Source organism: Lotus japonicus, chromosome 5, assembly GCF_012489685.1.
Source record: "Lotus japonicus ecotype B-129 chromosome 5, LjGifu_v1.2".
Lineage (NCBI taxonomy): Eukaryota > Viridiplantae > Streptophyta > Magnoliopsida > Fabales > Fabaceae > Lotus > Lotus japonicus.
In genome coordinates this window covers 5198445-5259392 of record NC_080045.1, presented here as the reverse complement: position 1 = coordinate 5259392, position 60948 = coordinate 5198445, and the positions used below count along the sequence as shown (strand labels likewise).

At 37.3% G+C, this 60948-nt stretch overlaps 3 protein-coding genes across 4 annotated transcripts; 2 read left to right on the top strand and 1 right to left on the bottom strand.

The window, feature by feature from the left end:
• Window positions 1-10315: 10315 nt before the first annotated feature.
• Window positions 10316-14283, bottom strand: LOC130721291 (E3 ubiquitin-protein ligase APD1-like). 2 transcript variants are annotated; one of them, XM_057572054.1, is made up of 8 exons: window positions 14014-14283; window positions 13378-13604; window positions 12624-12720; window positions 12425-12502; window positions 12049-12269; window positions 11320-11389; window positions 10909-11230; window positions 10316-10727 (listed from the first exon to the last, which is right to left on the bottom strand). In XM_057572054.1, the coding sequence occupies exons 1-8, from the start codon at window positions 14141-14143 to the stop codon at window positions 10649-10651; spliced, it is 1224 nt and encodes a 407-aa protein (XP_057428037.1). In that variant the 5' UTR covers window positions 14144-14283; the 3' UTR covers window positions 10316-10648. The 2 variants fall into 2 exon arrangements, with proteins under 2 accessions (XP_057428037.1, XP_057428038.1); XM_057572055.1 differs by having other exon boundaries at window positions 14010-14261.
• Window positions 14284-17216: 2933 nt separating this feature from the next.
• Window positions 17217-20004, top strand: LOC130720648 (putative cyclin-A3-1). The gene is made up of 8 exons (XM_057571321.1): window positions 17217-17812; window positions 17942-18174; window positions 18268-18343; window positions 18432-18508; window positions 18626-18659; window positions 18834-18983; window positions 19227-19361; window positions 19513-20004. Exons 1-8 carry the CDS (start codon window positions 17540-17542, stop codon window positions 19588-19590), a joined length of 1056 nt encoding a protein of 351 aa, XP_057427304.1. The 5' UTR covers window positions 17217-17539; the 3' UTR covers window positions 19591-20004.
• Window positions 20005-51945: 31941 nt separating this feature from the next.
• Window positions 51946-52694, top strand: LOC130718283 (MFP1 attachment factor 1-like). The gene has a single exon (XM_057568821.1). It carries the CDS (start codon window positions 52022-52024, stop codon window positions 52433-52435), a length of 414 nt encoding a protein of 137 aa, XP_057424804.1. The 5' UTR covers window positions 51946-52021; the 3' UTR covers window positions 52436-52694.
• The last annotated feature ends 8254 nt before the right edge of the window (window positions 52695-60948 follow it).

Sequence of the window (60948 nt, the reverse complement as noted above, 5' to 3'; positions counted from 1 at the left end):
ACATTGGAAGGGCTTTTCATCTGCTGAATCGCCTTGCATTTTTCTGGGTTTATCTCGATTCCTCTGGATGTGATCATGAATCCCAAAAACTTGCCCCCCTGAACACCAAAAGAGCATTTCTCCGGATTGAGGCGCATACTGTGCTTCCTTATTTCGCCAAATGCTTCCTCCAGATCTTGATGATGGTCTAAACCTCGTACTGATTTAACAATCATGTCATCAACGTAAACCTCCATGTTTCTTCCCACCTGCCCAGCAAAAACCCTATCCATCAATCTTTGGTAGGTAGCCCCAGCGTTCTTTAGTCCAAACGGCATGGTGCGATAGCAATAATTGACTCTGGCAGTCATAAAAGCCGTTTTGTCCTCGTCTGCCGGGTGCATGCGGATTTGATGATAGCCAGAATAAGCATCCATCAAGCTAAGCAGTTCGTTGCCCGAGGCACCATCAACAAGGCTATCGATGCTGGGAAGGGGATACGAATCTTTTGGACATGCCTTGTTTAAGTCTGTGTAATCTACACACATTCGCCATTTCCCGTTCGCCTTCTTTACCATTACGACGTTCGCCAACCACGTCGGATACTTCACTTCCCTGATGAACTCTGCCGCCAACAACTTGTCGACCTCCTGTTGCACCGCCTTCCCTTTGTCGCCACCCAAGCGCCTCCTAAGTTGTGAAACTGGCTTGACACTTGGATTCAATGCTAACCGATGGCATATGAAGTTTGGATCAATTCCAGGCATGTCTTTGCAGCTCCAAGCAAACAAGTCTAAGTTCTCCCCAAGCAGTTTTGTCAGGCGCGTCTCCTGCTCTTCCGTCAGTCTGGTCCCAATCTTCAAAGTGCGATCGCCAAACTTTAGCGCCTTCGTTTCCTCAATTGGCGTGGGCCTATTTACTCGCCCCTCGCCCCGGGGATCAAGATTTTCATCCGAAGCTTCGATTTCATAACATCTATGACCAACCAACGCACTCTTCTTGCCGTACAAGTTAAGGCAATTATTGTAACACTCCCTCGCCATCTTCTGGTCCACCTTCAGCTTTCCCACCTTTCCACTGCTTAGCGGATACTTGACCGCCAAGTGGGCTGTCGAAATTACAGCACAAAGGCGATTCAATGTATTTCGCCCAATGATGACATTGTAGGATGCTACCACCTGGAGAACCAGATACCTTACCTTCAAAACCCTAGCACACTCGTCTTCCCCAAATATTGTGTCTAGATCAATGTATCCCCGCACCATTACTTGCTCCCCCGCGAAACCTACCAAGGTTCCCGCGTATGGAGTTAGATCATTGTCAGTTAGTCCCAACTTGTCAAATGCATCACCATAGATAATATCAGCCGAACTACCCTGATCCAGGAGTACCCTTCTAACGTTGAAACTGTTCATCCTTAACTGCACCACAATCGGGTCGTCCTTATGAGGCTTTATCCCCTCAAAGTCCGCCATCGAGATTGTTATGTCAGGGTGTACGAATCCAAAAGCGACCTCATGAACGAAATTAACGGCACGAACATGGCGCTTACGCGCCGCGTGAGTGTCGCCACCGCCGCCAAATCCCCCGGCGATGGTGTTGATGGTTCCGACGGGCGGTCCTGAGTGTTGAGCGAACGTGTCATCAGCCCCTTTTGTGGCGATAGCCGCTGATTCTTGCTTTTTCTTGCCCTTAGTGTCCGCTCGCTCCTCCTCCCGCTTGTGCGCTTTGTTTTGATCGCCACCATTGCGCCACTGGCCTTGACGATTTCCTTGATATCCCGCCCGAATCAACTTATCTATCTCCCGCTGCAAAGTCCAACAGTCATCCGTATCATGCCCGGCGGACCGGTGGAACTCGCACCACTTCTTGGGATTGGCGTCCCGTGGCTGATACTTTGGGGCCTCCGGCTCATCCACTAGATTGGCGTCGCTTGCCCCTCGGAGCATATCCGATACATCTGTGTTCATCACCATATCAGTTTCCTCCCGCTGGCGATGAGACTTAGATTGCCAAGGCCGACGTTGTTCATAATCATCGCGCCGTGGATACAACTGTTCCTTGGTCGGTTTGAATACCGACTTCCCCTTACCTGGCCTCTGCTGTTTGCCGTCCCCCTTATCCTCGCCGCTCCTATCTTTTTTCACGCGCTTGGGCGACGTGTCGCCCTTTTCCAACTTCGCGCGCTTTCTTTTGAAAGCGTCGTCCTCCTCGTCCAGAATATAAGTGCTGGCACGAGCACGCATCTCTCCCATCGAGCGCGCCGGCTTACGTGTCAATTTGCTGTTCAACCCTCCCGGCAGCAAACCGTTTTTAAATGCTAAAGCACAAGCTCGAGGCTCCTCGTCCTCTACCTTTACCGACGCTGCGCTATACCTTGCCATGTACTCTTTCAGTGACTCCCCTTCCTGCTGGCGAATATTGTATAGGTCATTGATCGTCACCGGCTGATTCTTATTTGCCGAGAATTGCACTAGAAACTTGGATGAGAAGTCTCTGAAATTTGAAATCGATCCACGCGGCAAAGTTGTGAACCACGCCATCGCCGTCGATTTGAACGTCGATGGAAACATCCTGCACTTCACCGCATCTGACGCCGCAATTATCACCATCTTCGTATTAAAATACAGAAGATGATCTTTCGGATCGGAATCTCCGCTGTAAGAATCCAGAACTAACGTTTTCATGTTATCCGGAATCGCCACATTCTCAACATCTTCCGAGAACGGACGGAACTCAGCCACGGAATCTGCTTCTCTGCTTCCATCATCTCGCTGCTCGCGACGGTAGAAATCTAACTGAGCCTGTAGATGCTCATTCCGCTGCTGGATGTTGCCAATACTGCGCATCAAATGGCGCCATTGCTCCTGTGTCACCGCCGGCTGTTGTTCCGGAGCAGGTGAATTCTCTGGTGAGCGCTCCAGAGATCCTACCTGTGAAGGCGATGGAGGAGGTGGTGGTGATGGAAGAGGAGAAGGCGACTGTACTCCTGTCGTTCGTACCGGAGAATCCAGGTCCACACGATGAGGCCGCCGAGGCGGCGAAATCCGCTGTCGCATTGGTGAATGATGCTGCCTCCTGCGTCGAGTCTCCATCCAAACCAGAAACGATGCAAACTCGATCGGAGAACCAACACTAGTCACAGAATCAAAATCGGAAAACCAGAGAATTGCCTAATCACAATCAGAGGTAACTTCATGCACAATCAATCCACGTGAATGGGAGTAGAAAGTTTACAGTCCCCACAGACGGCGCCAAATGTTCTGGGAATGAACATTGAAGAGAGGCATAGTACCTAGGGGAAGAGGGATTGTGCCAAGAGAGAATGAGAGTGAGAGAGAGTGCTGAATTTCAAGTGTCATTTCATCAAATGAGCCAAAAGTCCCTTACAATTGATAACTACCTCCTATTTATAGAGCTTGGGTACTACCTATTGGGCCAATTGGGCCTCCGAGATCAGGGCCCATCTGAAGGCCAGGGCCCCGCCTCAGGGCGGGATACACGCTGGGCGTTGCCCCTCTAGGGGCTCGCCCAGTCCAAGTATCGAATATGTTATTAATTCAGTCAAATTCAGTTGATTCGGGCTGAATCAGCATGCAGCATGCTTGTCGACTCGATCTTGAGTTTTTTTGTTGGTACGAAACTCGCCTTGATAGAAAATGTAAAGCTCACACGGATGCTAAGTAATGTTTAAACTTCTAAGTGAAGAGAAGAGTTCGATTTCTAAAATCTCTTACACTTGAAAAGACATTAGACTTTCAAATTCCATCATACCTGATAGTATTTTTTTGAAAATGGGAAATTGCATTGAAAAGATTAAGGGGCTATATTTGCAATTACATCAGAGTTAACTAAACCATCTAATTCTGGCAGAACCCCTTCAATCCAAACATAGTTAGGAAATTTTGAAGAGTTATTGCCTTATTGGCCAAGTAATCAGTCACAACATTGCCAGAACCACGAACAAAAGACAAATGAAAACAAGAAAAAGATGAGACCATGTCTCTACAATCATTTAGAATTGAAAACAAATAAGAAGCACCACTCCTAGCCTTACTCCAAGCATCAAAAAGGCTGCAATTCAAAAGCTGTTTGAAAGAAGCCTAGATCCTTAGCCAAGGAAATGGACCACCGGAAAGCCAACGCCTCCGCCACAAGAGGGGACGGAGCCTCGACATGGTGGGCAGCAGCTGCTGCCATGACTTCCACACTGATATTCCTTGCTATCATACCAAAACCTGCACCTGCGGTTGCTGTCCACAAGAGGCGTCACACCTGCTAGTAATTACGAGAGTAATTTAAAAAAAAATGTAAAGTTGGAGGTCTGCATTATGAAGTCAACACTTTTAACCCCTTACTAATTCTTTTTCCAATCCCCCAATAACATGCCCATTCAAAACAACAATGAAAATCAGGATACATTATTGCAATTTGTAACCGAAGGAATAACAGTACACATTGATGCATTACAAGAAAATGATAATTTTAGAGTTAATATAAACCCGCCAACACTAATTTTGCCTCTTTAGCGACAATTAAATTGAAGCCAAACCTCAAAAACGAAAACTTATTTAAGTAGAGCGTTGGCTTAACCTAGGGATGGCAGAGAAGCCCGAACCCATGGGCACCCGACCCGACCCGACCCGATTTCTTGGGTGAAAACCCGAGTTAAATGGGTTCGGGTTCGGGTTCGGGTTTTACCCGATCACTTTCGGGTTCGGGTTTGGGTTTGGCCAAACCCGCACCCGAACCCTACCCGAACCCGGATCTGTATAAGTGAAACCTAAGTATTCTGCTTGTGCAATACAATATATGCAGCATCTTGCATATTAATTTAACAGTAACATGGCAATTACAATGTTACATTACATAATATAGCTCTCTTCACAGTCTTTTTCAGGTCGGGTTTCCGAGTTCAACTGTTTGTTTGAGGTTGTGTGCGGGTGTGGGTACGGGTCGGGTGAACCCGAAACCCAATGGGTTCGGGTGTGGGTTTAAGTTCACCACCCATTTCGGGTTCGGGTGCGGGTGCGGGTGTGGGTTTTTGATTTCGGGTTTGGGTTTGGGTTTGGCAAAACCCGCACCCTACCCGACCCATTGCCATCCCTACTTAACCGACATATTTAGCGTAGTTTTGACGGACACCAAAATCACTGGATAATTTATCATCTGCCCACGGACAATTAACGATTGTTTGCCGCTAATGTTATATTCACCGATCAACTTAGCGTCGGCTGACCAACACTAATTTGAAATGGGTACGACGCTAAGTTTGTCATCCGATCTTCCTTATAAGACTTGTCTATCCTTCACTCCCTCAAACCTTCATACTCACTCACTCACACATACTGCTAGCATGTTGATCTGATTTGTGAGTTTTATTTTGATTGAGAGATTTTGCATGTTATTTGTATGAGTTTTATTTTACCACTACAAGAATATTGATGAAAACCGACGACTATAAACCCACAGTCGCGTATATGTCGGTAATGAAGCCAATTACCGTCTTGCCCATCAGTAATGACTTTCAGATCCAGAAAAAAAAATTATTGACGAGGAAGCTTGGCAGAAAAGATTTGATCGTGGGAAACTTTGGCAGATCTCTATCAACTGTTTTTTTCATTGTTAATTTCCACCGGCCATTTCCAAATATTTTTGGGTTGGAAAATCGGTCGATGAATGCAATTATTGCCCCGCCAATTTACCGACAGTAAAAAATTATCGGTCTTCTAGTCTTTTTATAGGTTAAGTTGTCGATAACCTGAATATAGCGGGTCTCGACGTTTCTCTCATCACACCACACTTCCTTCATTTCTTATTTATTTTCTTCCATTCTTTCTCTGTGGTCTACTTCTTTGTTGTTATTTTATGTTGGATTAACTAAACTTTTGGTCCTTAAACTTTAAGCGAGCATTGGTTTTAGTCCATTACCGACATAATTTCCAAAAGTAGTCCCCACAATTAGGGAAATAACCGGCTTTAGTCCTCATCTAAGAGGCCGTCAACAACAAAGGAGGCTGGAAATAAAATGGTGAGCGTCACCACAGTAAATGATATGTACTGGAACTTTATCACCAAAAGAAATTATAATGTTATGTTAAATAATATGTTAATTTTGTAAATTGTTAAATTATAAATTACGAGAATATAATGTGAAAATTATAAAAATATAGGTACTACGAATCAAATCTTAAAAGTTAAGAGGCAAACACATGACATGGCGGCAACATTACAATATGCATTATTATATGAATTACTAAAGGTGACATGGCTGTTGTTTAAAACATAACCGCCATTTTTAAACTTGCTTTAATATATTACTAAAAGTCTAAAAGTTTATGACCATAAGTAAACTTTTAGTATTAAACTTATGGTCATGCCTTAAAACTAATCGTTGCAGAGACTTTCTATTGCCACTAAAAAGATTAATTTTTATTTACACAGTCATTCAGTAGAATCTATTAAACTCTTTTATTAAGGCATGATTAGTAAGCAGGGCCGGTCCCGACATTTTGGAGGCCCTGGGCAAATAATAAAAATGGACCCCTAATAATGTTAACGTTCGAAATTTCATAAAAGTAACATACACAGTTACTAACCACTAGACCAGCTCAAGTCATTAATAATATCTTGAACATTAATTATTATAACTAAATTTTATTTTAGGAGAAAGTTTAATGAGAATTTTTTTGGGACCCCTTCTTTTTGGAGGCCCTAGGCTGTGGGCCTGCTTGCACAGGCCCAGAGCCGACCCTGTAGTAAGATGAATTAAGTCATAGTGTTAGCCCTTGATTATATAGCCATAGTCGCCTTTGATTATATAGCTAGAGCGAGTCGCCCTTGATTATATAGCCAGAGCTAGTAGAGACTGTTTACTTTCGTTTTAATTTGTTTTAATGTTTTTTTTTTTACATTAGAAAGATAAATTTCATTCTTAGTAATTGATCCATTAACATTTTCTTCCTCAACTCATATATCTCCTAGCTCTTACCACTTGAGTAATTTGGGGACAATTTAATTTGATGTTGAACACAAATCAAATTCAAGTTGATGAAACTTTACAAAATAAAAGTTGATCGCATTAAGCCTTAAATTGAAGATTCTATAGAAACCATAAATTGAAGATCCGATTGGTTCTCTCTCATTATCTTGATTACATATATCAAGGCCTTAATTCTCATTCAAATAATTTCCTTCCAAATTTGTGACCCCATAAGTACTATAATTTAGAAGAAATGTTGCAGTTTCATTTCTCTGCTCCGCATAGCAACAAAATGAACATCAAAGAAGACCCTACACCCAAATCAATCCTCCATGGAAATGAAGCTTTTGTGAGAAAAATCCTCTCTACAAAGTCAATTGGTGACCAATCCTTAAGGCGTGACTACTTCAGTGACAAGCAAAGCGGTATTCCATTCAATTGGGAAGAAGAGCCTGGAATACCCAAACACTCACCAAGCCATGATTTTGTTCCACCCATTAGTCCTCCACCATCATCAAATTGGAGACCTTCAAAACCTGCTTTCAGGACTCAACCCAAATCATCATGCTTTTTCATGCAGCCTTGGAGAATCCACAAGGGTAAGAAACCTTTGATGATGTTGAAGGGAAACCAGGGTGATGATGATGTTGTACATGGTTCACACGAGAGTCACAGGTTGTCTTCTTCATCTTCATCTTCTTCGCCTCGTGTTTCCGAATCTTCATCAATGTCCCCAGCAAGGGATTCATCAGCTTCCGTATCTTCATCAATGTCTTCAGCAAGGGATTCAAGAGCTTCCTCTTCAAAATTACTCAGTTTCGCAAAAGGGTTTCATAAATGGCTTTTTTAATTGTTAATTGTTGTTTATATACATATTTAACGTTTGGTTTGTTTATCATCAAAATAGATTTGTTAAAAATTTAGTGAGAGCTAGAGGTGTTGATGAATCACGCATCATTATATGTTGTATGTTGCGTATAAAAACACTCACTCGATCAGTGACAAACTCAATTGATTGGTTTTCGCTTTTTCACATGCCATATCACATGTTAACAATCAAATGTGACTCGTTCAAAAGTTAAATCGTGCATTTGTGTGTGACATATTTTGTGCAGTAAAACTTTCACAATTAGGTCATTAATTTACAATGAGTTGTCATGTTGATTGTTTGTTCACGCAATGAATTCGAAAAAGCTAAGTTGAATGATTCTACTTAGGCTTCTGAATACAAAGATGAGCATATCTTTCTATTGACTCACTTTAAAACATATTAATTGCATCATATAATAGATATCAAATTATTCCCTATATAATTACTTAATTATTAATCACTCGTTCAATTGGGCCTTGGGGAGTAATAGCCATGGCGAATTGTTGATGCTTGCTCGTGTCAGCTCGTTCCTTTTAGGATCAATTTTGCTGTCTTAAAAAAATAAATGAATCTCTCTAAGTTGTTTCATGAAACTAACGGGCCTAACATTTTAGTACTCAGCATCCACACTGCTTAAGCCTGCGAGTTAGTGGGCTGGTCTGTGAGCCAATATATAAAAGTTGAAACTCCAAAGAAAATCTAAAAAACATTGTAGAAAAAAATTTAAAGTCTAAGGAAATAAATAAAATAAAAAATAGTAAACATGCATTGGTTATTCAAATAGAAAAATCTAAAAAAGTAAACTACTTATACACCAAACATCAAATAAAATATATTGGTGTCGGTCGCAGAGGATAAAAGTGATTGTTTGAATCCTTGAGATTTAAAGTTCGATCTTTAAGAAATGCACCATTGAAGAGAACTTTGAAAATTACCACACTCAGGTTGAGTATGATTGTCTTATTAGAGGATACATATAGTTAAACAAAAAAATAAAATAAAATGTTTGAAACCTGATGTATTTTTTTCATTCTAAATTTTTACTCAAATTTTATTAGGTTAAAATATTGTGATTTGCAAGCTGACTCTCAAATTTGCCCACTAAACATGTTTAGCGCGTATGTAAAGCGAGCTGCATGCATAAATAAACCTTTATACTATAAGCGCTCAAGATATCATTTTAGCCCTCATTAACCTGAACTAAATTCATAAGCTTGAACCCGTTAATTGACTCTAACGCGCCATTGTTGTCACTTGTCAGCACCTTGCACTATTGCCTTTGGGACCTAACATTTTCAGGTTTGAATTTAATGCACATGAGTGCACTGCAGTCACAAATACAATCCGCCCGATTAAAATATGATGGACCAGGTTTTACCGCTTGTGGACTCTGATGTATTGACTTCTATGCCTAGTTATACTTAATCTATTTGAGTTGAATTTCAAAAAAAAAAACTTATATTTATATCCTATCTACCGTGATCAAATGTTAATCGTCTAACTCAACCCAATGTTTTTGGTGTAGAGTTTTTTTATTTTTTCGGTACCATAACAATTTAGGGGAATCTCCTAATTTTGTCGCAGCTAGTTACAAAGTTGTGTCTAATTGTAGCTAATTTTTATTTTGTAGCTAATTTTTCTGGTGCAAGGTTTTTGAAGAGGATAATTGTACGTAGCAAAATTGGTACCTCACCGAGCATGAACCAGAGCGCGAATCGAACAATAGAAGGTGGTGGATAAGAGAGACCATTGGGCCTGGCATGAATCAAAACAGAGGTGAGATTCATCATTCATATAAAAAAAACGGGGCTAGTTTTTTGTGGTTATCTTAATTGATGTGTTGAATTTTGATTGAGGGATGAAGAAAGAGACACAGATTCAGGGTTTTAAATTGTGATAGCTTTGACGGAATTTCGGAAAAATGCGGGTTGGTGCTACACCACCGTCTTTGAAACCTGTTATGTTGCGACCGCAATTGCGGTTACGGATAATTGCGGACAACAATTTGAAACTTGACTATGGGAACTCATAAATATGTATGAAATGATTGATATATGATATTTAGTACTCCCTCCGTCCCTAATTATAAGTTAAAGTTCAAACTTATGTTTTGTCACTAAATATAAGCTAAAGTTGTAAAATCTAATATTTCTTTCCATACTTACCATTGCATTTATTGGTTGTTTAATTCCAACATTTTGAAATTAAAACCCACTTTTATTCTCTTTCCTCCTCCTCCTACTCACTTAAATAGGGGTAAATATGAAAGATTGTACCATTTTTTAAAAAACAAATGCATCAATTAAGGCTTTCTTAATAAGTGTGATTTTTACAACTTTAGCTTATAATTAGGGACGGATGAAGTATATTCTAGTGCCTGATGCAGAAATGAGATGATGTCTGAAAGAAAGAAAGGAGAAAACTCAAAAAGAGAATAAACACACACAAAAACATTTTTTTTTTGTTACATCGGAAAATGAACACACACTAAAACATTGTGCTAATTATACTATCAAAGAAATATGACAATCTTTTTAAGACCTATCTTTCAGGTCTGGAAGTGATAACAAATTGTCAGCCATTGCTGCTAAGATGCACTCAGCCAAAATCATAGTAACTCATTCCCCTGCAGCCTGATGGAAAAAATAGAAAGCCATAGGAATATGTTGTATTACAGATACAGTCACACAGAACACAATATCACTCATTTCCTTCCAAAAACCTACTTCGATTTCTAGTTTCATCTCAAATTTCCTTCATCAATCATCATAATATATGTGATCTTCCTACATCAATGTCACTACATATTTGCAAGCCTAACTTAAGAATAATCTTCGGACTTTGTGAATAAGCCTCCGGCACACGGGACAAACCTTGGTCTCCCCATCCACAATCCTGCAAAATGCACTCTAATGAGAATCTCTTAGAATTTTAACTTATAGCGTGTTTGGATCTGCTCCGTATTTCTCAAACCAATTCTGAAACTCAGAACCTACTGGTAGAAATTTCTCCCCAGTTGATTCTGGCTTTAGATCATTTGTAAAAGCCATTTCAAAACATAAAAAGCAACATTTACCTCTGTGCACAGTCATAGCAAGTGGCACAATGGCCACAAGGAACAAAGAAGCAGTTGCGTTGTTCATCATAACAAATCACACACAATTTTTCATCATATAACTCCTCTGAAGAGACACTGGATGTATCTGATTCTTCCTTTTGAATTTTAATCTCTGTATTTGTCTGCACACATGTCAAGGGCTCAGTTTCAGTTGTTTCTTGTGCTGCAAGTACATTGCTTGTTGTTCCATAAGGGTCCACTATCACATTAGTGTTGTGATGACCACCATCAAGGACTCCAAGGCATTTCAGTGTCAGAAATATAACAATCATAAATAACCCTTCAAATTGAAAAAAAAAGGAAGAATTTTTAGTCACAAATAGAGTTACAAACTAATGCTTCCCAAAAAGAAATTTAAGTTCAAATTACCTAATAGAGCAACATAGGCTATAATGCGAGCCATGAAAGAAACTTCAATAACCCATCCACCATCACCTCCCTGAAGTCAATTCATATAAACAAGATTGAATTAAGTACTTGTTTGGATCAACATTGTTATAATTGATTTTGGATAAATTAATTATGGTGAAAATGCAATGACTTATGTTTGTCTATGTTTATAGGAAAAAATATTTCTATTATGTTTTGTGAAATTCAGTTATGGAATCTCACAATTGCATATGTCCATCACAGAAGCTGCTCTTTATAGCTTCTTCGGCGAATTGGTTTTGAGACTAAAACCAATTCTCTAAGTGCATATTTGGATACACGGTGAAAAATCACGGTGGACAGAAGCAACTTCCTTTAGATTTTGTGGCTGGCCACTGTGATTTTAGCTTCACCGTGGTTTTCCACTTATATCCAAACATGCACTGAGTCAATTGCTAAACATATATAAAAGCACAAATTGGTTAATGAGAATTGATTCTAAGGCTGCCAAACATGAACCAAACACCCTTACTTCCCTAGTTCCCTATAAGATTATAAGAACAGTTCTAGAAAGAAGATTGTGAATGCTTGGAAACTCGGTAGGTTTCCACTATTTGAGAATAAGTGGTTCTGACAGAAGTTTCTAAGGGTAACTTTCGTGGGGAAAATTGACTCTGATAGGATTAGAAGTGAATACAAACATGAAGATAGAAAATTAGTTAGCCTTACATTTTCGGGTGCTGTGAGAATTACATAATTTGTGATAGGGAAGAAGAGTCTAAGTCTGCATGATCCATTCACAGTAGAGCACATATTCTTGGCTTTGGTAGTATCATAAACCTTTGCTGAAACATTAATGTTCATGGTCAATATTATGCTCCTGGCATTCATGTTTAGAATCCCTATGTGGTACCTATCATCTTCCTCAATGATGTATTCAGCTTCTTTACCTGACAGCACCAATTATAGTAAACATCAAAACATTTGTACCACTATTTAGCATATTACCCTGCCTCTAGTAATAAGTAGAATGAAAAGTTGCAAACTCATTGCTACTGCAGAGTCTAAACACTTTTTATAGCAGTAGCAATTTGAAATCAATTACCATTAATAGTCTCACTATAATCAATTGCATCAAGTAAGAGCTTTAGTTCTGGCTGTAATTCTTCAAATTTCCTGTCCCCTGTGAAACAAGAGTTGATCTTTCATGAGATAAATCTGAGATTCTAACTGGAAGAGAACATTTTGTTCATACAAAAAATACAAATATATAATAGAACCATGAGGTTTTCTCCTGAAGTAACCTTTAATCACTATCCCCTCAAGTTGACTTATACTACTAGCTTGTGCTTCCCACCTCATACGAATGGTGGAGCCCTTATTTAACCACAAAGAAATTCCCTGGAAAAGAATATTCAACATCTTCAGAAACCTTTTGAGTGATATAGAATCAACTGTAGATTTGGCTACTCTAATAATTAAAGATAAAATGCAGAATTATAACTTTTAATAGAAAAAAAACGCTTTGCGCTAGGTTTGACTACAAAGTCACATAGCAACAACTTTACCGTTCTGCCGAGGCTGACCCTCTTGTTAATAGACAAAACTTAATAACTTGGTATTTTATTATTACATATGTATGCATTTTATTACAGTATCATTATTTTTTATAATATTAATGTGTGTGTATTTTATTTAGTATAGCTGTTGATTTTTCAGTACAGGATTTCTTACACTTTTATCTCCTAAAATGTGGACCATTGTTAAATAATTTATTATGGGCAATGAAAAATTTTGGTGTGTGTTTGTGTTTCCATTGAAGTTAACGTCATAGGCGTTAAAATCAACTTTTGATGCATGATTGAAAATTCTTTTACAACTAATTCAAAAGTTAAAATTATAATTATGGGAAGAATTTTTTGTGACTAGCTTCTGAAATCTGAATGCTGTAATTGATTATGACAGATTCAAACATGCAAAAAATTATGCTTTTCCAATTATGTCTCAAGACCCAAAACAAACACACACTTAAGTGAAAGATAGCACAATGTTTGTTACCTTGCGACTATATGCTGAAACATCTAGAAACTTTGAGGTAGACCAATTTGCTTGGGAGCTTAACTCAGGCCTTTCATGGAACCCATATAGCAAAAGATCATTACTATACTCACTAGTTACTTCAATTCTATCTACCAAAACAGAGTTTGCCTTTACCAAACGCGATGAGCTGGGGCCAAGCAACAAGCGAGAATCGCCATAGTAGCCATACATGAGACTAGCTGAAACTGCAAAAGCAAAATGGAAAAACAATGTGGCAAATGTTTCAGAAACATGAGTCAAGGGAGGTGCACGACACATATATAATAAGTGCATGTTTGGAAACCTTCTACAATTTATTCTGAATGAGAGCATCAATTCTAGATTTTCCTACATTTACGCACGAAATCTAGACCATAATATCAAAATCGGGTGGCTCATATTTTTCACCAAAATCATAGGACGATAGAGAAATTTAAGCCGTCCGATCAAGCTCAGACGGACTTTGATTCATTGATTGCATAAATTTATGAACTATGCGACTGCATGCAATTCAAATCTCAATTCTGGAGAGTAACTTCTAAATTTCATAATCGATTCTAGTGAGAGAGAAGCTATCCAAACATGTTAAAAATAAGATGATGAAAAATTACATGCCGGTAATATAAATGATGAGAGTAGCAAGAATGCACGCCCAAGCGTCATGCCATCGATGATATGCTGGAGTTGGATCCATCAAGGGGTGGTGATATGTTGTGGAAGTATGCAACCATAGTGTCCTCTGCATGGCCCCTTAATTTCCCTTTGTTGATGTGAGATTTCACTCACATAACAGCCAATGTATTGATAGTGGCTTTCAGAGGAGGAAAATGAATTGATCAGAGAAGAAGAACAAGAGAAGACTTGTAGCTTAAAATTATAGCTTAGAAGTATGTTGCTGATTTCTAGCGTTCTATTGAACCAACCAACCAACCTTCTATGGTGTGATTAGCAGGTGTTTGACTGGCAAGTATGTATTTTGAGCATCACGTGTTGTTCATATTGTTGAATGAACATTATTCGACCAAGCTGGTAGTATGTTATTTTTAAGTGGTTGGCTCTTTTAAAAATTTTATTTGTGTAACCAACTTCACGATTTTATATATGCCTAAGAAAAGAACAATCTTGTATATAAAAAAAAGACACCCTTTATCTCTTATCTCTTCAAAGTTTATAAAAAAAAAAAAAAATAGACAGGTCTTTACTCTCTCCAAAATACAATATCTTGGAGTAATTTGAAATGTTTGAATAAAAATAATATGTAGAGGTTTTGTACTAATTCAAAAAAAAAAATAGTTCTCACCAATTTTAATAGAATACTCAAGCGAAATTTGTTTGTTACAACAAATTGAATTTTGAGAAAACAGAAATGCAAAAATACTGAGCTTTTTAAAGGGGATAATTTTACAGAGCAATGGAGAAGAAAAGAACAATCTTGTATATAAAAAAAACACACCCTTTTGAGTGGACCACAATGTCACATGTCATTTTCTCACAATACTTACATTAATATGTTCCAACTTCTAAATTAATTTTAATCGAAAATCTAATATGATTTGAATAACTGCAAGATAAACCTTAATATAATTAGGTAAGATTGATAGCTAACAAGATTAAGATTTAGGAAGATAATTGACATGACTTCATTATTTTAATCTAATTTTTGAAATTCAAAAAAGAGTCAAATTGAGATTGAAATTAATATATTATAATTTTTAAATTATTTTTTCTTGACTAGTTTAATTTTAATTGACAATCTATTGTGATTTGAATAAATAATAAGATAATAACAATCTTAATCCAATAGGACCGGCGCACAATACCCTCTTATGATGATGAAGTTTTGATGATAACTGACCTTTCTAGAGAGTAATATATGACCCTTTGTTTCCCGACTACGATCCATTTCCAAGAGATTTATTGTTTTGGTTATAGCCTTGCAGGTCCTTAGTTTCCTCGAAGCATTGTGTTCTCTGTTATGCTTTCTTGGGTGTTTCCCGTGATCCGGGATTTGTGTAGGGGCTCGCTGCCCTTTCTTTCAAGGAATCACTACCCCGGGATCTAGTGAAAACACTAGGCCTCGGGGAAGGCCCAAGAAATTTGAGAAAGAAGGTTGAAAGAAGAATAACTAAGCTGATAACTTCAAGGAGTCTGGTTCAGTGGAATATGTTGGTACGGAGTCAACTGAAAAAAGAAATGATGGTGCTACTAGTAGAGTTGTTGGAACCTTATGGGGTTTTTACGGGGTGGTGGTGCGTGCTTTGGGGTTTGTCCGGTGGCTATGAGGGCTTCTTTTCCTCTTTGGTGCGTTTCTGGTAGAGCTGTCAATATGGGTTGGAACCCGCGAGCCAGCCCAACCCAACCCGGCTCGTGACAGGGTTGGGTTGGGTAAATATCAGCCCATATAAAACCTGGGCCAGCACAACCCGGCTCGTTTAACCCGCGGGTTAAACGGGTCAGCTCGCGGGTCAGGTGCTTTTTAACTTTTTTTTTAAATGTTTTGTTTGGATAAGCCCAAATCCCAATTAGTTTTTTTTAAGAGAAAAAGAGATAAATCTTTTTTAAATTTAAATTAAAGAAACCTTATCCAAATCACAAAAATCTCCTAGCCTCACATTTCACTCCACAGGTCAAGTTCTTTTTCCCCTTGTCTCGCTCGTCCACCACCGGCGGCTCATCCTCCTTCTGCGGTGGCTTGTTCTCCTTCACCGGCGGCTCAAACCTGTTTCTCCTTGCTTCCTTGTTTCTGATCAACGGTATGAGTGGTCTCTACTCTCTATCACTATCTATTATGTTGCTATTTCTTTTGGCTAGAGAAATTCTTCGTCTCCTACTGTACTGTTGGTATCTGTTGTGATAGGGCTTTCCAAAGAGAGGAGGTGGAGCACAAGGAATGATTATTTTGAGTTTATCTTTTGCTACATGTAGCAATTAGAGGGGGTGATGGTTTCTTGGATTATTAGGAATGGGATTTGTATTTTCCTTCTCCCATGCGTGTTTTTGGTGCCTGTAGCTAGTTTTCAATTTATAGCTTTGTTTTATTCTTCATTCCCGTGTTTTATGAAACATAACAAACGAGCCAGCCCGCGAGCCAACCCGCGAGTCGGGTTGGGTTCATATTTCTCTAGCTCGTCAAAATATGGGTTGGCCTGACCCAACCCGTTTCCAACCCAACCCGTGACGGGCTGGCCCATATGGGTCGGGCCAGCCCATATTGACAGCTCTAGTTTCTGGCTTTGGAGTTATCTTCTTTGGGTTGAGTTACTTTTGGTATTAGTGACTTTTTGATCCATTTTGAGGAGGGTTGTATATTGTTTGACTAAGTCCTTATCAATATATTTTTGCTTTCGAAAAAAAGGATTAAGATTGAAAAAGATAGTTTACTCGACACCATTAGCTTAATCTAATTTTAGAAATTCAAAAAAAACACTTATGAAATTGGTAAGCTAATGGGACATATGGTTGAGGTAGGGAGGTCTGGAGATACATGTAAAAAAAATAAAATTTATATAAAAAGAACTATTTGACAATATAATTTAAAAGAAATTATTATATGCCTAGTTTTAATTTTAGACAAAATTGAACTTTATGCTACTCTAATTTTATACTCCTTCACTAGAGTATATAAAGATTTCAAAGTTGACACTTCCAAACACTAGAGTATCTATTAGTTAAATCTTTACTAGTAGTAGTAACTATTACATCACAAAATGTGTCATCATCTTAAATCAGCCCAAAATTTTGGTTACTACATTCAGAGTCCGCCTAGTTAAAACTTGAAACTCTTTGAAATGAAAACAAAGAGAGAGGGAGGGGAGACACACACCAAAAATCCACACACCATAATTAACATAAAAGGAAATAAAAAAAAAGAGGGAATCCAATAAAACCTAGATTTGAAACAGAGTCAGAGAGAGATGAATGAAAGTTGAAAACAATTACACAAAGAAGCAAAAAAGTAAATGCCAAAATTTCCAGTTTCCACCGTGAGCGGGAACCACTGCTTCAGCCAAATTTCGAAACCACGCGCCTCCGCAATCCACCAATAACCTCCAAAATTTTCCGCTTCTTCTTTCTTAAACCCCATTTCCTCTTTCTCTTCCTTCACCACTCTCCACCATTTTCACTCTCTTCTCCACCTTCCATGGCCGACAAAGAGAACATCGCCGCCGTGCTCCGCCCCCAGCGCGAGGCCAAGAAGCGGGCCGCAGCTGCGTTATGCGAACTTCGCCCCAAGAAGAAGCGTGTTGTGTTGGGGGAGCTTACCAATCTCTCTAGCCCGGCGGAAAAGCCCACATCGGAGAAGAGGAGGAGGGTCGGAAAATCGAAGGCGCCGCCGCCGCCGGAGAAGCGGGATGACCCTCAAATGTGTTTGCCTTACGTTTCTGACATCTACGAGTATCTTCGGAGCATGGAGGTAACGCAATTAGTTTGCACTAGTTAGAACTAGGGTTTTGAAATTGGGGGTTTCTGTCGTTTTTGTTGAAAACGTGAACTTTTTTGTGTTTGTTTTAATGGGTTTTTCTTTGTTTTTTGTGTGGTTCAGGTGGATCCTAGTAAAAGACCATTACCAGATTATGTGCAGAAAGTTCAAAGGGATGTTAATGCTAACATGAGGGGTGTTTTGGTGGATTGGTTGGTGGAGGTTTCTGAGGAGTATAAGCTTGTTTCGGACACGCTTTATTTCTGTGTTTCTTACATTGATAGGTTCCTCTCTTTGAATTCTTTGTCTAGACAGAAGCTGCAGTTACTTGGGGTTGCTTCCATGCTTGTTGCTTCGTGAGTTTGAGATTTGGATGCAATTTTTTATTTTATTTTATAGTTTATACTTTTTCATTTTTGCTGATATCGTTTGGTTTATTTTGTTGATAGAAAATATGAGGAGATCAAGCCACCTGAGGTGGAGGATTTTTGCTACATTACAGACAACACATACTCCAAGGAAGAGGTAATTCTTGTGCTTCATTATGTGTTTTTGTATGCTTTCCTCTATTTCAATTTTTTTTGGATTTATTTGTTTATTTTATGTAATGAAGGTTGTGACAATGGAGGCTGATGTATTGAAGTCATTGAAGTTCGAATTGGGTGGTCCTACAGTAAAGACATTTCTAAGGCATGTATATGCTTGATTTGATTATATCCTTCTTGTGTTGAATGGTTTTGTTTCAGTTATGTTGTGTTTTTTTTCCTGGCTTGTTGGCTAACTGTGTGATTTATACTGTGTTTACAGAAGATTCTCCAGAGTTGCTCAGGAGAGTATTGATGTAAGTTTACACTAGTCTCACTTGTTTTTTACAAATTATTCTTATGCTTAAACTTGATTTTGTTTACAGTATTCTATCCTCCAATTTTATCTCCACTAAACCCTTACACATTGGGTTGGGTGTGCCAAATATGTGGAGTTGTCCTTTGACTTTATATTTTTTCCTGTGGTGCAGACTTCAGACTTGCAATTTGAGTTCCTTTGCTGCTACCTTGCTGAGCTCAGTTTACTGGATTATAATTGTGTGAAGTACTTGCCTTCTTTGGTGGCAGCATCTGTTATATTTCTAGCGAGATTTATGTTGAGCCCGAAGATGCACCCTTGGGTAATATTTCATTCTAGTTGACGTGTATTTGGAAATTTTCTTGCATTGGCATAATATTGATGGATACAGTCAATTGATAGTTTAATATACTACTAAAATTACTTTAGCACAATCTTGTCTTTTTTGCTATCACTTTTATGTGGTTGTGCCAATATATACTAGTGCTCATGTAAGAGTTACTCATGTGTTTGATATCCAATACGGTGGCAGTTACTAAGTTATGCAGTATCTTCTTTTTTCCAGAATTCAGCGCTTCATCAACTGACCAAATATAATCCTGCTGATTTGAAGGAATGTATTCTAAACATACATGATTTGTATCTCAGTAGGAGAGGGGGATCTTTGCTAGCTGTGAGAGATAAATACAAACAACATAAGGTAATACTCCTACACACTGATTTTCATCCATTTGTTATTGAACTATTTAATTTGATGCCAGTCTTACGAAATTGAATTATTTATTTCATGATACTTGTCATATTGGAGAAAGTTATGCTTATTCCTGTTGCAATGGTTGTTTTGGAAACAGTTCAAATGTGTGGCAACAACACCCTCTCCTCCTGAGATACCTCTTTCTTTTTTCGAATTTGGAGAGACAGATCCTTAGGCAATGGTAACTATGCTTTTCTTGGTGTGGCTTTGGTTCCAACTTTGGCAGAGGCATGAGAGAAGGTTCTCCTAACATGAAGGTTCAGGTGGTTCACTGATGCTGATTGAGGTGCTTGCCATGAAATGCTATGGCATTTAATCTATCAAGTGCTGCCTCACTGACTTTATGACTGAACTTGTGTGACATAAGAGAAAAAAAAATCCCTGTAGCTGAATTAGGTTTTTTTACAGCATTTTTAGGTTTTGTTTGGAAGATTTCTCTGTAGGAGTTCTGATTTCTTTGTATGTATAGGAAGTGCTATACGTTTTCATCATAGTTGTTCTATTCTATGATGTACCAGCTCTGATGTTCAGATTAATTTTTAAGCAATAAACTAGTGTTGGATTGATTACTTAATGTAGCAATTTCCTATGGCTTCTTTCTTCTCTTGTCTAAACAAATGTCACTGATAGAATATTACTGATCATTTGCACTTTAAACATTTTCTGCTAGTTATAATTTCTCACATCTGAGTCAAATTTTTCAATTACATGGTTGACAACCAGTAGAGTTGCATTATGTCAATTATGGAATATTATAAAAGGATTGGCATGGTCTATAGGCCATGGGGTACCATTTAAGATCTGAGTCTGACAGGTCTTTTGGCAATATACTGAAATTGGTTGATTATGGAAGAGGATGTGCCAGTAAGTAATGTGTCAATGCCTTCCTGAAATTTGCATTGGACTGTTTTCTTCCAGAAATTTGCATTTGATCCATATGTTCTTATTCAATTTCACTGTGGAAAGTGGTAACTATTGCTATATCCCATCGTAATCAAAGATTCTGGTTTGAGTTTGCAGAGAAGTTAGTAAGCTACTGGATGTTTGATTCTGTATTTCTGTATGGGGATGAACAGTACATTGTTACTAAGGCATTTGCAGTGTGTAGACTCGACACAAAATGCATGATGAATTAAGAGATTAAACAAATGCAGCAAAAGAAACAACCTCTTGGATAGCAAAGAAATTTTCAAAAAGCACATTTACTTGCCCAGACAGAAATTTTAGATCATCAAACTTCAAAGTATTCGAATATAGCATATGACTGTTCATGGAGTGTAGTTATCAACCTGCAGCAAGCTCTAGTAACAGTTCTGCTTCTCTGCATCTATCACAACATTTCTTCCGGCCTCTGGTGTGAGGGCACTCCTCCCCTTTCATTGGTTCTCTTCCCTTTTATGGAATTCTGCTAAGTTTTTTCCCTCTCCTTAGTGAGAGATCTATATCCTTTATATAGGATGTAATCTCTTGTTCTTTCCTTAATTCATAACTCTTCATAGCAACAATCCTCATTTTCTCCATCACAGTTCCATTTCAAATTTTTATTTTACTTTCATTGCTTCTTTCATCCTCTTTTCTGCATCGCTTTCCCCCTCCTCCTAAGCTCTTGTCATCCTCCACCTGCCAATGCTTTGGTAGGGCTGAGTCACATTTTTTTTTCTGGTCAGGACTCAGGAGACATAGCTGCAGTGTATACTTTAAACTTTAAACTTTAAAGGATAACAAACAAAAAAAACCTAAGGAGCAGGAAAAAGAAGGAAAAATAGAATGCAGATTTTGATGTTGCATAAGCTGTAGTCTTGTGTTAGTGTGGGTTTTATTTATTTATTTATTTTCTTTTTGTTTTATCTTTGCTTGGACAAACATGTTTTGAGTTGTATTGTGTGTTAGTATTGTAGAATTGCTACCCTTCTAATGTAATTGTTATTGGGCCCTACTAGGGCTTTGATTATATCATCTTTGTCAAAAAGAGTTGCGGAGTATAGCCTAATAAATAAACATGTTTGTGAATTTTCCATATAATATCCATGTCCCTGAATGTTATTAACACAGCAAAATAAAACACAATTTTAAAGAAAACTCAAAGCAATATTACTGAGGTTTCCATAATATACTTGTTTTCATGATTATGTGATGTATGAGAAAAGGTTAATTTGCTTAAGGAAACCACCGAAGGCTCCAATTGATACAAGAGAATAAGAGATCATCGTTGTCCATCATTCATGGGTTTTAGCTGAGGCTTTACTCAATTGCAGAGAAAATGTACATAAAACAAATGGAATAAAAGTGTGAGTAACTGAGAGGTGGGTTTTTTTTTGTCAAAACTGAGAGGTGGGTTAAACTCAAAGTTTTTGGTGTTAAGCTAAAATGATTGATGAAGCTCTGGTTGCCCTTGTCTCTTTGTGCCCGACGCGGCCTGGTTAACTAATTTTTGGGCTTTCGTTAGATCATCATGTTGGGGATTGTTGTTTTCAACTTTTTTTTGGTACAACAGAAGCTTAACAAGAAAATACAGAAAACAAACTAAAGCAAGTCCCTAAGGACAAGAACTAGCAGCTCTGCCCGCGGAGAGTCCAGGAATTGCAAGCTACGAGGGGGAGAGGATGACCTAAATCGAGCAAGCCAATCCGCAGGGATGTTGTAGTCACAGTTCACTTGAACGAGGGAGACACATAAGTTGAGGTGAAGCAGAGCACGAATATCACACAACATTGGACAGAATCGGAAGCTCTCCTCATTGTCAATGGCGCAATCAAATCAGCACAATCGATTTCACAGATGACCTCCTAGAAGCCCTTGTCCCAATCAATCTGAGATCATCGCGCATCGCCCCAGCTTCAGCCAAGAAGGCATTACCATCCACCTCGCCGATATGAAAGCTGAAAAGCCATTGCCCACTAGAGTTGCGAGCCTGACCACCCCCTTTACTTCGATGTTGGACCTCCAAGAAACTCCCATCGACATTTAGCTTTACTTTTCTTCTTCTAAACACACTACCCATTTTAAAAATAAAATTTCATAATATCTAAATCATCCCTATACACACCACTTCATTTCTCACCCCTATTTTTATCTTTTTCTAGACAGTGTCAATTGAGGAACCACTTAACAATAACTACCACATTTTAAAGACAATTTTTTATTCCCACAAAGTAGCCAATAAATTGAACTTTTCACTTTGTGGCTGCGGTCAATAACCGCTACAAAAGTGGAGTGTCAAAACCTTGACATTTATGCTTTTGATCTCGTTCCCTCTCTCGTGTACTATTTCACTTCTTTCCCATTCTTAGTTACTCCCTCCGTTCCTATATATAAGTCACAAATAACTAAATCTCTTAGAATAAGAAAAGTAGTTACTAGTAATAAATTTGTAAAAAAAATGATTTACTTTCCTAGATTACCCATATTTACTTTCTTATGATTTTCTCTATCCAAGTTAATACTTCTAAAGTTTATCATCTCTTTCATATTAAATATGAGGGTGAACTTGGAAAAATTTATTTAATGCTTCCTAGATATTAGAAAGTGACTTATATTTTGTAACAAAATTTTTTCAAAAAATGTGACTTATAATAGGGAACGGAGGGAGTATATTTTATCGTATTCTTACATACCAAGTTTAAATGATGTATTTATTATCAATGGTTACCTTAAATACAAAGCTTGCTCAGTAGAATAACATCACTTAGAGTTTGTGAATAACTCTATGCATTTAAAATTCTTCACTAGAGTATATATTCCTTTTGTGTTAGTCATGTATGCTTTTCCAATAATGACCCTTTGTATTAACAAGTGGTCAATTGAAAGGGTACATGCTTAATTTCCTTTAGAGAATGACTCAGTTTGTGTCTTATGTATTCTACTGTCATACCAATTAGGAATCCTAGTTCGCTAGACTAAAGTCATGCAGGCTTCATTGGTACTTTAAAGCTCTAAGCCTGGGGGATGTGTATGGTAATACCAATTTGATACCCTAGTTAGCTAGATTCATCGTGAGGATCAACATAGTCGGTCACCCATAAATACTAATGAAGAGCCAATCGGATTGCTTTCGCTATTTACTCAATCCATCACTATAATGACGGAGATTTGGATTCCTCCATTTACACCATTTATATTACCAAGTAATTTCCTCCTGTCATCATTATTGTAATTAAGGTAACCTCGAGTATATAAGAGACACCTCAATCTTGTATAAACATGTACACTTAAGGTTTTAGGAGACAAAGTAAAGTGTCTAACTAACCAAACTCTCATTTTGTTGTTTTTTCGTGAATATTTGGTGTCTACTGTGGGGCTAGATAATTTTTTAATCTTTTGAGCCTACATTTTTAGTTGAGAAGATATAGTGCTCACTCGAAATGGGGATGGAGGGTCTCCAAAACCTTAGATATGGGGGTTGACATGCTCAAACATAACCAACTACTTTATATACAGGTGACCCACCTGCCGCAAACAGTGACAGATCCAGAAGTTTAAAGTTGTGAGGGAAATATGTACATATAAATTTGTAACAAAAAAAATTAACACATACTATTAGAAGTTATGAATTTTTTTACCAAAGCGGACATAAGTGAAATCATTTTTTACCAAAGGGGTCATCAAAAACCATACTTTTACTACTCAAGTGAGGGCATTTAACAATGTAAGATACAAATGAGGGCATTTTTTACCATAAAAAACCACATATTTTTACTACTCAATTTTTTTTCTAATGATATTTTTAAAATTCAAGTGAGGGCAGTGCCCTCATGTTGTTCAACATGTATCCGTCCCTGGCCGCAAACTATGAAAGAGGGAGGAAAAAACCCCAAGTTGACGATGAGTTCACTCCTTTTAACACTCATCGAAGTCCACTCTTAAGGGAAGCATACACATATAATCTTTTGAAATCCCCCCTTCCATAAAATATATTTTTTGACATACTGATTAATTACGTGAAATGATGTGAATTTCATACAATTTCAGAACATAACACAAATGGTTTTTAGACGTTAAAAAACTGGATTGAGTACCTAACTCAAGATGTCTACTTGACAAAATATGTAGCCTATCATCAAAGACAAAGTCCCGAGAGGCAATGGCCTCACATGGCTGATCACAAAGAGAGGTGACGAGATGGACATGAGTCCTAGGGAACAAAACATAGAATTGCGACCACAGCCAACAGAAGTCATGAAGTTCGTAATGATGGATGGCCGACTTGACACAGTTGATTGCTTACAAAATAAAAGAGATGACCGGGAAAAAATTTCCTTAGGGCTTGGAGAGGTAGTAATATAAGATTCTATACAATTGATTTATTATTTTCCTTCTTTTAAAAAAATAATTAAAAAAAGGATGACATGCTTTTCTATTTTGAGGTGAAAGATTTTTTAACAAGGAATATTCTTTTCGAAACCTTTTATTTTGCAAACTAAATCGCTTCACATCTAACCTATGTTGCAGGGGTACTCCAAAAATAGCATAGTACCCGTACTGGGTACGGGTACGCCATGGGTACGTCGTGGGTACGTACCCAAATACACCGCCAAACAAAAAAACCAGGGTACGCTAGTGGGTACGCCGCAGATACGTTTTAGGTACCGCCAGTGGGTACGCCGGATGCTTTAAAAAAATGTTATGTCTCTTTAATGTTACTCAATCTTATGTTAAGTTTCTTCAATCTTAAAATTATCTCTGGCGGTATGTGTTTGAAGATATATGTTTGGGTGTTACATATTATTTTGATGATTTTCATTAGTTGTGATTGTTTTTATGTTGGTCTTTCATATGAGTATTGACCATTAGGAGATTTGATATTTTTAATTAATAATATTGTGGTAGAAAATATTTTTAATTTCTGCAATTTAATTTTCTGTAAAAAGCCCCTCCGTGGTGGCGTCCTACTTCTCTTAATCCTCTTCTCATCCCCCTCCTTCTGCTTCCGACCCCCTCTTGGTATCAGAGCCTGATGGGGAAGTAGGAACATGCTAAATATGTTAGATATAAGTTGTTTCTCTGTTCTGTTCTTATATAATTAAGCACTATGGTCGGGATCTGGACTGGTAGTACACTTTGAACTAAACTAAAATGAAAGCTCTTTTGAAAACCTTCTAGGATTATTACTATTCAGACTTATGATCATCTCTGCAGCGGAGGCGTTGAAGGCAGTAAGTCCCTGTGTGGCAGTAAGTCTATATTGGCCATACTACAGACATGTTATTAAGTTCTGAATATTTTTAATGTCCTTGTTTAGTTTCTTTTTGTGGTGGCTTAAGTCTGATCCAGATCTATAATGCTCAACTATTAAGAACAACACAGAACGTAACTTATATTTCTAATTTATTTATCTGTTTCTATAGAACCAGGTGATGGCGATGATACTTACGGGTGAGGAAGATCTATCTTTCTTGATGCTTCGCTCTTTCTCTTCTAAGCTTTCTTTCAGATCTTCCCAACCCTCTTCTTCTTCTATCGATCATCCTCATCAATCCAATCAATTATCCAAATCTGTCTTCAAAGAAGAAATTCATTTTGAAGATATCAATCAAGATCTTGACAACTGGGAAATTCCAAAAATCTCTCATGCTGAGATCTACAAACCAAACGGATCCTTTTTCAAACGATCAGATTTCATTATCAAAACCACCTATAAGCTCAGATCTGATGATGAAGAAATCCATCTGCTTTCCGAGAAAAGCATCAAAGAACATATCAGCAAGAACTTCAACTATCTTCATATAGGTAGTGTTCAAGTTGGTCTTAAACCCCTAACCAGGAAATCTCTTGACATCGCTGTACTCCTTTGTCTTAGGGATGTTAGACATAATCAATTCCATGACTCCCTCTTAGGAACGGTTGAAACCAGCCTGAGTAATGGACCAATCTTTTTCAATTGCTTCCCAGATCTAACTGTTAGTCTGGAAGATAAAAACATCCTTGATGTCCTCTTCCTAAATATCAAGCTTCACGGCCTTGATATGAAAGAAGATTCCATTCCAATCTCTTTGATCTACAGGGTTTAATACAAGGTAATGAACTCTATCAAATCTTATTTCTTGCGAACCAATTGTGAAAAATCTGGAGAAACTACCCTCTTCCTCACAGATTATGATAAGGCCAATGTTATTGTGCCCAAAACCATCCAATGGAGTGATATCACCCTTCCAGAAAAATGGTCTTTGGAAAAGGCTACTCCAGCCCAACCTGTTGAAACTCCTGAGTTTCGTGAAATCATCCAACACCAATCTGGCCAAGTAGATCTCATCTTTGATAGGAGAAATTCCTTCTCTATCCCTAGATCTATTAGGACATCCTCAAATGATTTCCAATCAGCCATGTCTAGAAGATCTTTTTCTATGACTAGAAGGAACCAACCCGAGTCTAGCGCTCGACCTTCCCTCTCTCATGACGGATCTACTATCCATTTGGCTGGATATGTCAATACCACTCCTGTCAAGACTACCTATGACAAGGGTGATGAAGAACATCAATCCACCTTATCTCCAACGTATTCTTCTCTAGAAACCCCTGGAGAAACTTCTGATTTCATTGGAGCAATCACTACTGAATTTGTCATCGACAAAGGAAGTATCAAGGCAGATTTCTACTCTGACCGATGGACTCAGCAAAGAAAATGGTTCTTTGCAAAGTATCAGGGTGAAAAGAGAAAGAAGATCCAAGAAAAATTCTATGGGTTCCTTGAGAAAACCCAGCAAAACATCTTCTTTTTTGAATGGTTTCAAGATTATGCCAACAAGAATTGGAAATCTTACCCCTTCCAAATTGACATGGTTAAATGGCAGCATAAGGATGGAAAAGAAACCCTTTCTAACCTGCCACCTAAAACTCCTTTCCTTCTTAAAGGAGCTCAATCTACACCTGTCCTAGCTTCTCCCTTCAAGACTAGGAAAGAAGAAGGTGATGTCACTGGTAAAGACATCAAAGACCTCATGGAACAATCCAATTATACCAATAAGTATCTTCAAATTCTTGGAGAATCCCAAGTGCAGGATTCCTCTTCCAGGAAAGGAAAAGAAAAGGTCAAGATTGAACCTTCCTCTTCTAATCTTGATATCCCTAAAGGATGTCAACTTGAAAAACCTCTTTTCAAACCTTTTCAAATCAGTAGCCGTTCCAGACACTCGGCTCAAACTCATCGAGCAAAAAAGGAATCTGACAATGAGCTCCTCCAAAAGGTGGTAGAGCAACTTCAGCTTCTCAAACAAGTTATTCCTGAGACTCCGGAACCTCCTGAGACTCCGGAACCTACTCCGGAAGCAGTTTCTAATCCCACTATTACTGCTCCTCCTCCTCCAAAAACTCGTACTTCTACTCGTAATACCTCTACTTCTTTAAATAATATTGAAGATGGTAAGGTTGAGTCTGATTCTGATATTCAATCTATGAAGTCTGACGTTCAATCTATCAAAAGTATTCCGGTCAATACTGTCATTCACAATTCTAAGAATCAGTGGAGAAAAGAAACCAAGCTCTACTATCCTAGAGCTACTGCTCCTGATCTTCTTTTAGAAGAATCTTCAAACTTCAAAAGCTTCAGTGCCAACAATGTCTATGAATGGAATATTGATGGTGAAAACGAGTATGGCATCACCAAAATCCTCCAAAATATGACTATGGTAGCCACTGCCTATGTTACCGCCAACAATTGTCCTGAATCTCTTATCGTTGAAGTCTTGGTTGCTGGTTTATGTGGCCAGCTCAAAGGTTGGTGGGATAATTATCTCACTCAAGACGAGAAGGATCAGATTTTAACTGCTGTCAAGACGGATGAAGAAGGTAATCCTATCATGGAAGATGGCAAATTCATCTCTGATGCTGTCAACTCCTTAATCTTTACCATAGCCCAACATTTTGTTGGAGATCCTTCCCTCATCAAGGACAGATCTGGTGATCTTTTGTCCAATCTTAAGTGCAAATCTTTGGGTGATTTCAGATGGTATAAGGATACCTTCCTGACCAGGGTTTACACCCGTGAAGACAGCCAACAAGCCTTCTGGAAAGAGAAATTCCTGGCCGGTCTTCCTAAATCTTTTGGCGACAAAGTTCGTGAGAAACTTAGAAGCCAAAATCCGGGGGGAGAAATCCCATATCACACCCTTAGTTATGGACAACTCATAGCTATCATTCAAAGAGTTGCTCTCAAAATCTGTCAGGATGACAAAATCCGACAGCAACTCACTAAGGAGAAGTCTCAGAATCGCAGGGATTTGGGTACTTTCTGCGAACAATTCGGAATTCAAGGTTGTCCCAAGAAACCTAAACCCAGAAAGCAAGATCCTCCTCCCAAACAACAATGGAGAAAGAGATCTAGCAGGAATGATCATAGGAAACCCAAGCCTAGATCAAAACCCCAATCTTCGCAAATTCCAAAGAACCCTCCTGAGACTAGACCCTCTCAAGGAAAAGATGTTACCTGCTACAACTGCGGCAAGCCGGGCCATATTAGCAGGTATTGCAGACTCAAAAGGAGAATCTCTGAGCTTCATCTTGAACCTGAGATCGAAGACAAGATCAACAATCTCCTCATTCAAACTTCTGATGAAGAAGAATCTAATCCTTCGGATTCTGAGGTCTCTGAAGACCTAAATCAAATTCAGAATGATGATTCTCAATCATCATCTTCCGTCAATACCTTGTCTATCAATACTTTGACCAATGAACAAGATCTTCTCTTCAGGGCCATTAATTCTATCCCTGATCCTGAGGAAAAGAAAATCTATTTGGAACGCCTCAGATCTACTCTTGAAGATAGGCCTCCCAAAAGTCCTATAACCACCAATAAATTCAATCTTAGAGATACTTTCAAGCGTCTTGAGAAATCTACGGTCAAACCCGTCACTATTCAAGACCTTCAATCTGAAGTCAATTCCCTTAAGACTGAGGTTAAAAGCCTCAAACAAATCCAAAATAGTCAGCAGCTTATCTTGGAAAAACTGACTAGAAATTATGAGGAAGATGATTCTTCTGTACCCGATTCCAATCCTGCTCCTAACAACAATTGCGAAGACTTTCTGGAAAATATTAACCAGGTCACCATTCAGAAATTCTTCATCCATGTCAAAATCCTCATAGGAGATTTTATTCTCGAAATCCCTGCCCTCTTTGACACAGGGGCAGATTCCAGTTGTATTTCGGAGGGACTCATTCCCACCAGATATTTTGAGAAAACAACTGAGAAGCTCAGCGCTGCTGAAGGATCTAGACTAAAGATCAAGTATAAAATCCCCTCAGCTATCATCAAAAATGGTAGTCTTGAAATCGAAACTCCATTTCTGTTAGTCAGAAATTTGAGTCAAAAAATCATTATAGGGACCCCTTTCATTAAGAAACTCTTCCCCTATAATACTGACGAAAACGGCATCACTGTTCAGCATCTTGGACAACCTATCTTGTTCAAATTCTCTGAACCTCCCATAGATAAGACTTTGAACGTCATATCCTACAAGGAGAAGCAGATCAACTTCCTCAAGGAAGAAATCTCTTACAGAACCATTGAGGATCAATTGCAACAACCTTCTGTTAAATCAATGATTGAGAATATTTTGAAAAATATTCAATCCAGCATCTGTTCTGATCTACCCAACGCTTTTTGGGAAAGGAGGAGCCATATGGTGGAACTTCCTTATGAAAAAGATTTTTCAGACAAACAGATTCCAACCAAGGCTAGGCCTATTCAAATGAATGAAGAACTTCTTCATTTCTTCCAAAAGGAAATCAATGATCTCCTTGAAAAGAAACTTATTCGCAGGAGTAAGAGCCCTTGGTCCTGTGCAGCCTTCTATGTCAACAAACAAGCTGAGATAGAACGGGGAACCCCTAGGCTGGTTATTAACTACAAACCTCTCAATCAAGCCCTTTGTTGGATTAGATATCCTATCCCCAACAAGAAAGATCTCTTAGCCAGACTGCATGATGCTAAGGTCTTTTCAAAATTCGACATGAAATCTGGATTCTGGCAAATCCAATTGCAAGAGAAGGATAGGTATAAAACTGCTTTTACTGTTCCTTTTGGGCAGTATGAGTGGAACGTTATGCCTTTTGGGCTAAAGAACGCCCCATCTGAATTCCAAAGGATTATGAACGAAATCTTCAATCCTTATTCCAAATTCACTATTGTCTACATTGACGATGTTCTAATCTTTTCCTAAACTTTAGATCAACATTTCAAACATCTCAATACGTTCATCTCTGTAATCAAAAGGAATGGCTTGGCTATATCCAAGACAAAGGTCAGTTTGTTCCAAACCAAAATCAGATTCCTTGGTCACAACATCCACCAAGGAACCATCATTCCTATCAATAGAGCCATCGAGTTCACGGATAAATTCCCTGATCAAATCATTGACAAAACCCAACTACAAAGATTCCTGGGTTGTCTCAATTATGTTGCGGACTTCTGTCCTCAACTCAGTACCATAATCAAACCCCTTCATGATAGACTCAAGAAGGATCCTCCACGTTGGTCCGATATTCATACCAATGTGGTCAAACAAATCAAACTTCGTGTCAAGAATCTCCCTTGTCTTTATCTCCCTAATCCTCAAGCTTTCAAAATTATTGAAACTGATGCCTCTGATATTGGCTTTGGTGGTATTTTGAAACAAAAGGTTTTTGACAAGGAACAAATTATTGCTTTTACTTCAAAACATTGGAATCCTGCTCAACAGAATTATTCTACTGTCAAAAAAGAAGTTTTAGCAATCGTTTTATCTATTTCAAAATTTCAATCTGATTTGATTAATCAAAAATTCTTAGTCCGTGTAGACTGCAAATCTGCGAAAGAAATCTTACAAAAAGATGTCAAAAACTTAGCTTCAAAACATATCTTTGCCAGATGGCAAGCTATTTTAAGCGTTTTTGACTTCGATATTGAATATATAAAAGGATCTAACAATTCTCTCCCTGATTTTCTTACTCGTGAATATTTGCAGGGAAGAACCTAACATGGCCTCCAGAGGCCCCTCCTCCTCCTCCTCACGAGGAAGAGGCAAAAGCAGAGAAAGGAATAAAGGTATTGTAATCTCTGATCCTTTAATCTTATCTAAGCCCACTGCTCACCAATCTGGACCCACTGTCCAAAAAATTGAGCCCACTGCTCAGACCCAATCTTCCCAACCAAAACAAACTAAAGCAGATTATGCTTTATCCATCCCAACACTCCTTGCCTTCAAACAAGCAGGCTTAGATGAAATACCTCAAGGCCTCACCAAACTTCCAAATAAATCTTGGGCCAGCATCGCCGACAAAGATGATGACCAAGAAATTCAATCCCTTCAAGCTTTTATTGATAGAACCAGAAGCTTAGCAACTTATGATGGGAAAAAACCTGTTGTTGTTGCCCAACCTAGCCCAGTTGCCCGACCTAGCCCAAATTCAGGTTACTTGGCTAAAGCAGATATGAAATTCCAAACCTTCATCGAACCAGAATGGTGGGACAATTCTGGAGGAGTTAACCTGGCCAATAAAATTGGTACCAAGCTCTTCCCAAGTCATCTTGATCCCACTCACCCAATCAAAAACCAAAGATTCTATGAGTTTATTTTGGTTGACACAAACAGTGTGGAAATCAAACATTTTAGGGATAAAAATGATAATTCCCTAATTACCCATTCTACACTACAAATCCTCCGTGTCCTTCGTCCCAAGGACTTTGGACCAAATCCACACAGTTACAAAAAGTTCTCCCAGAATTTCGACCCAGTTGGTTTTAATTATTGGGACTATATCAGGGCTTGGGATAATATAATCCTTGGTCTGCAAAACAAAAGTTTCAAACATTCTTGGCTCATTTATTTTAAATGGACCAACAAATATTCTTTTCCAAATTGGTTTCATTCATGGTGGAGCTTCTTTGGACCTACAGCTGAAATTTTCCCCTCTGAAGTTCTTGAGGGATACAATCACTTCATTAAACACTGGAACAAAGAGTTGAACAATTATCCAGATTGTTTAAACTTTTTTACAATCTTTTCCCTCTCTTGGGTGTTCTCTTGGCGTTATGGTCTTAAGACCAAAACCCAACCAATCCTTTACAAACAGGCTCTCATCAAATGGTGGAAAATCTTTGATGCGACAAAAGCCCACAAAGAAAATGTGAGCCAATGGTTCAAAACCAATCAGAAATATCTCAAGCATGCAAGTCCGCAAACCAGCCTCTTGCTAAATCAAAAGGCCCACATCACAGCGGCCCTTGCAGGAGCTTCAACAGAAGAAGACTTGCTAAGAAATCTTCAATCTGCTCTTCAATTATTGAAGGAGCCAATTGAGCAGGCCTCATCTTCAAAGGCCCTTCAACACAAAGTCTCCGAGCCATCCTCTCTTGGGTCGTCAGATTTTGTCCAAACCACAGAATCAGATGATGATGACTTCTGCTAAGTTTGTCGTCTTGTAATCATTTTGTTCTGTAATAATTCAATTTTTGTACTGTAGCAACAGTAAAATTGACTTTTTACTGTAGCAAATAGTGCCAGTCAAATAGTACCGTCTACCGGAACTATTCAACCGGAACTATTCTAACAGTGTCCAATCTTTTCTTTAAATAGGCTCATTCTGAACCTTGTTAATCAGAGTTTGGTAGAGCTTAGATAGAGAGTTTAGAGAGAGAAACACTGAGAGAATTCCTTCTGTAAGTTCTCCTTCAGTTTTCCTTTCTTTCAATCTTTTCTGTTTTTAAGTTTCAGTTTTTAAGTTTTTAAGTTTCAGTTTTGTAATCTATGTTTATGTAATATATATCTTGTTCAAGTTTTATTTTTCTGTTTATGGAAGGCTGAGCCTCCTGTTTTAATTCCTGTTTTTAATTTCTGCAATTTAATTTTCTGTAAAAAGCCCCTCCGTGGTGGCGTCCTACTTCTCTTAATCCTCTTCTCATCCCCCTCCTTCTGCTTCCGACCCCCTCTTGGTATCAGAGCCTGATGGGGAAGTAGGAACATGCTAAATATGTTAGACATAAGTTGTTTCTCTGTTCTGTTCTTATATAATTAAGCACTATGGTCGGGATCTGGACTGGTAGTACACTTTGAACTAAACTAAAATGAAAGCTCTTTTGAAAACCTTCTAGGATTATTACTATTCAGACTTATGATCATCTCTGCAGCGGAGGCGTTGAAGGCAGTAAGTCCCTGTGTGGCAGTAAGTCTATATTGGCCATACTACAGACATGTTATTAAGTTCTGAATATTTTTAATGTCCTTGTTTAGTTTCTTTTTGTGGTGGCTTAAGTCTGATCCAGATCTATACTGCTCAACTATTAAGAACAACACAGAACGTAACTTATATTTCTAATTTATTTATCTGTTTCTATAGAACCAGGTGATGGCGATGATACTTACGGGTGAGGAAGATCTATCTTTCTTGATGCTTCGCTCTTTCTCTTCTAAGCTTTCTTTCAGATCTTCCCAACCCTCTTCTTCTTCTATCGATCATCCTCATCAATCCAATCAATTATCCAAATCTGTCTTCAAAGAAGAAATTCATTTTGAAGATATCAATCAAGATCTTGACAACTGGGAAATTCCAAAAATCTCTCATGCTGAGATCTACAAACCAAACGGATCCTTTTTCAAACGATCAGATTTCATTATCAAAACCGTTGAGCAAACCTATAAGCTCAGATCTGATGATGAAGAAATCCATCTGCTTTCCGAGAAAAGCATCAAAGAACATATCAGCAAGAACTTCAACTATCTTCATATAGGTAGTGTTCAAGTTGGTCTTAAACCCCTATCCAGGAAATCTCTTGACATCGCTGTACTCCTTTGTCTTAGGGATGTTAGACATAATCAATTCCATGACTCCCTCTTAGGAACGGTTGAAACCAGCCTGAGTAATGGACCAATCTTTTTCAATTGCTTCCCAGATCTAACTGTTAGTCACATCCTTGATGTCCTCTTCCTAAATATCAAGCTTCACGGCCTTGATATGAAAGAAGATTCCATTCCAATCTCTTTGATCTACAGGGTTCAATACAAGGTAATGAACTCTATCAAATCTTATTTCTTGCGAACCAATTGTGAAAAATCTGGAGAAACTACCCTCTTCCTCACAGATTATGATAAGGCCAATGTTATTGTGCCCAAAACCATCCAATGGAGTGATATCACCCTTCCAGAAAAATGGTCTTTGGAAAAGGCTACTCCAGCCCAACCTGTTGAAACTCCTGAGTTTCGTGAAATCATCCAACACCAATCTGGCCAAGTAGATCTCATCTTTGATAGGAGAAATTCCTTCTCTATCCCTAGATCTATTAGGACATCCTCAAATGATTTCCAATCAGCCATGTCTAGAAGATCTTTTTCTATGACTAGAAGGAACCAACCCGAGTCTAGCGCTCGACCTTCCCACTCTCATGACGGATCTACTATCCATTTGGCTGGATATGTCAATACCACTCCTGTCAAGACTACCTATGACAAGGGTGATGAAGAACATCAATCCACCTTATCTCCAACGTATTCTTCTCTAGAAACCCCTGGAGAAACTTCTGATTTCATTGGAGCAATCACTACTGAATTTGTCATCGAAAAAGGAAGTATCAAGGCAGATTTCTACTCTGACCGATGGACTCAGCAAAGAAAATGGTTCTTTGCAAAGTATCAGGGTGAAAAGAGAAAGAAGATCCAAGAAAAATTCTATGGGTTCCTTGAGAAAACCCAGCAAAACATCTTCTTTTTTGAATGGTTTCAAGATTATGCCAACAAGAATTGGAAATCTTACCCCTTCCAAATTGACATGGTTAAATGGCAGCATAAGGATGGAAAAGAAACCCTTTCTAACCTGCCACCTAAAACTCCTTTCCTTCTTAAAGGAGCTCAATCTACACCTGTCCTAGCTTCTCCCTTCAAGACTAGGAAAGAAGAAGGTGATGTCACTGGTAAAGACATCAAAGACCTCATGGAACAATCCAATTATACCAATAAGTATCTTCAAATTCTTGGAGAATCCCAAGTGCAGGATTCCTCTTCCAGGAAAGGAAAAGAAAAGGTCAAGATTGAACCTTCCTCTTCTAATCTTGATATCCCTAAAGGATGTCAACTTGAAAAACCTCTTTTCAAACCTTTTCAAATCAGTAGCCGTTCCAGACACTCGGCTCAAACTCTTCGAGCAAAAACGGAATCTGACAATGAGCTCCTCCAAAAGGTGGTAGAGCAACTTCAGCTTCTCAAACAAGTTATTCCTGAGACTCCGGAACCTCCTGAGACTCCGGAACCTACTCCGGAAGCAGTTTCTAATCCCACTATTACTGCTCCTCCTCCTCCAAAAACTCGTACTTCTACTCGTAATACCTCTACTTCTTTAAATAATATTGAAGATGGTAAGGTTGAGTCTGATTCTGATATTCAATCTATGAAGTCTGACGTTCAATCTATCAAAAGTATTCCGGTCAATACTGTCATTCACAATTCTAAGAATCAGTGGAGAAAAGAAACCAAGCTCTACTATCCTAGAGCTACTGCTCCTGATCTTCTTTTAGAAGAATCTTCAAACTTCAAAAGCTTCAGTGCCAACAATGTCTATGAATGGAATATTGATGGTGAAAACGAGTATGGCATCACCAAAATCCTCCAAAATATGACTATGGTAGCCACTGCCTATGTTACCGCCAACAATTGTCCTGAATCTCTTATCGTTGAAGTCTTGGTTGCTGGTTTCTGTGGCCAGCTCAAAGGTTGGTGGGATAATTATCTCACTCAAGACGAGAAGGATCAGATTTTAACTGCTGTCAAGACGGATGAAGAAGGTAATCCTATCATGGAAGATGGCAAATTCATCTCTGATGCTGTCAACTCCTTAATCTTTACCATAGCCCAACATTTTGTTGGAGATCCTTCCCTCATCAAGGACAGATCTGGTGATCTTTTGTCCAATCTTAAGTGCAAATCTTTGGGTGATTTCAGATGGTATAAGGATACCTTCCTGACCAGGGTTTACACCCGTGAAGACAGCCAACAAGCCTTTTGGAAAGAGAAATTCCTGGCCGGTCTTCCTAAATCTTTTGGCGACAAAGTTCGTGAGAAACTTAGAAGCCAAAATCCGGGGGGAGAAATCCCATATCACACCCTTAGTTATGGACAGCTCATAGCTATCATTCAAAGAGTTGCTCTCAAAATCTGCCAGGATGACAAAATCCAACAACAACTCACTAAGGAGAAGTCTCAGAATCGCAGGGATTTGGGTGCTTTCTGCGAACAATTCGGAATTCAAGGTTGTCCCAAGAAACCTAAACCCAGAAAGCAAGATCCTCCTCCCAAACAACAATGGAGAAAGAGATCTAGCAGGAATGATCATAGGAAACCCAAGCCTAGATCAAAACCCCAATCTTCGCAAATTCCAAAGAACCCTCCTGAGACTAGACCCTCTCAAGGAAAAGATGTTACCTGCTACAACTGCGGCAAGCCGGGCCATATTAGCAGGTATTGCAGACTCAAAAGGAGAATCTCTGAGCTTCATCTTGAACCTGAGATCGAAGACAAGATCAACAATCTCCTCATTCAAACTTCTGATGAAGAAGAATCTAATCCTTCGGATTCTGAGGTCTCTGAAGACCTAAATCAAATTCAGAATGATGATTCTCAATCATCATCTTCCGTCAATACCTTGTCTATCAATACTTTGACCAATGAACAAGATCTTCTCTTCAGGGCCATTAATTCTATCCCTGATCCTGAGGAAAAGAAAATCTATTTGGAACGCCTCAGATCTACTCTTGAAGATAGGCCTCCCAAAAGTCCTATAACCACCAATAAATTCAATCTTAGAGATACTTTCAAGCGTCTTGAGAAATCTACGGTCAAACCCGTCACTATTCAAGAACTTCAATCTGAAGTCAATTCCCTTAAGACTGAGGTTAAAAGCCTCAAACAAATCCAAAATAGTCAGCAGCTTATCTTGGAAAAACTGACTAGAAATTATGAGGAAGATGATTCTTCTGTACCCGATTCCAATCCTGCTCCTAACAACAATTGCGAAGACTTTCTGGAAAATATTAACCAGGTCACCATTCAGAAATTCTTCATCCATGTCAAAATCCTCATAGGAGATTTTATTCTCGAAATCCCTGCCCTCTTTGACACAGGGGCAGATTCCAGTTGTATTTCGGAGGGACTCATTCCCACCAGATATTTTGAGAAAACAACTGAGAAGCTCAGCGCTGCTGAAGGATCTAGACTAAAGATCAAGTATAAAATCCCCTCAGCTATCATAAAAAATGGTAGTCTTGAAATCGAAACTCCATTTCTGTTAGTCAGAAATTTGAGTCAAAAAATCATTATAGGGACCCCTTTCATTAAGAAACTCTTCCCCTATAATACTGACGAAAACGGCATCACTGTTCAGCATCTTGGACAACCTATCTTGTTCAAATTCTCTGAACCTCCCATAGATAAGACTTTGAACGTCATATCCTACAAGGAGAAGCAGATCAACTTCCTCAAGGAAGAAATCTCTTACAGAACCATTGAGGATCAATTGCAACAACCTTCTGTTAAATCAAGGATTGAGAATATTTTGAAAAATATTCAATCCAACATCTGTTCTGATCTACCCAACGCTTTTTGGGAAAGGAGGAGCCATATGGTGGAACTTCCTTATGAAAAAGATTTTTCAGACAAACAGATTCCAACCAAGGCTAGGCCTATTCAAATGAATGAAGAACTTCTTCATTTCTTCCAAAAGGAAATCAATGATCTCCTTGAAAAGAAACTTATTCGCAGGAGTAAGAGCCCTTGGTCCTGTGCAGCCTTCTATGTCAACAAACAAGCTGAGATAGAACGGGGAACCCCTAGGCTGGTTATTAACTACAAACCTCTCAATCAAGCCCTTTGTTGGATTAGATATCCTATCCCCAACAAGAAAGATCTCTTAGCCAGACTGCATGATGCTAAGGTCTTTTCAAAATTCGACATGAAATCTGGATTCTGGCAAATCCAATTGCAAGAGAAGGATAGGTATAAAACTGCTTTTACTGTTCCTTTTGGGCAGTATGAGTGGAACGTTATGCCTTTTGGGCTAAAGAACGCCCCATCTGAATTCCAAAGGATTATGAACGAAATCTTCAATCCTTATTCCAAATTCACTATTGTCTACATTGACGATGTTCTAATCTTTTCCCAAACTTTAGATCAACATTTCAAACATCTCAATACGTTCATCTCTGTAATCAAAAGGAATGGCTTGGCTGTATCCAAGACAAAGGTCAGTTTGTTCCAAACCAAAATCAGATTCCTTGGTCACAACATCCACCAAGGAACCATCATTCCTATCAATAGAGCCATCGAGTTCACGGATAAATTCCCTGATCAAATCATTGACAAAACCCAACTACAAAGATTCCTGGGTTGTCTCAATTATGTTGCGGACTTCTGTCCTCAACTCAGTACCATAATCAAACCCCTTCATGATAGACTCAAGAAGGATCCTCCACCTTGGTCCGATATTCATACCAATGTGGTCAAACAAATCAAACTTCGTGTCAAGAATCTCCCTTGTCTTTATCTCCCTAATCCTCAAGCTTTCAAAATTATTGAAACTGATGCCTCTGATATTGGCTTTGGTGGTATTTTGAAACAAAAGGTTTTTGACAAGGAACAAATTATTGCTTTTACTTCAAAACATTGGAATCCTGCTCAACAGAATTATTCTACTGTCAAAAAAGAAGTTTTAGCAATCGTTTTATCTATTTCAAAATTTCAATCTGATTTGATTAATCAAAAATTCTTAGTCCGTGTAGACTGCAAATCTGCGAAAGAAATCTTACAAAAAGATGTCAAAAACTTAGCTTCAAAACATATCTTTGCCAGATGGCAAGCTATTTTAAGCGTTTTTGACTTCGATATTGAATATATAAAAGGATCTAACAATTCTCTCCCTGATTTTCTTACTCGTGAATATTTGCAGGGAAGAACCTAACATGGCCTCCAGAGGCCCCTCCTCCTCCTCCTCACGAGGAAGAGGCAAAAGCAGAGAAAGGAATAAAGGTATTGTAATCTCTGATCCTTTAATCTTATCTAAGCCCACTGCTCACCAATCTGGACCCACTGTCCAAAAAATTGAGCCCACTGCTCAGACCCAATCTTCCCAACCAAAACAAACTAAAGCAGATTATGCTTTATCCATCCCAACACTCCTTGCCTTCAAACAAGCAGGCTTAGATGAAATACCTCAAGGCCTCACCAAACTTCCAAATAAATCTTGGGCCAGCATCGCCGACAAAGATGATGACCAAGAAATTCAATCCCTTCAAGCTTTTATTGATAGAACCAGAAGCTTAGCAACTTATGATGGGAAAAAACCTGTTGTTGTTGCCCAACCTAGCCCAGTTGCCCGACCTAGCCCAAATTCAGGTTACTTGGCTAAAGCAGATATGAAATTCCAAACCTTCATCGAACCAGAATGGTGGGACAATTCTGGAGGAGTTAACCTGGCCAATAAAATTGGTACCAAGCTCTTCCCAAGTCATCTTGATCCCACTCACCCAATCAAAAACCAAAGATTCTATGAGTTTATTTTGGTTGACACAAACAGTGTGGAAATCAAACATTTTAGAGATAAAAATGATAATTCCCTAATTACCCATTCTACACTACAAATCCTCCGTGTCCTTCGTCGCAAGGACTTTGGACCAAATCCACACAGTTACAAAAAGTTCTCCCAGAATTTCGACCCAGTTGGTTTTAATTATTGGGACTATATCAGGGCTTGGGATAATATAATCCTTGGTCTGCAAAACAAAAGTTTCAAACATTCTTGGCTCATTTATTTTAAATGGACCAACAAATATTCTTTTCCAAATTGGTTTCATTCATGGTGGAGCTTCTTTGGACCTACAGCTGAAATTTTCCCCTCTGAAGTTCTTGAGGGATACAATCACTTCATTAAACACTGGAACAAAGAGTTGAACAATTATCCAGATTGTTTAAACTTTTTTACAATCTTTTCCCTCTCTTGGGTGTTCTCTTGGCGTTATGGTCTTAAGACCAAAACCCAACCAATCCTTTACAAACAGGCTCTCATCAAATGGTGGAAAATCTTTGATGCGACAAAAGCCCACAAAGAAAATGTGAGCCAATGGTTCAAAACCAATCAGAAATATCTCAAGCATGCAAGTCCGCAAACCAGCCTCTTGCTAAATCAAAAGGCCCACATCACAGCGGCCCTTGCAGGAGCTTCAACAGAAGAAGACTTGCTAAGAAATCTTCAATCTGCTCTTCAATTATTGAAGGAGCCAATTGAGCAGGCCTCATCTTCAAAGGCCCTTCAACACAAAGTCTCCGAGCCATCCTCTCTTGGGTCGTCAGATTTTGTCCAAACCACAGAATCAGATGATGATGACTTCTGCTAAGTTTGTCGTCTTGTAATCATTTTGTTCTGTAATAATTCAATTTTTGTACTGTAGCAACAGTAAAATTGACTTTTTACTGTAGCAAATAGTGCCAGTCAAATAGTACCGTCTACCGGAACTATTCAACCGGAACTATTCTAACAGTGTCCAATCTTTTCTTTAAATAGGCTCATTCTGAACCTTGTTAATCAGAGTTTGGTAGAGCTTAGATAGAGAGTTTAGAGAGAGAAACACTGAGAGAATTCCTTCTGTAAGTTCTCCTTCAGTTTTCCTTTCTTTCAATCTTTTCTGTTTTTAAGTTTCAGTTTTTCAGTTTTTAAGTTTCAGTTTTGTAATCTATGTTTATGTAATATATATCTTGTTCAAGTTTTATTTTTCTGTTTATGGAAGGCTGAGCCTCCTGTTTTAATTCCTGTTTTTAATGTCTGCAATTTAATTTTCTGTAAAAAGCCCCTCCGTGGTGGCGTCCTACTTCTCTTAATCCTCTTCTCATCCCCCTCCTTCTGCTTCCGACCCCCTCTTGGTATCAGAGCCTGATGGGGAAGTAGGAACATGCTAAATATGTTAGATATAAGTTGTTTCTCTGTTCTGTTCTTATATAATTAAGCACTATGGTCGGGATCTGGACTGGTAGTCCTTAGTGAGTTGCTGTTGGATTTTGTCATCCTGACTGATTTTGAGAGCAACTCTTTGAATGATAGCTATGAGCTGTCCATAACTAAGGGTGTGATATGGGATTTCTCCCCCCGGATTTTGGCTTCTAAGTTTCTCACGAACTTTGTCGCCAAAAGATTTAGGAAGACCGGCCAGGAATTTCTCTTTCCAGAAGGCTTGTTGGCTGTCTTCACGGGTGTAAACCCTGGTCAGGAAGGTATCCTTATACCATCTGAAATCACCCAAAGATTTGCACTTAAGATTGGACAAAAGATCACCAGATCTGTCCTTGATGAGGGAAGGATCTCCAACAAAATGTTGGGCTATGGTAAAGATTAAGGAGTTGACAGCATCAGAGATGAATTTGCCATCTTCCATGATAGGATTACCTTCTTCATCCTTCTTGACAGCAGTTAAAATCTGATCCTTCTCGTCTTGAGTGAGATAATTATCCCACCAACCTTTGAGCTGGCCACAGAAACCAGCAACCAAGACTTCAACGATAAGAGATTCAGGACAATTGTTGGCGGTAACATAGGCAGTGGCTACCATAGTCATATTTTGGAGGATTTTGGTGATGCCATACTCGTTTTCACCATCAATATTCCATTCATAGACATTGTTGGCACTGAAGCTTTTGAAGTTTGAAGATTCTTCTAAAAGAAGATCAGGAGCAGTAGCTCTAGGATAGTAGAGCTTGGTTTCTTTTCTCCACTGATTCTTAGAATTGTGAATGACAGTATTGACCGGAATACTTTTGATAGATTGAACGTCAGACTTCATAGATTGAATATCAGAATCAGACTCAACCTTACCATCTTCAATATTATTTAAAGAAGTAGAGGTATTACGAGTAGAAGTACGAGTTTTTGGAGGAGGAGGAGCAGTAATAGTGGGATTAGAAACTGCTTCTGGAGTAGGTTCCGGAGTCTCAGGAGGTTCCGGAGTCTCGGGAATAACTTGTTTGAGAAGCTGAAGTTGCTCTACCACCTTTTGGACGAGCTCATTGTCAGATTCCTTTTTTGCTCGAAGAGTTTGAGCCGAGTGTCTGGAACGGCTACTGATTTGAAAAGGTTTGAAAAGAGGTTTTTCAAGTTGATATCCTTTAGGGATATCAAGATTAGAAGAGGAAGGTTCAATCTTGACCTTTTCTTTTCCTTTCCTGGAAGAGGAATCTTGCACTTGGGATTCTCCAAGAATTTGAAGATACTTATTGGTATAATTGGATTGTTCCATGAGGTCTTTGATGTCTTTACCAGTGACATCACCTTCTTCTTTCCTAGTCTTGAAGGGAGAAGCTAGGACAGGTGTAGATTGAGCTCCTTTAAGAAGGAAAGGAGTTTTAGGTGGCAGGTTAGAAAGGGTTTCTTTTCCATCCTTATGCTGCCATTTAACCATGTCAATTTGGAAGGGGTAAGATTTCCAATTCTTGTTGGCATAATCTTGAAACCATTCAAAAAAGAAGATGTTTTGCTGGGTTTTCTCAAGGAACCCATAGAATTTTTCTTGGATCTTCTTTCTCTTTTCACCCTGATACTTTGCAAAGAACCATTTTCTTTGCTGAGTCCATCGGTCAGAGTAGAAATCTGCCTTGATACTTCCTTTGTCGATGACAAATTCAGTAGTGATTGCTCCAATGAAATCAGAAGTTTCTCCAGGGGTTTCTAGAGAAGAATACGTTGGAGATAAGGTGGATTGATGTTCTTCATCACCCTTGTCATAGGTAGTCTTGACAGGAGTGGTATTGACATATCCAGCCAAATGGATAGTAGATCCGTCATGAGAGAGGGAAGGTCGAGCGCTAGACTCGGGTTGGTTCCTTCTAGTCATAGAAAAAGATCTTCTAGACATGGCTGATTGGAAATCATTTGAGGATGTCCTAATAGATCTAGGGATAGAGAAGGAATTTCTCCTATCAAAGATGAGATCTACTTGGCCAGATTGGTGTTGGATGATTTCACGAAACTCAGGAGTTTCAACAGGTTGGGCTGGAGTAGCCTTTTCCAAAGACCATTTTTCTGGAAGGGTGATATCACTCCATTGGATGGTTTTGGGCACAATAACATTGGCCTTATCATAATCTGTGAGGAAGAGGGTAGTTTCTCCAGATTTTTCACAATTGGTTCGCAAGAAATAAGATTTGATAGAGTTCATTACCTTGTATTGAACCCTGTAGATCAAAGAGATTGGAATGGAATCTTCTTTCATATCAAGGCCGTGAAGCTTGATATTTAGGAAGAGGACATCAAGGATGTTTTTATCTTCCAGACTAACAGTTAGATCTGGGAAGCAATTGAAAAAGATTGGTCCATTACTCAGGCTGGTTTCAACCGTTCCTAAGAGGGAGTCATGGAATTGATTATGTCTAACATCCCTAAGACAAAGGAGTACAGCGATGTCAAGAGATTTCCTGGTTAGGGGTTTAAGACCAACTTGAACACTACCTATATGAAGATAGTTGAAGTTCTTGCTGATATGTTCTTTGATGCTTTTCTCGGAAAGCAGATGGATTTCTTCATCATCAGATCTGAGCTTATAGGTGGTTTTGATAATGAAATCTGATCGTTTGAAAAAGGATCCGTTTGGTTTGTAGATCTCAGCATGAGAGATTTTTGGAATTTCCCAGTTGTCAAGATCTTGATTGATATCTTCAAAATGAATTTCTTCTTTGAAGACAGATTTGGATAATTGATTGGATTGATGAGGATGATCGATAGAAGAAGAAGAGGGTTGGGAAGATCTGAAAGAAAGCTTAGAAGAGAAAGAGCGAAGCATCAAGAAAGATAGATCTTCCTCACCCGTAAGTATCATCGCCATCACCTGGTTCTATAGAAACAGATAAATAAATTAGAAATATAAGTTACGTTCTGTGTTGTTCTTAATAGTTGAGCAGTATAGATCTGGATCAGACTTAAGCCACCACAAAAAGAAACTAAACAAGGACATTAAAAATATTCAGAACTTAATAACATGTCTGTAGTATGGCCAATATAGACTTACTGCCACACAGGGACTTACTGCCTTCAACGCCTCCGCTGCAGAGATGATCATAAGTCTGAATAGTAATAATCCTAGAAGGTTTTCAAAAGAGCTTTCATTTTAGTTTAGTTCAAAGTGTACTACCAGTCCAGATCCCGACCATAGTGCTTAATTATATAAGAACAGAACAGAGAAACAACTTATATCTAACATGCTAAATATGCTATATATAACTGGCGTACCTGTACCCTGGTTTTTCAAAAAATGTCGTACCCTGTACCCGTACCAGTACCCGGTACCGGTACCGTACCCGTATCCATGCAATATAGCATCTAACCAACCATACTATATACTCCCCAACAACTTAGCTAGTTGGTATGACTATATTAATGGCTTAAAGCCAGAAACCTTGATTTGAAATCAAGAGGAAAAGCCTTAACTTGAAGTTTGGGGAATTTGTTGGCATAAAGCCAAAAGTATTGATTTGAAATCAAGTCTAAAGGCCTAAACTTAATTTAAACAACGTTGTTGGTTTAAAGCCTAACTTGATCAAGTAAAAACACTTGATTTGAAGTTAAGAGAATTCACTGGTTTTTTTTTTTTTTTAGTCGACAGAGAATTCACTGGTTTAAAGCCAAAAGTTAACTTAAAGTTAAGAAACATTACGGGCTCAAGGCAAAAAGCCGTAGGAAATGCGTGCCAAAGTGAAGGAAGAAAAGCATACTTAGTAAGTCGGTATATCAAATTAAGGATGAAAAGTTTACCCTAAAGTGAAGGACAAAAAGCATATTTAGTCATCAGTATATCAAATTAAGGAGGAAAAGCACACACCTAAGTGAAGGAAATCGAACACTGCATTAAATCTTAGTTAGAGAAACATACTACAAACAAATGCTGTAAAAAATAGGTACATATAAATACATTGAGTTTCATTATAGTAATTTGACTAATTTCTAAGCAAATTGACGACAAACAACTCTTTAAAGATTCACACCCTATTATTTTTATCAAAACTATGGTTTTGAAGACTCGCAGCCTATACTTTTAATAGTATGGACAAGCTTTGTACTTTTAAAAGCTGAAACTATTTTCTATAATTTTTAATTTATTTCTGAATCAATTATGATCGGACAAAATTCAACCAATCACTCTAAGCGAACACGGTAACTCTTCTAGGATGGTGGTGGATGATCATGTTGCTCCGCGCCTGATAGAGCGTCTGATAAAGATTTCTCCGTCGATTGACATTATGTTCTCTATTGGTTACACTTGTGAAGACGCTCTAATGACTAAGTTACAAAGAATATATGGTGTATAGGAGTTATACTAAATAGTGTGTAAGTCATGATTGGTTCATCCATGTGTTCTCAAGTCGAAACTCAACAATGATAGGAGTCGGTATGAGTTTGTATTTCGTAACCACTTTTAATCCTCTCAAAATTACTATTTTCATCATAATAGCTGCTCCAAACTTCTCTTCAAATCACTTTTAATCTATTAGTTTCCAATCACTTCTTATATAGGAGATGATGAATTAGTTTCAGGATTACCCACAATAAAAGTACTTTCATTAGCAACTATGAATCGCTCTGAAGAAGGATGGTAATGGCAGCAACTTCTTATTTGCTAAGACAAAATTAGCAATTCTTCAATCCGCTTTTTGAATTTCATTTAACTCATCTCAAAATCCACATGCCAATCGAAGTGTACTCATATGAGAATAGATCCAAAACCTGCGACTAACTCAGGTTCGGACAGGGACAGTGACAGAGGAATAAAAAACAGAGACAGGGCAAGCTTGCCTGCTTAGTGCTTAGTGCTACGGTTCCTGTGATTTTACATAATTAAGAAACAAGAGAAACCTTGCTTTGGGAAAACACCATCAATCAAAGTGTCGAATACCCTGTGGATTTTGGTGTTAAATAACCTCAATCAAGCCATTTATTCAGGCACTTGGTAGCACCCCCCAGTAGTTGATTGGTCTCACGCATGACATGACCACTCAAAAACGTCTACTTTAAGCAAGATTGCATACAATTGTTTATTTTCACAAATGGTGCATGCAATAAACAGGTATAAACAATCCATGCTTTAAAAAGGTTCTTGCAGACATAGGAACGGTGTATTTGCATGCCATGCAATAGAAAAACTTTTAAATTTTAAAAGTTCTTGAAAGAATGGGAGCTCAATTATAGGTCCTCAATTATATGTTACAAATATAATACAAGATGAGTACTTTACCTAATAATTTAGCGTGTTTGAATTTCTTTTGAACTTCACATAAAAAGTTTAACTTCTCCATTTAATGTTGAACTCCAGATGGCAAATTCTATGTTTTCTATTGATATTTTAAAATACGTGAAATAATGTTTGTATTTGAATCAATATCAAACCAAACGTGTGTTTGGATTTACGTTGTACTCAACATCAATCCATGTAACCTTGTTGAAGCAAATATGTCAAGATTCTACTTATCGGATTCAAGTTCAACTCAACATGACACATTCTAACTTTCTCGTTGGTGCATTAAGATACGTGAAATCACATTTATGTTAACTTAATGTCAAATCAAACACGCACTAGTGTGTGTTGCTTAATTAAAAGTAAAAAAAAAAAAAAACATTCCCTCAATCCATCTCTTTTATTCCGCTAGCCTTTATGTCTCAGAATTCGTATAAATGAACATTAGAGACATTTTCAACTCAAAACAAACAAACTTTAGGCTATGTTTGTTTTGCACTTGGCCTGCATGTAAATGTGTTTTTACCTCAAAATACCACAAATGAAGCTTTCACATTTTTTAACTCATTTTTGAAAACTATGATAAAGGAGGGAAAATATGCATCTAAACATGCAATTAAGCTTTTAGGATAATTTATTAATGACATAACACTAAAGCCTCTATGGAAAAATAGTAAAGAGTTCAATCTTCTCTCTTCAAGCCAAATGAACTCTTAAGTGAGATGCGTGTTATAAATATAATATAAAATTATTAATGTATTATTCATAGGGGTGCGCACAATTATGGTCAATCCAGCCAACCTTCAAGCAAGTCAGTTCGGGTCTCGGTTTAGAAATTTAGAAATTGTAGTACATGAACTGAACCTTTCTTACTAACCAATTTTTTTTACCTGACCTAATCTCATTCACTCGCTCTCTTTGCTATAGCATACACAATCACTACCGTCGTCCATGTCTCAACTCTCAGATGAAGCATCAAAGCAGCTATCGTACATTTCAACCATCATACCTTTTGCCCCTCACCATGGTCCCTTCCGACATGCTCCCTTACCTCTTTAGCATTTCAATCTCGCTCCTCGACCATTTCTATCTCGTCGTTTAGGGATGAGGTTGCCGCCGCTTTATCCAAAGAGCTATTGTTTTGAGATAACTGATTCATAATAAATTATACTCCTGAATTTTTGGCATCAACATCTATACCCTCAAAACATATCATTTTTTTTATCTTTCATCTCACTTTGTTCTCGTTTGGGCTCTTGTTGAAATCAAGGTGGATCCATAAGTCAACATGTTAAAATTATACTTCTCCGATTCACGTTAAACTTAACGTGACAAATTCTAACTTCTTCGTTAACACCTTAAGATACGTGATATCACGTTTGTGTTGATTATAACGCCCAAACTAAACATGCATGCACTCTATCTGTGAGATCATCATGTATCATATTTCTTCTCATTTTTCTCATTCTCGATGTCTATCCCCATTGGATATGTTGCTAACATTTTCCTGGCAATTATAGATGATGGCTGAGCATGGACAAGGACATGCAAGCCTGTTGATACGCTTACCAATGGCAAAAGAAACAAAAGAAAAGCAGATGAAAGCTGAGGCAAAAGAGACTCGGAAGTTGAAGACTACAACTTACTCATTTTTAGGTGACAATCTGTTGATTACCGGGTCCTGCACCTATCAGAAAATACCTATAGGAAGCATAACTTGCTTGTGCTCTATAAAGCAGACAAGTAGCACCAAGACAAGGAAATAAAGAAAAAGCACAAGAGCCAAAAACTGAATACGCTAGGCCTTAAAATTGGACTTTGAATGACCCTTATTTTGGGGGAATGAAAGCTAGAAAGAAAATCAGAAGCAGGGGAGAAGAAAGAAAAAAAAAGGAGGTTCTTCTCGTGAAACACACAGAATATAATAAAGCAAAAAGTTAAGAAAAGAAAAGCCCTCTCGTGAGATGTGCCCCTTGTTTGCATAATGAAAACAATGCATCATTTATCTTGTGTACTTGCTCATCTCATACCTTAACTATGAGGTTGGAGGTTCATTCACACTTATGAGAATGAAGCAGATTTTGTGGCTAGCTATTTACAGTTTAGTATAACCGCTCGCGGCGCTTGTGCTGAGAAGATTAGTTACAACTATCCGACGTGGATACTCTCATCTAAAAAAATACACCTTTTTCCTTCTACACTGCCCAAAGAAAGCCTATTAGCTTTTTCCCCTCTTCCCATATCATCATCATCAAGTGTGTGCTTTTGTGCCTTTAATTGTTCTCCCAACTTTTTCAAAACCTGCTTATCTGCATTCTGTAACCATTATATGTGTTTCCACCTCATTTTCTCCTTTGAAGGAAGCAAAACATGCACTTTCAGCATTGTTCTCTAGTTAGGGTGCTGAAGAGGGTAATGGTTTTTGTTTTGTTTATTAATTTTCTAGTTTGTGGTGAAAAGGAAGAGCCTTCAGTTGTTGGCTTCAGCTACCTCCAGCCACAAAGTGTGCCAGAGAAGGAACAGAGGCAGAAGCAGAATCGAAAGCAGGGTCCAAGTCACCCATTTGGTGTTGTTTACTTCTCACAACAGAAGAGGAAAGTTCCTGATGCATCAGACCCTCTTCACAACCGTTGAGTAATGGCTTGATGATTTTGTTTGCTTACTTAAGTGAGAAGAAGTCAAAGTTGGAAAATGGGATGTTAAATTCTGTAGAGGTACTGTTAAAATTCTTTGAAGCATTTTGTCAACCATGGTTGGATGTTATGAGGGTGTGGGATGCTGTTTTATTCAAGACTATTAGGCCAATATTTGCTACTCATAACATGTTTGGATTAGCTTATTGTTTCACATAATCAATTGTGACACGAAGAAGCTTCTCCCAGTAATTTATTCTGTAGATTCTATCGTAGAAGGATTTCTAAACATGTTATTAGGCGGTTGATCGGTTAGCAACCCCCACCCTCCATATATTGTACCACAATCTATACATGATATGTAATTATAGCATTTATTCAGTTTTCTACTTGTTGTTTGGACTTTGCATCAACTTATTATCCATTAGAATAAATTCTGACGCTGAAGCTACTTGGACAAGTTTCTTTCCGGAATTGTTTCCAGTCTAGAATCATTTGTAGAGGAATTTCCAAACATGCTGTTTGGTGAATGATCAGTTAGCAGTGGTTAATAGTTAGTACTTTCCCCTATATATTGTACTGCAATCTTAATCCATACATGGTATGTAAAATTTGAATGTTCATAAGGTGGTGAAGTAAATCAGTGATGTTTACATTTTTTTCTTTCTTTCTTTGGCATATGTCCTTTCTTTTATTCTTTTCTGGTTTTGTCTCTCCTTTATAACCATCCAATCTAAGTTTCTAGTTTAACTAGTCAAGTTCTGGTCGTGCTAGACTCAAGAAGCAGAAATAGAAGTCTGGGGGTCCCTATGTTACCTTATCTGATATGAGAAAAACTCTTGGAATATTGTCGGGCACCACTGTCATGCTTTTTATTTTCTTTAACTTTTGTATAAATGTCATAGTAACTCTAGGTAAAGGAGGAATATTGTGTTAGGCTTCCGATGGCCAACATCAGCCGACATAAAACAACTGATATCTTTGATGGTCAATAATATTCCTCAAAAATTGATGATCCATATAGTCGACCTTAGTGAGGAAAGAGTTATGTTGTTGTTGATGTTGTAAAAATGCCATACTACTTCAGTACTTTGATAAATATCAGTCATTTATTCTGTTTGCAATGGATATGGTGCTGAAAATAAGCTGTCTTTTTTAGGATTTGGGTTTAGAAATTTGATATATTCTAACTCTCTTCATGTCTATTCTATTTTCACTCAATTTTTCTTTTAATCTTTTACCATGTTTGGATAAGTTTTTCTTTCTTTCGAATTAATTCTGATAATCAAAATCTACTCACATAAACTTATTCCCAAAATTGATTTTGATTTTATAATTAATTCTACAAAAATTTCCAAACATGCACTTTCTCATATTCTTTTTTATCATATCGCTCACTATTGTTTATATTCCTATGGGATCACCTGTTTTCATGTTTCTCAAATTTTAAATGGTACTGCTTTCCAATGTTATACCAGTAGGGTATCCAACTTTAGCTGCCCGAATATAATAGCAGAAAATCAAAAGAGAAAAGATTGAATGACAGAAAGATAAGGAAAGTGAAAGAATAAAGTACTGAATAGTGTTTTTCTCTTCATTGAACTGATGGGGCAGCTAATGCAGCTAACACTCAACTGCTCCAACAGAGTACCCTAACTATTGTCTATATAGTAACTATAAAACCAAACTCACTCTCAGCTTGAGGTATGTTTTTAATGTTTTGGTATAACTAGCATTGATGTAAACAATTGATTTGGAAGGTTTATCTTTGTTTCGGTATCTTTACCCTCATTGAGAAGGGTTTTACTCAAAGTCTTCAACCAATAAATTTTGATATGCATTTGTAAAAGTTAGACACACTTGCGACATATTGTAGTGCCTGTTTGGGTGGGCGTTAGAGGTACCAAACGCGCGTCGTCACTGCTGGAATCAGGATGCTCCAAGTTATAGCTTCTTCCAAAACTTCGTTCCCACCGCTCCCATTGTTAATCCAAATGGGTCCGTAGTGGTTTTTAACGGTCACAATTGACGTGAAATAAAAAGGGAAATGCTAGTTGTAGCAGTTAAAAACCTCTGCAGTATGTCACAGTCGCTTATATGTCCAACTTTTGGAAAAAATTTATGTATGGCCAAAATTTATAGCTAAACGATATATTTGGACCTGGAGAGATTGCTTTATAACTGTGGTATTGCAGCTAGAATTCACTCTATAATAGTTGTTTTGCTGTAAAAAAAAGAACAACTCAAATAATCAATACAAAACACAAATTTCTAATAACTTGTACTCAAGCATTTACGTATTTTCTATAACTATGTTTAGCCGTTTCTTTATTTTCCTTAATCGTTTATCATTTACCTTAGTAGTTTTTTAGTCGTTCACCTCACACTTTTAAGTAGAGGCTAACTAAGACATATTGAGGAACATAGTTCATTCTTAGAGTAGTTGCTTTGATTATAGCTTAAACCTAGTTGGTTATTTGGTGAATCCATATCAACTAAGGCCCAACTCCATTTGTTTGAAAAATTATGTATGTATGTATGTATGTATGTATGTATGTATGTATGTATGTGTGAATAAATGCATAAAAAATTTTAAATGAAGGCCGTCCCACCTAACCTAACCGTAGATCTTACTTACAAGGCAACCAACCCATAGGCTCACATAAAAAGCCCACAACTCATTACATTACACAAATCACATAGGCAGAGCTGAGTCAATTTCAAATTTTCAATTCCGTTGCTTCCTTCCCACTCTTCAAATGTCCGACCCGGAATTCCAACACTCCGCCGCGTCTCCGTTGAACCCCAACCCCGCCACCTCCTTCACCATATGGCCTCCGACACAGCGCACACGCGACGCCGTCATCAACCGCCTCATCGAAACCCTCTCCGGCCCCTCCTCAGTCCTCTCCAAGCGCTACGGCACAATGTCACCTCACGACGCCTCCGCCGCCGCGTATCAGATCGAGGACGCCGCGTTCTCCGCTGCCTCCTCCTCCGTCTCTCCTGACGATGACGGCATCCAGATCCTCCATGTCTACTCCAAGGAGATCAGCAAGCGCGTGGTCGGCAATGTCAAGGCCAAACCTCCTCCCGCCGGTGACGATGTAGACTCCGACGTCGCTCCTCCACCCGCCCAAGAAGCTGAGTCCGCCGCCGTTTCCGACTCTTGATCTGTCAACAGCGAGAGAATGTTAGGGTTCATTCATTGTTTGTGATCTGCATGCTTGTTGCATCCAATTAGTCTATTACATAATTAGATGAGTGAGTTATGGTGCATTGGTGATTGATGAGCAATAATGGTGTTTCTTTTGTTCTGCAAGCTCTCTAGAAATGATTGTGTAATGTAGCAACTACATTCTAGAAACATTCTATTATGCTAATGATATGCGTGCTTGAATACACTAATGATTATTGGATCATTGTTCTTAACCTTCTATGTTGTTAATGATTTAGATCATTGTTCTTAACTTTCTATGTTGTTAATGATTAGAGTTATCTACAGAACAGAACATAGGATAGCATATATTGAGGGCGTTATCTAAGGTGAAATACCACTTGGGGTACATGCTATGCCATCAATAATTTAGCTGCCATAGTAGGTTCTTGAACCTTTTGAAATTTGCAATAGTTCTGTACCTCACATCTTTTTCCCAAAACTTCAAAAGAAATAAAGAAAAGCTAAGACTGGGAGCAGGGGAAGAATCTTTGGGATCAGACGTATCATCTGCACTTGTATTCTTTTTCTGCAATTCTATACTTTTGTTGCATGTAGGAGAGTTGATCATTGATTTGTCTGCTGCACGACGTCATTTCCCCACATTTAGCTGTGGAATTACATTAAAAATATGATTAATGTTTCATTCAAACTCACATATACTACCGTCATTAATTGCTATTTTAAACGAGTGAACCTAATATGCACCAATTTTAGGTGGTGTAATTTTACACCACCTACTTTGACTGGGTATAGCAGGTCAACACATTATTTTTTTAAAGAAAAAATATCATTAAAAATTTGTTATGTATTAAATTTCTTTAAAAAAAATGTGTTAACCTATTATAGCAGGTTAAAAAAAATGGTCTAAAATTAGACCACTTTAAAAGTGGTCCACATTAGGGGTCACCATTTTAAACACTCAAATTTTGAACTTTCATGTTTTCAAATACGAAATACCTTCTTCTATGTTTTCTTTGTAAAATGGCTAATTTGTTTATAAAAGAGCTTATCTATCTACCGCTTTTCACTCCCTTATTGATCATCATCATGAAAATGTCTTTATTCTGGTTCTTCAAGTGATAAATTAGCAATTTTTTTCATGTTTAACTCTTAAAAATTATATGTTTTTTAAAAATACAAGTGTTTTAGAGGTATCCAGCCAAGAAGAGTGTCGGCTCAAGTGTCCAAGCCGCAAAAAAATACTTTTTTAATCAGACACCACGAAGAAGTGTCTGACACGTGTCGTATAACTGTCCTATAACTGATGGTGTCGTGTCGGTGTCCGACACTGGGACACTCCATATGTGAGAGGTGTCCGTGCTTCATAGAAAACACGCGTCTAACATTAATTCGGAGTTAATTTACTAACACAATCGAATTCATATCAAATAGTGTTAAATCATATAATATTTGATGAATTCGATGGGCACATTGACCGATCATAAGAACAATCATATTTTTTCTTGGACCATTAATGTATGGAAATTTATTATTGGGAGTTTTGTTGAAGAAAGTTCAGGCTGAAGAGAATCTATCAACATGATTAATTGTTGGTTTACAAATAAAGGGCTAGGTACCATGTGTATCGGTTGAGAAAAATTAAAGTAGTGATTTCCTAATTAAGCGATGGGATGCCTTAAGTGATGGGATCCCTTAAGCGATTATTCAAGGAAGAGATTGTTTCCTAATGCATGTTCTCAAAACACTCTAAAAAGCTCTTAATGATTGTTACTGAGAAGTTTGTAGCGGTTACAAAGACAACTTAACTAAGGTAAGGTGAAAAATTAATAGATAAAAGATAAAACAGCTAAAAATAAATGATAGAAAATTGCATAAATAAAGACTAAAATGATAATTGGTTGAAAGACTCTAAAGAAATCTTAAAGACAAAATAAAAGCATGAAAGTAAAAGGTAAAGTTAAATGCAGGATTTTGTAGTTTTGATTGATTGATTGTGTCTGTTTACGTACAAATGAGCCTCAATCAACTATTTATGGAGGCAAATCACAAAAGTTATTTGCATTCCATAAAATCTACCACGTTCTCTAGACACCAAGCACATATACAACCACTTAGGATCATGTCATCCTCACACAATCTTCAAAAACCGTCATATTAGCTAGTGGGCTTCTCTTTTCCCAAGTTGGTCGGCTGGCTTCATTCTATACATGTATATATTCATTATATTACAATTTTTTTAGAAAAGGTCAGACGCTCTTATCATTTGGTCTAATCCTTAAAACTTTAGAGAAATTAATATTTTTTATTGGCAATCAAAAACTTATTTTCTTGTATTTAAAAAAAAACTTATTTTCCTCTCTGACAGATAGCTGAAGGTAGTTGAGCATAGTCAATGCAATTTTACAAGCAAACAGAATGCATGTTTGGAAGAGTTGTTCTTCCTTTTATGGACCACATTTGACAACAGCAGCCATGTTCTTGGGCTGGTCTATGCGTGTGCCTCTTCTATTCCATGCTATTACACGCTTGGACTGTGAAGATTCCCCCAACCCCACCCAACAATAACTCCTTCACCAATTTCACATTCTGCTGCAGAAAGTCTTCGAACATCAATTAATGGTGACTCATTTTCGCATGTTGATTATGATGTAGAAACAGTTGGATGAGGTATTTATCTTCTGAAAGAACTACTACTAGAACAAGAAAAAAATGCATGTGTAACATGAAATTATATTGTGTTTGGATACACCACTAGCTTTTGGGTTAATTAAAGGTGGGGGAAACCAAATTGTTATAGAAATAGATCTGTAAACGATTTTTGTGTAGTAGATGTAGGTTGAACGCACAACATCGTATACGATGTCCACAACGGAGCACGACGGGTACTTGCTAAAGGAATGGTACACATTCAAGTGACGTAAGCTTTTAGATCAAATAGAAATCTCGAAGTCTTATCTAATGAAATGACCAAACTAGTATTTATAGAGCACAAAGTGACTTGTAATGGATGCTCTTGGACTTAATGAAACATTCAGCGAAAATTTTCTGAGATGATAACTACGCTTGACAGCCTTTTAATGTTTAATGATTGTACCGATATGTTTTTCTCAACAATCTATTTATCGAGAAACATCTCACTTTAGTGGTCATGACTAACCAACATGCCGTTCACTTGATTGTAAGTCATTTTAGCCGTCTGAGACGATATTAAGTCTAATGACCATTTGAGCTGGATATATATGTAAGGTCAAAAGAGTTCTCCACATAAGGAGAAAGTATTTTTCAATGATGACAAAACGAGAAAGCAACTACTGAAGATCAACATGAGGAATCAGAGAGGCAAGTGTTGAGCAAAGAGAAAGAAACTCCGAAGAGAAATCAGTTGAGGCGCACAAAACCAAGAAACTATCCAACTCAAGCATCATCGTCTCTTGGTATCGTCGACACAAGTATGGTATGACCTCTATCGTCCAAGAAAACATTGTCCACAACTTGAATCGTCCAAAGCTTCATTGTGTACTTCCTACACCGACCAAGGATTTCATTGTCTGACCAGAACTCTTATCAAGGACTCTATTAGAAAGTGACTAACATCCATAAAGACTAAGTTAAGTGAAAGAAAGTCAAATCGCCCATTGACTCGTGACAAAATAAAGAGAAACAAAACGCTAAATTTGTTCACATGTGACTTGCCTAAGTATGACAAGAGTACAACAATCAAAGACAAAGTAAAAGGTTGTGAAGTCTTCATAAGCTATGAAGCACACCTTTTTGCCAAAAGAAGAAAAGTCATATCTAGCACTTACGTCAACAGTCAAGAAGTGTTCAAGGCAACACAGTATTGAATACTCGTGTATTAAAAGAAGTAATAAAAGTACAATTTACAGCTCTCATGGACGATAGATATATACTAAAAGCTCACATATGAACCACTGATTTTTCATCTCTCTGACACAAGTCAAATCATATGTTCCATAGTACTTGTGGTCATAACGACTCTTTTCTACATCTACTCTCTAACGTCTACTAGAAGACTATTGGCAAGCTAGCCAGAAAAAAAAATCAAGCTTCGCAACAGCAGTACTTACCTAATGACGAGAAATGGTTCGTCCTTACCAACTGAGTCAACATGTGTTGGTTAAACTAGTTATTAAAGCCAAATATTGAATTCATGAGATTTCATCCGCATCTTGAGCCACCGAGTAAATTAATATTTTAGTTCTAATTCTTTTCTAATTAAGAAAATGATGTTCTACAAGTTCAACCAACATTTTTGTACAACTTGGTCGCATTCATGTGTTAGCACACTGTCACATTACTATCTTTTTCTACCCTCTCTTCCCTCGCACAATCTTCCATTTTTCATTGATGTGCCCTATGAATGGAAACAATGTGTTTCTAGGATAATGTTATGTGATGTTCTATGATCAACAAGAAGTACCAAGACATCATTCTTTCAATGTTTCTATTAGTTTATGATGGAATAACATATCAATCATGGTATGTAACATGGTGGCAAGATTTTTTATTTTCTTTTGAGTGATATTGTGGTAGACATGATATATTCTCAATTTCCTATATGATTGCATTTTGATTTTCAAGATTTTTATTTATAATCAACCTAAAAAATTATGGTTTTTGAAACACTGATGGTGTGACGGTTTAAGACTTTAAGTAAATGACTTTCTCACTATTCTCTTGAATAAATTACATTGAGTTTTATATTTATACTTTTCCCAACAACTCTCATTCAGGCCACTTGGAAACCAATTATATTTCTACAATTTTTGGGTTATATATATTTTAATATTTTATTATTATGTGATAATTTTTGCTTAACCAGTTGCTTTGATATAATTTTTTAATTGTACAAGAGATACCATCATTGTAATGTATTTGTACTGATATATATTGGCTAAGTTCATTTGTTTCCTCTGTTTTTAGAATTAGGGAGGATGGTTTTCCTGTTTAGCAGAATTGGATAATTGACATGCCCCATTGTCTATTATCATATTCTTCTCTTCTTTTTATCTTCTTCACTGTGTTCACTTTGTACGGGATTTTGGGTACCCCTAAACCCTATATATATATATATATATATATATATATATATATATATATATATATATATATTTCATTTTTCTTAAAAAAAAACAAATACATCAGTTATAAGAAGTTGTGATTGTTAAATTTTCATGTTTATATGTTTCTTAAATTTAGGATAATTATATGTCATTTATTGTTTACTAGTACTTTGACCCGTGCGATGCACGGGGTTATTCATTTTGATTTTTTGTATGCTTCTGTAAATATATTTTATGGATTAAGAGAACTAAATTTATTTTAGATATACGAAATCATAAATTTGTATGTTTTTTTTACTTAATGCTTCCTTTTATTTTTTTAGTTATTATTTTACTTTTATCTTTTGTACTTGTTTTCCTAAATGCTTGATTGATAGTTTTTTATATTTATTGAATAGTTTAGTTTAAGGGGTTGAAGTAACATGTATGTACTAAAAATAGCCACGAAATGTTTTTCTTACAATTGAAATAATTACATTGAGAATAAAATTGTGAGTGTATGGTTGCACATTTCTTGTGAAATATCTTCATATGACATTGCGAAAGACTTCTTTATAAACTATATTTGAAGTACTATGAGAATTGTTGTCATCGCTATCGCAAATGAGGATTTTTGGTCCTTTATATATAGTGCGTGATTCTAGAGAATGCAACATATAATTGGTCATGTAAAAACACTTATTTTGACAAATATAACCCAACTTTTTTTTAATAATTGTTCTTGACTTTTGTTTATTATCATAGAAAAAAAGAGTGCTATAGAAAATTGTCTCCTTTGAAATTTAAAATGAATTATCCTATTTAATGGAGTTAATGTTAATCTTGGTATTGACACTTTGGCTCACATTTGTTCCAAGTATAACCATTGCCTCCAAAATATATGTCTTTTGTCCTCATTTGAGTATAATAATCAGACGTGTACCATTACACATTTCAACTGATTCGTTGATGTTTCTTAGAAGCATTACTGGAGCACCAATTTTTAGATTTAATTGCTGATTAGGAAACCCTGAAGAGTTTATTGTGTTTAAAATTTTTGGTGTGGTGTGGTGTGTAGATATTATTTTGGATTTTGATTAGGCTTGAAGTATCAATGACCGAATCTACTTTAAACCAAATATGAAGCAAAAATAAAAGAAAGAAAACCGGCAAAAATAAGTATGGAGCAAAGAGGTATTTATACATGTGGCTTAAGCTTTGAAGAAGATTGAGGGTCTAAAAAACTGAAGAAGATTGAGGGTCTAAAAAACTGAAGAATATTGAAGGTCTCTTCAAAGGTTCTTAGGATCCCCTATGAATGGGAGCATTGATTTTTACAAAAAGGCAAAAGTATGGAGCACTGATTTTTAGTGAATGCGGGAATGCAAAAAGGCAAGGAGAGTGTTATAAAGTGGACGACAGTGATTGAATCAGGGAGAATAATTTGCACTTTTACCAAAATGATCATAGTCAAAATTTAAATATAGTGTAATGAACTGTTGAATCACTATTCTACCCTCAAGATGTCATATGTAACTTCATACGCTTTTCTTATGCTTGGAAATGAATGAAGCCCCTTTGTGAAATTTAGCAATAATTTTAGATAATATTCACTTTTTTATACTCTATAATTCCTCAAAATCTATGTTATTTTGTTGCATCTATAAAAAAACAGTTTATGAATTAAAAGAATAAAATTCATCATAGATATAAGATATCATAAATTTGTTTTTTTACCGTGAAATAACGCAAAAAATCCTATTTACAAACCATGAAAAATTAGGAACATTTAGTTATACATGAAAGCCACATTGGAATCAAAGAGGAAATCATTAGGATATCAAAGAGAAAGTTATAGCTAATTTAGATATTTTTAAGGTGTACTTCACTATCAAACTCCTGCGTATATATGCCAAATGCGGAACATTTAGTTATACATTAAAGCCACCATGGAATCAAAGAGGAAATCATTAGGATATCAAAGAGAAAGTTATAGCAAATTTGGATATTTTAAGGTAGTACTTCACTATCAAACTCCTGCGTATATATGCTAAATGACTAAAAGTTTGTGCCTTAATCTAATGCATATACCTCACCATGGACTATGAGAAATGTATGTGTTACTAAATCATATAATTGTAGGAAAAATTGTTAGTGAAAATTTTATTTTTTTGGAGTGATATTGTATTTAGCATTAAAACCGCCATCTCAAACTTTTATGAATTAATATTAATATTAATTATTAACTAATTAATAATTCTCTAGATAAAAAATAATTAATTGTGTCATATGGAATTCCATAACTCATATTAACTAAATTGGGATGAGCCGAATAATAATAAACGAATAGTGGGAAGGTTATTTTTTATATTTGACATTTTAATGAAAGATATGTATAATTTAATTGTTACAATAATATTTAATATTTATATAGTTGCGAGGAAAATGGATAGTGTAAATGTTATTTTTTATATTTAATATTATTTTCACTGCCACCTTTAACTTTTATGGACTAATATTAGTGTTAATATTATATTATTTAATTAATAATTCTATAAATTCAAAGTTATTATACGTGTCCTATGTATTATGTAACCGACGTTGACCTCATTATTTGGTGGGTAACTAATATTAAATATGGTTTTAAAAACAAAATTTTGTGAAGGTGAAAGGGGCTAGTCCAATATTTATTTTGTTATTCTAATATCAAATTTAACACTCTTTTGAAATCTAATTTAATGATAAAATTCCTACCTTTAATTGTTACATATTAATACTAATATCAATTGAAATATTCTATAAATTAAAAATAACATACATGTCCTATTGAGTTCTATAACTAATATTAACTTAATACACAATAAACCAAATATGTTATCCGGGCTATGAAATTTTGTCATAGGTATTCACTTTATAGAGATTAATATTAATATTAATTGTATATTCTCTAAAATTTAGAAAGTCTAAAATATCCTATGGAATACCGTAACTAATATTTTTATTTTAGTGAGTAATTTTTGCATCCATATAAAATTTAATGTCAAAACATCAACCTGCATTTTCTTTTATATGAAAGGCAGACAGTTGTAGGGAAAAGTGTTAATGGAATGTTTTTTTCCGCATTGATATGAAATTTAATGTAACAACATCGAATAACGAAATTTATTATATGATGGATCCTTTAAAAAAAAATCAGCATCTTAGAGAAGACAAAGAGTTGTATACAAATATTTTAACAGATGCAACATATTGTGGAGTGCAAAGGCTTCATTGGAATTTACTATATTAATTTATCTTTAAGACATACAAAAAGTGCAAGAAACTTATATGTTTTCAAAATAATACATTAGTAGAAGGAAACAATAGCGGCAAAGTCTGAAAGAAAAAATATTGAAACGAAATCAGTTAAATGTAAAAGGAGAACGGAGGCTTCATTGTATTA

Excerpts from the sequence above, each read along its gene's own strand:
- LOC130721291 (XM_057572054.1), bottom strand. The coding sequence starts at position 14,143 with ATGCAGAGGACACTATGGTTGCATACTTCCACAACATATCACCACCCC. Across the intron at positions 12,721-13,377 it reads TTTCAGCATATAGTCGCAAG|GGAATTTCTTTGTGGTTAAA; the intron begins GTAACAAACATT and ends ATTCTTTTCCAG. Across the intron at positions 12,270-12,424 it reads TTATAGTGAGACTATTAATG|GTAAAGAAGCTGAATACATC; the intron begins GTAATTGATTTC and ends TGGTGCTGTCAG.
- LOC130720648 (XM_057571321.1), top strand. The coding sequence starts at position 17,540 with ATGGCCGACAAAGAGAACATCGCCGCCGTGCTCCGCCCCCAGCGCGAG. Across the intron at positions 17,813-17,941 it reads AGTATCTTCGGAGCATGGAG|GTGGATCCTAGTAAAAGACC; the intron begins GTAACGCAATTA and ends TGTGTGGTTCAG. Across the intron at positions 19,362-19,512 it reads ATAAATACAAACAACATAAG|TTCAAATGTGTGGCAACAAC; the intron begins GTAATACTCCTA and ends TTTTGGAAACAG.
- LOC130718283 (XM_057568821.1), top strand. The coding sequence starts at position 52,022 with ATGTCCGACCCGGAATTCCAACACTCCGCCGCGTCTCCGTTGAACCCC.